Source organism: Amia ocellicauda, chromosome 4 (assembly GCF_036373705.1).
Source record: "Amia ocellicauda isolate fAmiCal2 chromosome 4, fAmiCal2.hap1, whole genome shotgun sequence".
In the NCBI taxonomy this organism is placed as follows: domain Eukaryota; kingdom Metazoa; phylum Chordata; class Actinopteri; order Amiiformes; family Amiidae; genus Amia; species Amia ocellicauda.
Window position 1 is genome coordinate 200,264 of NC_089853.1, and position 70,034 is coordinate 270,297.

Below are 70,034 nucleotides of genomic sequence, written 5' to 3' on the forward strand. Positions count from 1 at the left end.
CGTATTAACTGCAAATTACCTTCCAATGCAGCTGGCAATGTAGAGGCTAATGATTATTAATCATGAGTAATAATCATAATATTGATAAGATGGGAAGGTGTAGTTTAGAATGTCAATTAAATCACTGCTAGTTATTAGAAATGACCATTCAGACACTGTTTGTAAAATGTTAAGGCACCTTGAGGGTATGTCCCAGAGGGGGTATAAAAGCTTTGTTCTGTCTGAAAACTTTTAGGGAACAGGGTCATGCTGGCCTAAAATCCTTTGAGTTCTGTGTTGCGCTGTTCCTCCCATACTCGTAATAAATTCTGACTAGAACTCCCGACTCCAAATCTTTCTTCCACTACAATAAGTATTAGGCAACATTATTAAAGTTGTTGTTAGTAAAGCAAGAGACTGAACAATGCAGGGGAAATATCTTTATTATCATTACAGCCTCTTTAAAGAAACGTAAAGCCTCTAAAATACAGTGACATTGATATAGAGACAGAGCCGGGCCAACCGACACACAGATACCCACCCACCCGACTGACACATAGATACAGAACCACACAGCACGGCTGGCCGGCTGACTGACGGACACACACACACACACACGGTCGATTCCCGGGAGGGCCCTGCGGTGCAGGCGTGGTGGGGCACTCAGAGGGCCGTGGCACCCCCCCGGGGCGGCGAGTGCCACACAGCAGAGCTGGTGCGTTTGAAGTAGCGCGGCTTGCTCTTGTAGAAGATGTCCTCCAGCTTGGGCGGCTCGATGTCCCCGAAGTGTCCGTCCAGGTCCAGGGGGTTGAAGTACTGCTGCAGCATGGCCTGCTGGAGCTGCCGGCCTGGGGAGAGACGCGTCAGTGTGGCTGGGGCAGCGGGCTGAGAGAGACACACACACACACACGAGACAGAGGTAAAGAGAGAGACACGCAGAGGTAGAGACACAGACACACACACAGAGAGGCAGAGGTAAAGAGAGAGACACAAACACACACACACACACACACAAACAGGCAGAGATCACATAAAAATGAGCTCCTAATAAACATCTATTGGAATAGAATGAAAATCTGAGAAAAGAATCTATCCACAAATTAGAAAACAAGTACGTTAAATTTTACACATGTACATTTTGATTTTGAAAGAGCTCAAAGAAACGGCAAAAAAAAGAGGGAAAGAATACATAAAAAAAAAAGACAACAGAAGGCAGAAAGAAGGAAAGGGTAAAAAAAGAAAAGAAAAAAAAGATAGAGGTAAGCTTTTTCTTCATCGTTACCACCAAGTTATTTAATTTTTTGTTATATATATTAATATTCTCATGTACATACTTTTGGCAGTGGGGAAGTGTTTGATTTGAAAAACCTGAGAAGCAGCAACAGAGGCCCCTGCAGAAATGGATACATGTAACAATTCCAGAATGCAGGCCAGCCAGCTGCAGAGGAACAATGACCAGCTGCGCAGTGAGCTACACAGAGTGAGAGAGCAGACCCAGCACACAGCCTCACTCAGTCAGCTACAGAGCTCACACAAAGAGCTGCGCAGCCTGAGAGTGCAGCTGAGACACCAGCACACCCAGGAGCCCATTCCAGCAATAGGCAGCATAGTCCCTGATTCACCCACTCCCCTCTCTGACCCTGACTTGTCCACTGCCTTCTCTGGCCCCGATTCACAAACTGCCCCTGCCCCACCGACCACACCTCTACCCCCACACAGACCGACTGCCCTCCCCAGACAGATTGCTCCCCTCCAGCAGACTACCCCCTACCCCACATGCTAGACCGACCACCCCCAAGACAGACCATCCCCATCCCCTTGTGCAGACTGACTGTACCCCCCAGACAGAGTGCTCTTACCCCTTACCCCAAAACAGAATAATACTGCCCAGCCCAAAGACATGGCTCTCCTAATTGACTCCAACGGGAAGTATGTGGATATCAGGCGGATGTTCCCAGACAGGTGTGTGTGTAAGTGCTGGTGCCCCACGACTGAGCGCGCCATGCAACTGCTGAATGAGTCCACCCTGGGGAGCCCGAGCACCATCCTCATCCACCCCAGCACCAATGACCTGGCCTCACAGTGGCAGAGACACACACACGGGCAGAGAGACACACAGACACACACGGGCAGAGACACACACACACACACACGGGCAGAGACACACACACACACACACGGGCAGAGACACACACACACACGGGCAGAGACACACACACACACGGGCAGAGAGACACACACACACACGGGCAGAGAGACACACACACACACGGGCAGAGAGACACACACACACACGGGCAGAGAGACACACACACACACGGGCAGAGAGACACACACACACACGGGCAGAGAGACACACACACACACGGGCAGAGAGACACACACACACGGGCAGAGAGACACACACACACACACACACTGGCAGAGAGACACACACACACACACACACACGGGCAGAGACACACACACACACACACGGGCAGAGAGACACACACACACACACACACGGGCAGAGAGACACACACACACACACACACTGGCAGAGAGACACACACACACACACACACGGGCAGAGAGACACACACACACACACACACGGGCAGAGAGACACACACACACACACACACGGGCAGAGAGACACACACACACACACACGGGCAGAGACACACACACACACACACACGGGCAGAGACACACACACACGCACACGGGCAGAGACACACACACACGCACACGGGCAGAGACACACACACACGCACACGGGCAGAGACACACACAAACACACGGGCAGAGACACACACACACACACACACGGGCAGAGACACACACACACACACACACGGGCAGAGAGACACACACACACACACACACACACACACGGGCAGAGACACACACACACACACACACACACACGGGCAGAGAGACACACACACACACACACACGGGCAGAGAGACACACACACACACACACACGGGCAGAGACACACACACACACGGGCAGAGACACACACACACACGGGCAGAGACACACACACACACGGGCAGAGACACACACACACGGGCAGAGACACGGGCAGAGACACACACACACACGGGCAGAGAGACACACACACACACACGGGCAGAGAGACACACACACACACACGGGCAGAGAGACACACACACACACACGGGCAGAGAGACACACACACACACACGGGCAGAGAGACACACACACACACACACACACGGGCAGAGAGACACACACACACACACACACACGGGCAGAGAGACACACACACACACACACACACGGGCAGAGAGACACACACACACACACAGGCAGAGAGACACACACACACACACACACACACACACACAGGCAGAGAGACACACACCTTCAGCCCAGGAGGGGATGGGTTTCCGTGGCGCCCCTTCGTCATCCGTCGAGTCGTCGCTGTTCTGGTCCATCCCATAATCCTCAGGGTTGGTACTTATGTTGACCGGGCGATTCCCTCCCTTAGGGGTGATCTGGTATGACTGGGGGGAGTTCTGGAGACAGAGAGAGAGAGATAGAATAAAGCACAGAGACGCACTGGGGATGAACGTGGTGGTTTGAAAAGAACTCTGAAAAGTTGGTGCTAGTTTGCATAACGCATCGATTACATCACATTAACGACTATGGAAGCATATAGAGGAAGTAATGAAATCTATACATTGCATCTATTCATTGTCAATCATGCAATAAATCATTAAAATTGCTATTCGGTCACATTGGGCTTGGCCCCCCTTCTCTGCTCGATTGCACGACTGCCATCTGAAACGCACACTTCAGCGTTTACTCCAGTCCGCTCTGCTCCCACCAACTACTAGTGTGGATCTGAATGAAAACATGGTAAAACACTTTTTTTTTTTTTTTTTTTTTTTAAACACGGTAATCCATATAAACAAGAACTTATTTTAAACTACGAAGGGATGTTTTATCTGGAACAGAAATCATGTTTTCATTTTTACCAGCACACGTTTCATGCCAGTAAAATCAATATTAACCATGACCTTGCAGTAAAAGCACTTCCTCGCAATGCACCACGCGCAGTGACGGGGGTTACATTTATTACTAGAGAATTACTACACGAAAACCCCATGTTCACACCGAACACTGCCGGCACTGGAACTATAGAACAGCCCGTTGTGCGTGATGCGCGTCGTCTCTGGAGTGCTGTGCATTGGATCCATCGTGAAGCCTCGGGGACAGGCGAGCTCACTGCCCTTGAAACTCACGCTGGTGAAACGGTGGCTCCGGGACAGTTCACTGGAAGCTGCTCCTGAACGTTGGTAGCTTACATCGCACCCCCCAGGTCTGCTGGGCACGGAGCAGAACTTCTGCACAGTGGCCGGGGCGGTTTCACGCCGCTGCGAGGACGGTAATGCACAGGGACAGGGTGGCTGAGCTGGCGGCCGGGCAGGCTGCTCCGTCAGTGTACGCGTCAAACAGGACGTGTGATCTGGTGCGATGCTGCGGACCGCTGTGCCGCTGAGGGGCTGCTTATGACGGGTATTGAGGGCACGGGCAGAGCGCCAGTCACAGGTTTACTGTAGACCACACGGCGCCTAAAGAGTGGGATAGGACTGGAACGCTTGTATTACTAGTGACAGACACACACCTCCCCTCTCCCTGCGCTCCTGCCCCCACACCACCATCACCCCATGAACCCTTAACAGGCACGCACACAGGCAGTACCTCCACATCCACAGTCACATTGAGAGCAGCAGCAGCAGCCTTTCCTACTGGAGTCTTCAGCTGAGACGGCTGGAGAGAGAGAGAGAGAGAGAGAGAGTGTCACTACATGTAAAGAGCAGGAGTGATGGAGTGATTCTGAGCAGTGAAGGGGTGAGACGGGGGAAGGGTGTGCGTCTCCGCACCACGGGACCACCCTGCCCAGGACAGAGAGGACGTGTACAACAGCACCCAGGGTCCGAGAGACAGAGGGGACAGGAGCTCTAGCGCCACCACAGGACTGTGACCCAGGACACCACACTGCGACCCCGGACCCCTCACCCCGCTGGCCTGGGAGTCAAAGGTGATGTTGATGGCAGGGTGAGCGGGGGCCTCCGGCTGCGGGGTGCTGTCATCCTGGGCAGGGGGTTGGAGAGGACATGGTCAGAGAGGGACAGACACTGGGGACAAGACGGAGAGAGACGGGGGCTCACCTGCATGTCCACAGTGATGTTGAGGACCTTGACTGCAGTGGCCTTCTTCTGACCCTCCTCCTGTGGGCACAGGACAGCGTTACACAGCGACACACTGAGCACACTACACACTGAGCAGCAAGCGCTATGACACACTGAGCACACGAGATGCGCAGCGATGGTTCTGACCTTCTTCCTCTTCTCCTCCGCCTCTCTCTGCTGCTTCTCTCGAGCCGCCTTCTCTACCTCCCTCTGCAGCGCTTGGACGCGCTCCCTCTCCCTGAGGGCAACACACAATGTACATTAACACACACAGCCATATGAAACGCAGAACTCAGGGTGAAGAACTGATGCAGACATTACAAAGTCAGGTTAAACTAATATATACAGACGAGCGACAAATGACAGGAAAAACCTGAATAAATGAGTGGAGGAACATAATGAATGCAGATGCCTCCAAACAGGTGTACTGCATAATACAATTAACATCCTCTCATGCTCTGTACACGTATAAACATGCTGAGCAGGCCCAGCTGAACTCGATTTGGATCAAGATGGCAAGAGGAAAGGATTAAGTGACGTTGAAAGAAGGGTCATTATTGGGGCACGAAGGCAGGAGCTTCAGTCACAGACACTCAACTGACTCGTGTTCTGGACAAGTAGGCGAGTGCATGTGTGGGACACCAAGAGAACGGGACAGGCCTGACTGCTGGACCCCTACAGTGAGGGGGTCCGGAGGCTCTGTTGTGCTGTGGGGGGCATTTTCCTGGCATGGTTTGGGTCCACTTGTCCCCTTAGAGGGAAGGGTCACTGCAAATCATGACAGAGTGATTCTGAGTGATCACCTTTATCCTATGGTGACATTTCTGTCCTGATGGGAATGGTCTCTTCCAGGATGACAATGCCCCATCCACAGGGCACGAGGGTCACTCAATGGTTTGATAATTATGAAAATGATGCGACTCGTATGCTATGGCCTTCAGACACCACGGGCCGGTTGCACTGAAAAAGTCTTACTTTAAGTCTAAGCCTTAGTCTAAGTCCAAAGACCATGGCAACCAACTGGTCTTATTCTTGCGAAGATCATTTAAAAAAACTTGCGATAGATGAGCAACTAATCATAAGAAAACTGGTAATTCTAGGGGAAAAAGCAGACAAAAATAAAGCCTTAAATGAAAGAACACAAAACACAAATGCCATCAACCCCACCAAGTGCACCCCGCGCATGTCATTTTACATTTGTTTTTAAGAGTACTTAGTTTACATTCTGTACAATCAGTAATAAAGTGTATAGCACGAGTTTATAGAAACAAGCAGGGAGACCACGCCGTGCCACACCGGCGACTGTGCCAGTGCAGCCGGGTCTCTTTAAAAGCCACACTGTGCTCAATCCGACAGCAGCTGAAACTTTTATCAGACCAGGCCTCTGAGCCGCCCAGAGAGAGCTCCCTGTGACCGTCTCTCCCTCTCTCGGGTGTTGACCGAGGGTGGGGCTCCAGTGACTCGAGCCACACGCAGCATCGCACGCGCTCAGACGCAGACCCCCGCTCTTATTAAAAATAACATCACATAATATTGCTTTTCAGTGGTGTTTAATACAAATACTAATTTTAATGTAGGCCTATTTGTATAGTTACAATTAAGATATATTGCTTATTTTTACAGCCGTTTTACAGACTACATCACAGGTCAAATTTCCCCTTTTGGAGCCTGGCGCAGGATAGGCTTAACAAATGACAAATTTTGTTTTGTGCAACAGGCCTCCTTATTTTGGGATTAAATTTAAGTCCAAAACCTAAGAAATGGGTCTTAAAAGCATTGAAGACCTTTTGTGCAACCGGCCCCAGATCAACCGAATTGAACACCTATGGGAGATTATGGACCGATGCATTAGACAGCGCTCTCCCCCACAATCATCAAAACCCCAAATGAGGGAATATCTTTTGGAAGAATGGTGTTCATCCCTCCAGTAGCGTTTTTCCTTTCATTGGTCACCCGTCTGCACACACACCTCTCTGCGCTGGCCTGCTGCTCTTTGATCCTCTCCTGCTCAGCTCTCTCCCTCTCCTGCTCACGCTCCCTCTCTCTCTGCTCCTGTGCGCGCCGCGTCTCCGCCTGTCTCCGGACTCGGTCCTGCTCCTCCTCCGCACGCCGCCGGGCCAGCGCCTCCTGCTGCCGGCGCTCCTCCTCCTCCTGGGACACAGTCGGGCATCAGTGGTGACAGTGCGGTGCGTGTATGTGCCGTGTGTGTCTACAGTGGGAGTGCGTTGCGTGTATGCAGTGTGTCAGTATGGTGTATGTGCAGTGTTCTCACCGCCTGCTGGATCTTGCGGCGGCGGGCCTCCTCCTCCTGGCGCCGGCGCTGCTCCAGCTCCTCCTGGCGCCGCGATGCCACCTTGCGCTTGGCCTTCTCCTCCGCCTGGCGCTCCACCCGCAGCTGAGAGAGGGACACACAGTGAAGCAAACACGGCTTCAGCCCGTCACAGAGGACTGCGTTGGATAAGTGCGCACGCACACGCAACGCACTCTACACACCTTGTCATTCTTCTCCTCAATCTGCGCCAGCTTCTGCTCAATCTTCTTCTTCTTCTCCTCCTCCTTCTGCTCCTCTCTCTCTCGCGCCTCGACCACCTTGCGCAGCCGCTCGTCCCGCTTCCTGGACGGACAGGCAGAGGGACAATCAGGCAGAGGGACAGACATGATCGAGGGCTGGACGGACAGACAGAGACAGGCGACTGACTTTTTGAGCTCCTCCACTCTCTTCCTCTTGTCCTCCTCCATCTTCTTCTTCCTCTCCACCTCCTGCTCCTGTTTCTTCTTCAGAGCTTCCAGACGCTGGCGCTCCCTCTCCTGCCGAGAGAGACCGAGAGGACGCGTGAGGGACAGGCTTCAGTGGAGCGAAGGCTTGAACAGGCAGGTCAGGGTCAGAGTCACCCCACAGCACGGCGGTCAGAGGAGAGCCCCAAGCCTCCGTCCCCCAACACCGCAGGACAAACAGGCTCCTGCCCCTTCCGCCACAGGGCCGGCGAGTGGGTGAGTGAGTGAGACACACGACACACAGTGAGTGTTAGAGTTCGAGCACCCCCTCACACTCCCCCATCCACTTACCACCATACTGCTGCCCTGCAGGGTCAAACAAACAGGCAGTTACACACAGCCCGGGGAGTCACTGTGCCCAACTGCCCCCCGCAGCCCAATACACTACTGCCCCATGGGGCACCTGATCACGTTGCCAACATTATCTCAGCCGATGCGTTTACATCAGACACAGACCTGTGATCCAAATAGGACTGGATAAGCACAGCAGATGTCCTGCGCAGGACACTGCTTATTACCCCACCACCCCTGAGTGACTGCCCCACGGAGAGCCGGGCAGGGAGACTGTGCAACTGTGACTGACCTTGGGGTCGGTGCGCAGCGGCGTAGCGTGCTTGAGGAAGGATTTGATGACAGAAGTGCGGCCCACTGAGCCCGGGGTCATCATGAGCAGCTGGTTCCTCTGGACAGTGTGCAGGAACGACTTCATGTGCGGCTTCATCGCCTGAGAGGGACAACAGATTAATACATTAACAAAAATGTCCAATCGAGAGGAAGCCATTCGCCCCATCATGCTTGTTTGGTGTCCATTAATAACTCAGTGATCCAAGGATCCTATCCAATCTGTTTTTGAATGTTCCCAAATTGTCTCTTCAGCCACATGGCTGGGGAGTTTGTTCAGATTGTGACGCCTCTCTGTGTGAAGAAGTGATTATTATCTAAATCCCTCTGAATAGCCTGTGCTGCCGAGATTGTATCTGCTGACCCGCCTATTTTAGTATCATCTGCAAATTTGACAAGTTTGCCAACTATCCCAGAGTCCAGATCATTAATATAGATTAGAAACGGCACAGGCCCTAGTACTGATCCCTGTGGAACTCCACTAACAACCTCACTCCAGTTAGAAGCAACTCCTCTAATCGACTCCCTCTGTTTCCTATACATCAACCAGTTCATAATCCATCTACTTACATTACCCTGAATGCCTACAGCTTCCAATTTGAGGATCAGTCTTTGGTGTGGAACCTTATCAAAAGCTTTTTGGAAATCTAAGTTTATCATATCATATGCTTTCACATGATCTACAGCTGCAGTTGCATGTTCAAATTTTTTTAATAAAATTAGCAAGACATGATCTGCCTCGTCTAAACCCATGTTGACTATCTCCAAGAATATGGTTTTCATTAAGATGCTCCTCTATTTTCTGTCTAATCATTTTCTCCAACATTTTACAGGTGATGCAGGTGAGACTGATTGGTCTGTAATTTCCTGGCTCAGTTTTGTCCCCTTTCTTGTGGATTGGGATGACATTTGCCGTCTTCCAGTCAGTTGGCACATCCCCTGTTCTAAGTGTCATTTGGAATAATCGAGTTAGCGGCCTATAAATAATTTCCCTATAAATAAGTACTGTTGGAAATATCCCATCTGGCCCAGGTGATTTGTTTGTTTTTAATTCTGCTAGTCCCTTTAGTACCTCCTCCTCATTTATCCTGATCTCTCTTAGGGTTTGACTGGACTGGTTGTTAACCTGTGGCATGTCATCTGTCTTTTCTTTTGTAAAAACCTGTGAAATAGTCATTTAGAACATTTGCCACATCTTGTTCGTTTTCCAAGATACCTCCATTTTTGCCCTTTATCTGTTTCACTTCCTCCTTTATTGACCGCTTGCTGTTGTAATATTGAAAAAAGCTCTTTGCATTAGTTTTAGATCCAAGAGCTATGTTTCTTTCTATTTCCCTCTTTGCTTTCCTGATCCCTTTCTTAAGATCTCTTTGGAGCTCAACATATTCTATGCATTTTGTTTAGTCTCCATCCCTCTTGTATGCGCTATACAACATTTTCTCTTTACATCTTCTTGTATATTTCTAATAAACCATTCTGGGCAATGATGTTTTTTGGTCCTCAGTGGACTACAGCACCCAGAGACGGGTCATTTTTCCCCTGGGGGGGCAGGACACTCACACTCTGGCTCTTCTTGGGGGGGCTGATCTTCTTGCGGGGGCTAGAGAACTCATCCAGCTGGGGGTCTGCTGGACCGCGCTTTGCACCCGGGCGCTGCCTGGAGAGACATAGACAGGACAATTACCGATGCTTTGGCAATACTCTCTGGTCCTGCCAATAAAGCAAACTGAATCTAATACAGCACGAGCGTGTGAAAGAGAGTGAGCGTCTCAGTGTGTGCGAGTGAGTGAGTGAGTCTCACCGGAGGCTGGCACGGGTGACAGCTGGCTTCTTTGCACTGTCGTCTGCAGAGAGAGAGGAGAAAGTCAGAGGACAGGGGCAGGACAGCGAGGGGTGGGGCAGCGAGGGGGTGCCAATGTGTACCTGTGAGACCATCGGGGGGACTCTCTGTGGAGACGGGGGTCTGCGTCTGAGCGCGTGCGATGCTGCGTGTGGCTCGAGTCACTAGAGCCCCACCCTCGGTCGACACCTGAGAGAGGGAGAGACGGTCACAGGAAGCTCTCGCCAGGTAGCTTAGAGGCCTGGTCTGATGCTCTAGCTTCAGTAACAAGACACACAGACGCGCACCTCTGGCACTTCCTCTGCCGGTGGGGGGCTAGTGGTCTCCAGTACAGCTGGCTGCTCAGGCTGCTCTCTGAAATGGGACAGAGTAAGTAAGACACACCCCCCAGCCCAGCTGCACCCGTCACCATCAGCATTAATAATTGGTCAGCAATAGGAGTAGCCACCCCCGCCAAGACACTCACCCATCCTCCTCGTCCGTCTCGATGCACACGTCCCCTAGAGAGGACACAGAGCAGCCCGTCAACATCCCACTGTGCTCTGCCCCCCGACCCCACCCCCCTCTCACACGCAATGCCCCCCCACTCACCGCTGGCCGTGCTGGAGGAGCGCGAGTGCCGGGAGCGGCTGCGCAGGCAGGACCGGCGGGAGGCACGGCGCACCGCCTGCTGGGTGAGGCTGTGTCTCAGGCCGGCCAGCGAGCGTCGCAGGGTGAGGGAGCGGCGTGCCGAGGACACGGAGTGGCGTGGGGGAGCGCGGGGCGTGGGGGGCTCAAGGTCCGGGCCGGCGATGGCTAGTTTGGACATGGACCGCAGCCCCTCAGCTGCCTCCGGCCCCTCCTCGCCCTCACACTCCTGCCCCTCCAGCCGCAGGTGTTGTTCGGCTGACAGGCGGTCCGTGGCCGAGATCTGGATCAGCGCTAGCTTGGGGTCCTGAGGGGGGGGGGCAGGCACTGCCTGCGTGGCTGCTTGGGGCAGGGGGGGGGCATCCTTGGAGACCCCCTCCTCCCCCTCTGCTCCCTTCACCTCCTCCCCTCCCAGGTCCGGTTCTGCGGCAGCGGGGAGGGGGTTGCCGTGCTTCGGACGGGCCCCCTGCTTCTCCCACTCCTCCTCCTCCACCTCCTCCACCTCCTCCACCTCCTCCTCCTCGGCCGTTGCCGCCTGGCGTGTGCTGCGTGCGCACAGGGGGACCTCTGGCTTGGCTCTGCGCGTGCTGCGTTTGGGCCGGGCCCCCCCCTCGGCCTCGGGGATGAGCTGCAGGACCATGGACCTGCGGGCCGAGGAGCGCCGCAGGTTACTGCGCTTCCCTTTAGAGAACCTGGGGGTACAGACCAGACGCTTGTTAGTGACTGTGCATTGCCCCCCTGCCCTGTTCATGCGTACTGGACCCCCCTGGAGCCTGGCGCTAGCAGAGAGTTACATACCGGTGGCGGTTCTGGTTCTCGTCCCGGCCCACAGACACTCGCCCGCGCCGGCCCGTCCGCTTCTGAGAGGGAGTCTTGGGCATCAGCTCTGGCTCTGCGCTGAAATCACTGAGAGAGAGAGAGAGAGTCAGTGCACCACATCATAGCACAAACCCCGCCACAGAGCACTCATGTGGTCCTGTCGCCCAACACCCCCCGGCCCACCTGGAGAACATGCGGCTGGCCTCCTGCTGGATCTCCTCCAGCCACACCATGTGTGTGTCGTCGATCTCACGCACCAGTTCCTGCAGCTTCCCCTCGAACAGGTGCATCAGCGCGCCAGTGGAGCTCAGCAATGAGTTCATCGCTGCGGCTGTGTGGGGGGAACATCGGTCAGTCCAGCGCTCCTGCACCTCAGTGGCGCTTCGCACAGGGCCACCACAAACGTGTCCCAACATACACACACAACACGCCAAGGACAGTGAGAAGTGCGAGCAGATTCGAGCTGACAGAAGCACCGAGTTCGTGAACGACAGCCCGGTGGCCCCTCAGCCGACCGCAGCTTGGGGCAGACCTCCCCCCGCTGCCTCCCTACACTGAACAGGCTGGAGTAATCGCATGCCATGCTTGGATTTTTTCAGATGCATCAAAATATGGGACACTTGTTTTAGTATTTCGGTCTGTAGATTTATTCAACATCAGATCTATTGTAGACATTAACCTCACCATGTATTTTAAACCCATCAAGTACATGTATGGCTCAGACTGAAAACACATTTTAAACTCTTTGGCATTAGACCACTATGAGGGCCACATCTCCAGCAGAGTGGAGGTTTAAGAGTCTCCCGCATCGCTGGGCTGCTCTTCTCCCTGCTTTACACTTTGTCATTATTCACAGTAAGAAAAATACTTGTCAAATAATTACCACATTCTACATCATCACTATAATTAAAGAGAACAAAGTTCGTCTAACAGAATAATTAGCATCCCAGCTGATCGGACCCAGTGATGTCAGGGAGACGGTGTGTGAATGTAGGAGCATGTGAAATCAGTAAAGAGGAGTCCAGGTTACACACACACACACACACACACACACACACACACACACACACACACACACACACACACACACACACACACACACACACACACACACACACACACACACACACACACACACACACACACACACACACACACACACACAGTGAAACAGACTGAATTCATGCCATTAATATTGGTATGATCGTGGATATTGTTCAGATCTGTGTGTGAGGGGCTGCACAAACGCACAACACCATACACAGCAGGTAGGTAGGTAGGTAGGTATAGCAGGGTGGGCATTATTCATGTCTGCACAGTGTTTGTATTTAAAATGTGCTTCAGGTCTTCCATTACGTTGAGACTGCATCAGCAATTGATTGATGTGTGTGTGTAACCTGGACTCCTGTCTACCCTGGTGTGTGTGTGTGTGTGTGTGTGTGTGTATAACCTGGACTCCTGTCTACCCTGGTGTGTGTGTGTGTGTGTGTGTGTGTAACCTGGACTCCTGTCTACCCTGGTGTGTGTGTGTGTGTGTGTGTGTGTGTGTGTGTGTGTAACCTGGACTCCTGTCTACCCTGGTGTGTGTGTGTGTGCATAACCTGGACTCCTGTCTACCCTGGTGTGTGTGTGTGTGTGTGTGTAACCTGGACTCCTGTCTACCCTGGTGTGTGTGTGTGTGTGTAACCTGGACTCCTGTCTACCCTGGTGTGTGTGTGTGTGTGTGTGTGTAACCTGGACTCCTGTCTACCCTGGTGTGTGTGTGTGTGTGTGTGTGTGTGTAACCTGGACTCCTGTCTACCCTGGTGTGTGTGTGTGTGTGTGTGTGTGTGTGTGTGTAACCTGGACTCCTGTCTACCCTGGTGTGTGTGTGTGTGTGTGTGTGTAACCTGGACTCCTGTCTACCCTGGTGTGTGTGTGTGTGTGTGTGTGTGTAACCTGGACTCCTGTCTACCCTGGTGTGTGTGTGTGTGTGTGTGTGTGTAACCTGGACTCCTGTCTACCCTGGTGTGTGTGTGTGTGTGTGTGTGTGTGTGTGTGTGTGTAACCTGGACTCCTGTCTACCCTGGTGTGTGTGTGTGTGTGTGTGTGTGTGTGTAACCTGGACTCCTGTCTACCCTGGTGTGTGTGTGTGTGTGTGTGTAACCTGGACTCCTGTCTACCCTGGTGTGTGTGCGTGTGTGTGTGTAACCTGGACTCCTGTCTACCCTGGTGTGTGTGTGTGTGTGTGTGTGTGTAACCTGGACTCCTGTCTACCCTGGTGTGTGTGTGTGTGTGTGTGTGTAACCTGGACTCCTGTCTACCCTGGTGTGTGTGTGTGTGTGTGTGTGTGTAACCTGGACTCCTGTCTACCCTGGTGTGTGTGTGTGTGTGTGTGTGTAACCTGGACTCCTGTCTACCCTGGTGTGTGTGTGTAACCTGGACTCCTGTCTACCCTGGTGTGTGTGTGTGTGTGTGTGTGTGTGTGTAACCTGGACTCCTGTCTACCCTGGTGTGTGTGTGTGTGTGTGTGTGTGTAACCTGGACTCCTGTCTACCCTGGTGTGTGTGTGTGTGTGTGTAAGCTGGACTCCTGTCTACCCTGGTGTGTGTGTGTGTGTAACCTGGACTCCTGTCTACTCTGGTGTGTGTGTGTGTGTATGTGTGTGTAACCTGGACTCCTGTCTACTCTGGTGTGTGTGTGTGTGTGTGTGTGTGTAACCTGGACTCCTGTCTACCCTGGTGTGTGTGTGTGTGTGTGTGTAACCTGGACTCCTGTCTACCCTGGTGTGTGTGTGTGTGTGTGTAACCTGGACTCCTGTCTACTCTGGTGTGTGTGTGTGTGTATGTGTGTGTAACCTGGACTCCTGTCTACTCTGGTGTGTGTGTGTGTGTGTGTGTGTGTGTGTAACCTGGACTCCTGTCTACCCTGGTGTGTGTGTGTGTGTGTGTGTGTAACCTGGACTCCTGTCTACCCTGGTGTGTGTGTGTGTGTGTAACCTGGACTCCTGTCTACCCTGGTGTGTGTGTGTGTGTGTGTGTGTGTGTGTGTGTGTGTGTGTGTGTAACCTGGACTCCTGTCTACTCTGGTGTGTGTGTGTGTGTGTGTGTGTGTGTGTGTGTGTAACCTGGACTCCTGTCTACCCTGGTGTGTGTGTGTGTGTGTGTGTGTAACCTGGACTCCTGTCTACTCTGGTGTGTGTGTGTGTGTGTGTGTGTGTGTAACCTGGACTCCTGTCTACCCTGGTGTGTGTGTGTGTGTGTGTTGGGGGGTTAATCGTCCAGCTTTAATTCATCGCAGGTTCTGAACGGCACATGCGCTGTAGCTGTTACCGTTAAATGTTTATCCATCGGTGATTAAAATAATCATGATCAATAATAATAAAGCTTAAATCTCAATCTAAAAACTAGATCGACACGAGCAGCGCTGCCAAATCAAAGCGAACTCAGTACCGACCCGGGGCAGACAGCACATAAACACAGAGCGGGACAGCCGGCCGTTAAAGAGCCGCTTACCTGTTCGGATCCGCGGTCAGACGGTCAATGTTATTCCCGGTGTTTCCGGTGATCAACGCCCAACTCGGACTGTAACTGACCAGCCGGCTGTCCGTGTCGCCGGGCTGCACCGAGAGTCCCGACTGCCGCCCCGCTCAAACCGTTTAAAGAGTTTAAAAACTGCGCCGGCCAATCAGACAGCGAGGCAGCGACAGAGACTCACAGGACGGCGGGCTGCCAGTCAAACCGAGAGCCAATCGGAGATCGACGAAGGCGGGACCAAACAGACACAGAAACGCCCCACCACCGATTAAAGGCGACAGCGAACTTTTCGAAATTCAAATCTGAGCCGAGAATTAAAGGCTTAGAAGGTGACTTTAAGACGATCACATTATTATTCACCGAACAACACCTGACCACACGTCTGTAACTGGGGTCATCTCTTAATGCCTTTCACTTTCATTCAAAATCATATCGGACGATTATCTACTACATTATATATGTGATATTAAGCGAATTGTATTTTTTCTCGAGTATCTTTGAACGCTTGGAATAAAAGTATAAAAACTGCGCAGGCGTGTCGTACCAATTAATAAAGCACGCAATGGAAGAGGAGTCAGATCAACATGGCGTCCCTTCCTCCTCCCTGAACTGTCATGAATGAGTTAATGCCGTCTGACTGGCTCTGCACACAGGAAGCCACAACAAAAACAATCTCTCTCTTCCGCAAAATCCAGCCTAACCCCTGCGTCACAGATTCAAACCAGCCAATGGCAATCCGAGCTGATCTCAGAGCCCCGCCCTGTGCGCTGCGCTGTGTTTCAGTCAGGCTGTGAATCTGCAGCGGCATGATCTCTACTCACACACACAATGATGAGCTGAAAATGTAAAATACACAATAAAGAGTGTAAACACAAAATACATTTAATATCTGTATCAGTGCTAACAATTATACTTTTATTAAACCACAATTACAGTAATTAAACACAGCCCTTTGTGTCTGTACTGAGGGTTAGCCCTGTAATGTGATCCAAGAGCCCCAGAGCCCTGCTGTGTGGCCACTTCCTGGTCGTCTGCAACAAAGCTGAATGTCAGTGGAACTTTTTATTGTTTAGAATGTACAGCAAGGTTGTTCTGGAGACACCGGGTCTTCATTGCAGTCCGGTCCGGTCCGGTCCGGTCCAGCAGGGGGTGGGGGTCAACTTCGTAGCTACAGCAGCCGGCAGCCAGAGACCTGTCTCCTCAGCTCCCCTGGCCCCATAGGAACATGCACCAGCCGGCCTGCAGAGACAGCACAACAGCACAGAGCTCACACTGCAGAACAGCGCAACAGCACAGATCTCACACTGCAGCACAGCACAACAGGACAGAGCTCACACTGCAGCACAGTGCATCAGCACAGAGCTCACACTGCAGCACAGCACAACAGCACAGAGCTCACACTGCAGCACAGCACAACAGCACAGAGCTCACACTGCAGCACAGCGCAACAGCACAGATCTCACACTGCAGCACAGCACAACAGGACAGAGCTCACACTGCAGCACAGTGCATCAGCACAGAGCTCACACTGCAGCACAGCACAACAGCACAGAGCTCACACTGCAGCACAGCACAACAGCACAGAGCTCACACTGCAGCACAGCGCAACAGCACAGAGCTCACACTGCAGCACAGAGCTCACACTGCAGCACAGCACAACAGGACAGAGCTCACACTGCAGCACAGCGCAACAGCATACAGCACAGCACAGCACTACATAGAACAATAGTGTAGTGCTCAGTGTGTGTGTAGGGGCAGTCTTACCCAGTGCGAGGGGGTAGGTCTCTCCTGAGCTCACACTCAGCTGCAGGTCCCAGTGTGGCAGGTGCCCCTGCGACCCCCCCACCATCGTCACACACACGGACATGCTCCCCCCCCCGAACCGCCAGTCCAGCTTGTTTCCGAGGTAACACACCCCTCTGAGCCGCAGCTCGCTGATGTCACTCGGGAGAACGGGGTCAAAGGTCAGGCAGTCCACCTTAATACTGGAGAGAGAGAATAACAGAATTTAACACACAGTCACAATCCCCCACACACACTGACACTGACACTCTCACACACTCACCGGAAGCCTGTGTATCCATACAGCACTGCCTGCAGGAAGCCACCCATTCCAGTCAGGAAGTTTACAGCCCCACCCCCATCTGCCTGCTCACTCCACACCTGAGAGAGAGAGAGAGGGACAATTATGACTCTATTTTCCCCCTGCCATCTCTTCCTCCCCCTCCCCCTCCCCTAATCTCTGACCTGGAATGGCTCCTGTATGTTCCTGTAGCTCTTATTCAGCTGCTCCTGAGCACGAGACACTTCCCCCAGCTCCAGCCAGCCCACTGCAAACACCCCCTGAGAGGAGGGAGAGAGGGAGGAAGCAGAACTGGATGAGACAATGTGCGCTGTGTAGTGTTGTGTGTTTTGTTGTGTTATGCAGTGACAGGCAGCTGTATCTCCAGCTGGCACTCTCAGTGACACACGGATGTCAGGTGATCAACCCCGCTGTGTTGTGCAGTGTTGTATAGCGTTCTACAGTGTTGTATAGTGCTGTGCAGTGCTGTATAGCATTCTACAGTGTTGTATAGTGCTGTGCAGTGCTGTATAATGTTGTGCAGTGTTGTATAGCGCTCTACAGTGTTGTATAGTGCTGTGTAGTGTTGTATAGCACTCTGCAGTGTTGTATAGTGATGCAGTGTTGTATAACGCTCTACAGTGTTGTATAGTGTTCTATAGCACTCTACAGTGTTGTATAGTGCTGTGTAGTGTTGTATAGCGCTCTACAGTGTTGTATAGTGTGTGCAGTGTTATATAGCGCTCTACAGTGTTGTATAGCACTCTGCAGTGTTGTATAGTGATGCACAGTGTTGTATAGCGCTCTGCAGTGTTGTATAGTGTTGTGCAGTGTTGTATAGCGCTCTGCAGTGTTGTATAGTGTTGTGTAGTTTTGTATAGTGTTGTGCAGTGTTGTATAGTGCTGTGCAGTGTTGTGCAGTGTTGTATAGGACTCTACAGTGTTGTATGGCACTCTACAGTGTTGTGTAGTTGTATAGTGCTGTGCAGTGTTGTATAGTGCTGTGCAGTGTTGTATAGTGCTGTGCAGTGTTGTATAGCACCCTACAGTGTTGTATAGTGTTGTGCAGTGTTGTATAGTGATGTGCAGTGTTGTATAGCGCTCTGCAGTGTTGTATAGTGTTGTGTAGTGTTGTGCAGTGTTGTATAGGACTCTACAGTGTTGTATGGCACTCTACAGTGTTGTGTGGTTGTATAGTGCTGTGCAGTGTTGTATAGTGCTGTGCAGTGTTGTGCAGTGTTGTATAGGACTCTACAGTGTTGTATGGCACTCTACAGTGTTGTATAGTGTTGTGCAGTGTTGTATAGTGATGTGCAGTGTTGTATAGCGCTCTGCAGTGTTTATAGTGTTGTGCAGTGTTGTATAGCACTGTGTAGTGTTGTATAGTGCTCTACAGTGTTGTGTAGTGTTGCATAGTGTTGTGCAGTGTTGTATAGTGATGTGCAGTGTTGTATAGCACTCTACAGTGTTGTGCAGTGTTGTATAGCGCTCTACAGTGTTGTATAGTGCTGTGCAGTGTTGTATGGCACTCTACAGTGTTGTGCAGTGTTGTATAGTGCTCTACAGTGTTGTATAGTGCTGTGCAGTGTTGTATAGCACTCTACAGTGTTGTGCAGTGCTGTGCAGTGTTGTATAGCACTCTACAGTGTTGTATAGTGTGTGCATTGTTGTATAGCGCTCTGCAGTGTTGTATAGTGCTCTACAGTGTTGTATAGTGTTGTGCAGTGTTGTATAGCACTCTACATGTTGCAAAGTGTTGTGCAGTGTTGTATAGCGCTATACAGTGTTGTGCAGTGTTGTATAGCGCTCTACAGTGTTGTATAGTGCTGTGTAGTGTTGTATAGCACTCTACAGTGTTGTATAGTGCTGTGTAGTGTTGTATAGCACTCTACAGTGTTGTATAGTGTTGTGCAGTGTTGTATCGTGTGTGCAGTGTTGTATAGCGCTGTACAGTGTTGTATAGTGCTGTGCAGTGTTGTATAGCACTCTGCAGTGTTGTATAGTGATGCACAGTGTTGTATAGTGATGCACAGTGTTGTATAGCACTCTACAGTGTTGTGCAGTGTTGTATAGCGCTGTACAGTGTTGTATAGTGCTCTGCAGTGTTGTATAGTGTTGTGTAGTGTTGTATAGTGTTGTGCAGTGTTGTATAGCGCTCTGCAGTGTTGTATAGTGCTGTGCAGTGTTGTATAGGACTCTACAGTGTTGTATGGCACTCTACAGTGTTGTGTAGTTGTATAGTGCTGTGCAGTGTTGTATAGTGCTGTGCAGTGTTGTGCAGTGTTGTATAGGACTCTACAGTGTTGTATGGCACTCTACAGTGTTGTATAGTGTTGTGCAGTGTTGTATAGTGATGTGCAGTGTTGTATAGCGCTCTGCAGTGTTTATAGTGTTGTGCAGTGTTGTATAGCACTGTGTAGTGTTGTATAGTGCTCTACAGTGTTGTGTAGTGTTGCATAGTGTTGTGCAGTGTTGTATAGTGATGTGCAGTGTTGTATAGCACTCTACAGTGTTGTGCAGTGTTGTATAGCGCTCTACAGTGTTGTATAGTGCTGTGCAGTGTTGTATAGCGCTCTACAGTGTTGTATAGTGTTGTGCAGTGTTGTATAGTGCTCTACAGTGTTGTATAGTGTTGTGCAGTGTTGTATAGCACTCTACGGTGTTGCAAAGTGTTGTGCAGTGTTGTATAGCGCTATACAGTGTTGTGCAGTGTTGTATAGCACTCTACAGTGCTGTGCAGTGTTGTATAGCGCTCTACAGTGTTGTATAGTGCTGTGTAGTGTTGTATAGCACTCTACAGTGTTGTATAGTGCTGTGTAGTGTTGTATAGCACTCTACAGTGTTGTATAGTGTTGTGCAGTGTTGTATCGTGTGTGCAGTGTTGTATAGCGCTGTACAGTGTTGTATGGCACTCTACAGTGTTGTGTGGTTGTATAGTGCTGTGCAGTGTTGTATAGTGCTGTGCAGTGTTGTGCAGTGTTGTATAGGACTCTACAGTGTTGTATGGCACTCTACAGTGTTGTATAGTGTTGTGCAGTGTTGTATAGTGATGTGCAGTGTTGTATAGCGCTCTGCAGTGTTTATAGTGTTGTGCAGTGTTGTATAGCACTGTGTAGTGTTGTATAGTGCTCTACAGTGTTGTGTAGTGTTGCATAGTGTTGTGCAGTGTTGTATAGTGATGTGCAGTGTTGTATAGCACTCTACAGTGTTGTGCAGTGTTGTATAGCGCTCTACAGTGTTGTATAGTGCTGTGCAGTGTTGTATGGCACTCTACAGTGTTGTGCAGTGTTGTATAGTGCTCTACAGTGTTGTATAGTGCTGTGCAGTGTTGTATAGCACTCTACAGTGTTGTGCAGTGCTGTGCAGTGTTGTATAGCACTCTACAGTGTTGTATAGCACTCTACAGTGTTGTATAGTGTGTGCATTGTTGTATAGCGCTCTGCAGTGTTGTATAGTGCTCTACAGTGTTGTATAGTGTTGTGCAGTGTTGTATAGTGCTCTACAGTGTTGTATAGTGTTGTGCAGTGTTGTATAGCACTCTACATGTTGCAAAGTGTTGTGCAGTGTTGTATAGCGCTATACAGTGTTGTGCAGTGTTGTATAGCGCTCTACAGTGTTGTATAGTGCTGTGTAGTGTTGTATAGCACTCTACAGTGTTGTATAGTGCTGTGTAGTGTTGTATAGCACTCTACAGTGTTGTATAGTGTTGTGCAGTGTTGTATCGTGTGTGCAGTGTTGTATAGTGAGTGCTGTACAGTGTTGTATAGTGCTGTGCAGTGTTGTATAGCACTCTGCAGTGTTGTATAGTGATGCACAGTGTTGTATAGTGATGCACAGTGTTGTATAGCACTCTACAGTGTTGTGCAGTGTTGTATAGCGCTGTACAGTGTTGTATAGTGCTCTGCAGTGTTGTGTAGTGTTGTATAGTGTTGTGCAGTGTTGTATAGCGCTCTGCAGTGTTGTATAGTGCTGTGCAGTGTTGTATAGGACTCTACAGTGTTGTATGGCACTCTACAGTGTTGTGTAGTTGTATAGTGCTGTGCAGTGTTGTATAGTGCTGTGCAGTGTTGTGCAGTGTTGTATAGGACTCTACAGTGTTGTATGGCACTCTACAGTGTTGTATAGTGTTGTGCAGTGTTGTATAGTGATGTGCAGTGTTGTATAGCGCTCTGCAGTGTTTATAGTGTTGTGCAGTGTTGTATAGCACTGTGTAGTGTTGTATAGTGCTCTACAGTGTTGTGTAGTGTTGCATAGTGTTGTGCAGTGTTGTATAGTGATGTGCAGTGTTGTATAGCACTCTACAGTGTTGTGCAGTGTTGTATAGCGCTCTACAGTGTTGTATAGTGCTGTGCAGTGTTGTATAGCGCTCTACAGTGTTGTATAGTGTTGTGCAGTGTTGTATAGCACTCTACAGTGTTGCAAAGTGTTGTGCAGTGTTGTATAGCGCTATACAGTGTTGTGCAGTGTTGTATAGCACTCTACAGTGCTGTGCAGTGTTGTATAGCGCTCTACAGTGTTGTATAGTGCTGTGTAGTGTTGTATAGCACTCTACAGTGTTGTATAGTGCTGTGTAGTGTTGTATAGCACTCTACAGTGTTGCAAAGTGTTGTGCAGTGTTGTATAGCGCTATACAGTGTTGTGCAGTGTTGTATAGCACTCTACAGTGCTGTGCAGTGTTGTATAGCGCTCTACAGTGTTGTATAGTGCTGTGTAGTGTTGTATAGCACTCTACAGTGTTGTATAGTGCTGTGTAGTGTTGTATAGCACTCTACAGTGTTGTATAGTGTTGTGCAGTGTTGTATCGTGTGTGCAGTGTTGTATAGCGCTGTACAGTGTTGTATAGTGCTGTGCAGTGTTGTATAGCACTCTGCAGTGTTGTATAGTGATGCACAGTGTTGTATAGCACTCTACAGTGTTGTGCAGTGTTGTATAGTGCTGTGCAGTGTTGTATAGCACTCTGCAGTGTTGTATAGTGATGCACAGTGTTGTATAGCACTCTACAGTGTTGTGCAGTGTTGTATAGCACTCTGCAGTGTTGTATAGTGATGCACAGTGTTGTATAGTGCTCTACAGTGTTGTGTAGCGCTGTGCAGTCTCACCCAGGTCATAGCAGGGCCCTCGGGGTCAGTCACAGGCTCATACATTTCCAGGTCATGCCTCCTGACCTCAGGGGTCATGGGGAACTCCAGAGGGAACCCCAACATCACAGCATCGGCCTGCTTTACTGGAGAGCCTGGAGAGAGAGAGAGAGAGAGAGAGAGAGAGGGGGGGGGAGAGGGATAGAGAGAGAGAGTTGTTGTTCATTACATTAAATGGATGCAAGACAACCTGTAATTGTTGTGAGAGGGGAGTACGGACAGAAGAGGAGGCAGTGCGTGTCCTGCCTGCTGTGTAGCCGTCGAACTCAGGGTGGTATTTCACTTCCGGGTCGAAGGGGATCTTGATCTTGTCAGCGATTTCCTGCCACTGTGAGGGGTGCGGGACCTGCAGCACTGCAGCCAGGTCGACAGCAAACTGCAGACTGAGGGGCAGAGGGAGAGGGAGCTGAAGAGACACACGCACACGAATGCGTCGGTACATGCGATGTTGCTCAGTGGTGTCGCAGCTGCATGGTCATGTGACCCGGGTCACCGCTCAGCAGCACTGAGCCCACACTGCATTACACACACATCACACAAGTCCTGCAGACACAGCGCTCTACCACACCGGTCTTCACCTCTTTACGAAATATTCCACCAATTAAACTCTTGCATATTGTTTCACAACCGACGCATTAACAATAAAATACAATTATATATTTTTGCTACATTAAATAACACATTTAGTGTTAGTTTTAACACTACTGTATTTATAATACACGCCGAAGGGAAGCGTCTCTCATCTGCTCCACGGTGCATGCTGGGACTGGTACCCATGCGTCTGATCTGGGACAGAAATGGCCATGTGAACACACCTGATCTCTCTCTCTCACCTGAGCTGGGCCACAGTGTTGGTGTACACTGAGTTGTCCACATTGCGCTGGTACTCATCAGGGGGCATCACTCCTGGACAGAGCACAGGGAGATACAGCACAGTGAGGTACAGCACAGAGCACCGTGAGATACAGCACAGAGCACAGTGTACCTGTGAGGTGGTAGCTCTGCTCCTCTTGGCTCCAGGTGACTCTGGAGGCCCAGTACTCAGCCACGCCCCTCACCACCTCCCAGCCCCCCCCCTCTGTGAACAGGGACAGATCCTACAGCACAGATAGGGAGCGAGGGAGAGATCGGCATGTTGTTCTCAGGACAGGATGGAGAGGGAGAAAGGAAAAGAGAGAGAGAGAGAGAGCTGGAAAGACAAAGAGGGAGAAAGGAAAAAAAGAGAGAGAGCGAGACAGAGAGAGAGCTGGGAAGACAAAGAGAGGGAGAAAGGAAAAGAGAGAGAGATCAGCAGGAGAGAGCAGCGCATAGCCGTGAGATACAGGTGCACAGGTACGTATATATCCAGGTGTGTTTACCTGAGTGAGTGAAGACAGGGTGACAGACAGTGTACAGATACAGGTGTGTGTGTCGAGGACAGTGTGTACCTGCATGAGGTGCAGGTGTGTGTCGAGGACAGTGTGTACCTGTGTGAGGTGCAGGTGTGTGTCGAGGACAGTGTGTACCTGTGTGAGGTGCAGGTGTGTGTGTGTGTCGAGGACAGACACACACTGCTCTCTCACTCTTACACACTCACTCACACACACTGCTCTCTCACTCTTACACACTCACTCACACACACACACACACACACACACACTGCTCTCTCACTCTTACACACTCACTCACACACACACACTGCTCTCTCACTCTTACACACTCACACACACGCACACTCACTCACACTGCTCTCTCACTCTTACACACTCACGCACACTCACTCACACTGCTCTCTCACTCTTACACACTCACACTGCTCTCACTCTGTCACCCATCTCTATGGCCAGGCTGTGGTCACTGAGCCTGTACCTGAGTGAGTGAAGACAGGGAGACAGACAGTGTACAGAGATAGGTGTGTGTGTCGAGGACAGTGTGTACCTGCATAAGGTGCAGGTGTGTGTCGAGGACAGTGTGTACCTGTGTGAGGTGCAGGTGTGTGTGTGTGTCGAGGACAGTGTGTACCTGTGTGAGGTGCAGGTGTGTGTGTGTCGAGGACAGTGTGTACCTGTGTGAGGTGCAGGTGTGTGTCGAGGACAGTGTGTACCTGTGTGAGGTGCAGGTGTGTGTGTGTGTCGAGGACAGTGTGTACCTGTGTGAGGTGCAGGTGTGTGTGTGTGTGTGTGTGTGTGTGTGTCGAGGACAGTGTGTACCTGTGTGAGGTGCAGGTGTGTGTGTCGAGGGCAGTGTGTACCTGTGTGAGTGCAGGTGTGTGTCGAGGACAGTGTGTACCTGTGTGAGGTGCAGGTGTGTGTGTGTGTCGAGGACAGTGTGTACCTGTGTGAGGTGCAGGTGTGTGTGTGTGTCGAGGACAGTGTGTACCTGTGTGAGGTGCAGGTGTGTGTGTCGAGGGCAGTGTGTACCTGTGTGAGTGCAGGTGTGTGTTGAGGACAGTGTGTACCTGTGTGAGGTGCAGGTGTGTGTGTGTGTCGAGGACAGTGTGTACCTGTGTGAGGTGCAGGTGTGTGTGTGTCGAGGACAGTGTGTACCTGTGTGAGGTGCAGGTGTGTGTGTGTGTCGAGGACAGTGTGTACCTGTGTGAGGTGCAGGTGTGTGTGTCGAGGGCAGTGTGTACCTGTGTGAGGTGCAGGTGTGTGTGTGTGTGTGTGTGTGTGTGTGTCGAGGACAGTGTGTACCTGTGTGAGGTGCAGGTGTGTGTGTCGAGGGCAGTGTGTACCTGTGTGAGGTGCAGGTGTGTGTCGAGGACAGTGTGTACCTGTGTGAGGTGCAGGTAAGTGTTTCGAGGGCAGTGTGTACCTGTGTGAGGTGCAGGTACTGTCTGAAGGCCAGGCTGACGTCTCCATTGATGTGGATCTCCTGCAGGCCGTACACCGGCTCTGTACACACCTCCCTCCCTGACACGGCGCTCTCCCATGGGAACTTCACACCCTGACACACAACACATCACATCACATCACATCACATCACATCACATCACATCACACCACACCTCCCTCCTTGGACACCGTGACCTCTGACCCCTGACCTCATAGCCCTGCTCCTGAGCGTTGTGCTTGGCCCCCCTCAGGGTTCTGATCCGGTATTGCAGCACCTGCCGGCCCAGCTCAGGGTAGAACAGACACACGGCGGGGTACACCCACGAGTCCTGAGAGAGAGAGAGACACACAGCTCAGCTGGATTATCGACCCAATTAACTACTTTAATGAAGCTTCCGTTTCAGTTAAAGAGCGACTCGGATGCTCACACAGCCAATCAGCTCACCTGGTCCCAGAACACATGACCCCAGTAGTCCTGCCCTCTCCTCCCATTGGACAGCCCCCCAGGGCTCACCCCTCCGAACTGGAAGTGCGTATCATGAAGGGGCAGGAAGGCACTGAGCAGGTAGTACAGGCAGCCAATCACAGCTCTCCTCAGGGGGGCGGGGCCTGACAACTCCACTGCACTTCCTGCCCAGAGCTCCGCCCACACCCTGTGGTGGGAGGGGCCCAGGTCCCCTGAGTCAATCAAGTCCAGACCGAGGGAGTAGGTGTTCTGAGCATGCTCAGCACTGTCCGCCACAGCCACCAGGAACACCCAGCATGCCTTGCTCTGGCCAGCCTGCAGCATAAGGCTGGGGGGCACGGGGGTCCACAGCAGGTGTATGCTGGGACGGGGGTCTCCACACAGCTCTGGGGTTATAGTCTGTCCGAAGATATGCCTGACAAAGACACACAGTGTCAGAGAGAGAGTGTGTGTGTGAGTTTGTGTGTGAGTGGATCAGTCATTGTGTCAGTCGGTCTCTCACCGCCCCCCCCTGTAATCAGGCGCTGGCTGGAAGATGATATCATCGCTTTGAGGCTTGAAAGAGCTGAGGAGCTGCACTGTGATTGGTTCTCCGGAGGTCAGCTGACGCTCCATGCATATCTCCATGGCAAGCAGGTGAGGGAGTGCCCGGTGCGCGAAGATAGACTGAGACACACTGACAGTGTCACTGAGCACACTGGCACTGAACACACCTGCACAGAGACACAGTGACACTGAACACACTGGCACTGAACACACCTGCACAGAGACACAGTGACACTGAACACAAGGGCACCAAACACACCTGCACAGAGACATAGTGACACTGAACACACCTGCCCAGAGACACAGTGACACTGAACACACTGGCACTGAACACACCTCAGAGACACAAATGGATAGACAGGAGAGGGAGGAGGGGTGAAGGAGAGGTGGAGAGAGACTGAAAGGGGAGGGAGCGACTGTGTTCGGTGATGGGGTACCTCTGCGGGTGTCCAGGGTGTAGCAGTGTTTAAGCTCCTGCCTCTCTGCCCCTCCCAGCTGTAGCTGCACCCCCAGCGGACAGGGCACGTCAGCACGGTGACAGTGCCCCCCCGTCCCACTGTAAACTCCACCCACATGCATGATGTCACTGAACACCGCCGTGCCCACGTAGCCATTGGCGACTGTGGCCAGGAAGCGGGGGTCAGAGGGCAGCACGGGGGAGGAGAACAGGTAGGGGTCGTCGTCGTCGGGGTCAGAGGTCATGGCGCGGGTCTGGTCACTCATCGTCTGCAGAAACACTGACGAGAGAAAAAGATGAGAAGGAGGAAGCACCAAACCATACTTCTTAACCCCTGTCCATTACTACAGAGAAACCCAGCTCCACATCCACAGTGCGCACACTGCTCTCTCACTCTTACACACTCACACACTGCTCTCTCACTCTTACACACACACACTGCTCTCTCACTCTTACACACTCACACACACTGCTCTCTCTTACAGACTCACACACACACACTGCTCTCTCACTTACACACTCACACACGCACACTCACTCACGCTGCTCTCTCACACACACTGCTCTCACTCTTACACACTCACTCACACACACTGCTCTCTCACTCTTACACACTCACACTTCTCTCTCACTCTTACACACTCACTCACACACACTGCTCTCTCACTCTTACACACACTGCTCTCTCACTCTTACACACTCACACTGCTCGCACTCTGTCACCCATCTCTATGGCCAGGCTGTGGTCACTGAGCCTGTACTTGGTCAGGATCTGTCTCTGCTTCGTATCTCTGACAGTGAAGAGATACTCTGCCAGGGTGTATTCTCTGTTTAGGGCCTGACAGCAATCTAGTTTACTTTGGGATTTAGTTTCTGTGTCCCAATGTTCCAGAGAGGAGGTTTTAGTTTGTTCAGTAAGTTGTTAGTGGGGTTAGGGGCAGTGAGCCTCAGGGCCAGCTGACTGAGAGGGCTCTTTCTTGTGCTCAGCTCTTGGGCTCTCAGGGCCTTGTGTTGCAGTGACTCTGGGGGACTGGTCTGGAGATGCATCCAGAATTTCAGTGCTCTCTTCTGGATGGGGATGAGCAGTGGGTAGTTCGGCCCTGCAAGCAAGATTGGGGGTGTTTCTCTGCACCTGTAGGATGTTTTTGCAGAACTCTGCATGCAGGGTCTCTGTTGGGTGTTTGTCCCATTTAGTGTAGTCCTGCTCACTGAGTGGAGCCCATATCTCACTGTCGTACAGCACAATGGGCTGAATGACACTGTCGAAGATCTTGGTCCAGATTCTAATGGGGATGTTTATTATATATAATTTACTTTTGATGGCATAGAAAGCTCTTCGTGCTTTCTCTTTTAGTGCTGCCAGGACAAAGCTCCCTGACGCACTGATCTTCAGTCCGAGGTAGTCATAGCTCAGGGTGTGTTCTAGGGCGGTGTTGTCTAGAGTGAAGCCGTATCTGCTCTCCTGACATCTGGGCTTTTTTTGGAAGATCATTATTTTGGTCTTTTTCATGTTTCCTGCCAGGGCCCAGGTCTGGCAGTACTGCTCTAGCAGTGCCAGCTGCTGCTGAAGCCCCTGCTCTGTGGGCGACAGAAGCACCAGGTCATCTGCGTAGAGCAGGAATTTGATCTCCTCATCGTATAGGGTGAGGCCAGGGGCTGCAGACTGCTCCAACACCGTGGCCAACTCATCGATATAGATGTTGAACAGTGTTGGACTCAGACTGCAGCCCTGTCTCACCCCGCGCCCCTGAGTGAAGAATTCTGTCCTTTTGTAGCCAATCCTTATTCCGCACTTGTTTTCTGTGTACATTGATTTTATTACATCATAAACTTTACCCCCTACACCACTTTGAAGTAATCTATAATATAGTCCTTCATGCCAAATGGAATCAAAAGCTTTTTTGAAGTCAATGAAACAGGGAAATATTTTTCCATTGCTTTTTTGTTTTACATGTGTGTCTATGAGGGTGTGTAAGGTGTAAATATGATCGGTTGTGCGGTGTTTTGGTAGGAAGCCAATCTGACTCTTACTCAGGACACTGTGCTCGGTAAGGAAGGCCAGTATCCGGGCGTTAATGATACTACAGAACACCTTCCCCAGGTTACTGCTCACACAGATGCCCCGGTAGTTGTTGGGGTCAAATTTGTCTCCACTCTTGTATATTGGGTGATCAGCCCCTGGCTCCAGATGTCAGGGAAGCAGCCTGAATGCAGAACTAGGCTGAATAATTTAAGCACAGCTTCCTGCAGCTCTGGGCTGCTGTGTTTGAGCATCTCAGGGCTGATGCTGTCCGGTCCACTAGCCTTCTAGGGTTTGAGTGTCTGGAGTTTGCCAATTAGCTCTTGCAGGGAAATTGGAAAGTCAATTGTGTTTTGGTTGTCTTTAATTGATTGTTCTAAGAGTTTAAGTTTTCTATTAATTTGGTTTTGATCTTGAGTTAGATCTTGTTCTTGGATTTCTGTATAGAGATCTGCAAAATATTTTTTTCATATTTTCATATTTATTTTTTCCATATTGTTCCGTTTTGAAGTGGTGGCTCTTGTTTTTCTGCTGTGCTTAGATTATTCCACATTTCCCAGAACTGGTTCTGATTGATAGAGTTTTCTATGTCTAAAAGGGTTCTGTTGGTGTGTTGTAGTTTTTTCTGTCTGATAGTGTGTTTGTAGTGCTTTAGTGTCTCGCAGTACCTTAAGCGTAAATCTCAGCAATACGTGAACCTCCCTAAAGAGTCCCATCTGATCCTGCCATTAAGGATGTACAGGCCCAAGGCTTGGTAGAGATGCACTAACTCTTGGCTGTTCTTCTTGACAGCACAGTTGGGGTTGTTCCTCTGCAGTGTGGTGGGGTTGAGGTACAGAGGGGCCTGGCCGAACACATGGCTGTTTCCCTGTGTGCTGATGCAGTCGGGCTTGGTGCCTGTCTGAGCATTGAAATCCCCACAGAGCAGCACGTTCCCCTGGGCCTGGAAATGGCCGATCTCTCTGTGGAGGGTGTTGTAGAAATCCTCATTATAATATGGGGATTCTAAGGGAGGGGTGTACACTGCACACAGGTATAGATCACTGTCGCTCAGGCCTGATGTGACTGCCGAGGGCCCCCCTGTACCACACTATGATCCCCCGGAGTCCCTGCCGCGCCGCGTGGAGCTGCGCTTCAGGGAAGGCACTATGAGCTCCCTGTAGCCTGAGGGGCAGTGGGTGGGCACGTCCCCCTGACACCACGTCTCCAGCAGAATCATAATGTCACAGCGTTCAATGTTCTTGATGAAATCTGGGGCTGTGCTCTTGGGCCCGAAGGTCGAGGAGCACAGGCCCTGTATATTCCAGCAGCTGATAGTAAACGAAGCCATTTTCAAAACATATCACATGTGCGTCATTCTTGGTGAAATTACAAAAAATATGAAAAAATTAAAATAAACTAGCATTTTTAACAACTTTATAGCAATTATTAAATGATTACAAACAGAATTATACAGTTCAATAGTAGATTTGTTATCATCTCTCATTGTCTAATTATCTAATATTACCTCCTGTCCCAGGTGTTCCCTCTCCAGCGGCGCTCAGCCCTGGTGCTGTGGCTCAGTGCAGCAGCCTGGAGCAGAGGAGGCCGAGCAGCTGCTTGATCTCGCCCAGCTCGCTTGGGGGGGGCGGTTGGGCCAGGGCTGCAGCGTAGCTGAGCTGCTGCTGTGGGGCGCTGAGCCTGGTGGGAGGGTGCCTGGCGGTGGGCGACCTGTTGGCGGGGGTGTGGGTAACAGGAGCCCAGGCGGTGCCTCTTGGATGGGGCCAGTTGGGTGTTGCATGTTGCATGTTGCATGGAGCGGGGAGGCCTCATGTTGCGGTGTGCTGTGCCAGCGGTGTGGCGGGGGGGGGCTGGTCGGCCCACGGCCCAGGGCAGCATCTTTTAGGGTCTTTGCAAAGATCCTGACGCCCTCCTGGTTGAGGTGCACCCTGTCATGCAGGTGCCAGGGGCCCAGGGCGGGATGGTGAGCCAGGAGCACGTTGGGCAGAGCGGCGCAGTCCCTGGCGATCTCCGCGTTGATGCTACTGATGATATGTGGGGGGGTATCGGCCCGGGGCAGCAGTGTGGAGACAATCACCCTGGCGTTAGGGAACTCCTGTGTGGCCCTCTTTGCCACTGTTCTCACGGCTCTGGCAGTATGCTGGTGCAGGGAGCCCAAGTCGTTGGTGCCAGTGTGCACCACGATGCAGCGTGGGGTGCCCAGCGTGTCTCTGCGCAGCAGCTGCAGGGAGCGCTGTGTGGTGGTGCAGCGGACACTGGTCACTAGACGGCCCGGGAACAGCCTGCGTGTGTCCAGGTGCTTCCCGTTGGGAGGGGGCTGTGTGTCGCCGACTGTGGGGGGAGCAGTGGGGGTGTCAGTGTGTGCGAGTGTGTGGGGGGGAGTTTCTGTCTGTGTGGGGGGGTTGTCAGTGTGTGTGTGGGGGGTTGCGCCTGTGTGGTGGGGGTGGTGGGAGAGTCAGTGTGTGTGTTAGAGGTGGTGTGAGTGTCAGTGTGTGTCTGGGTGGTGGCTGCGCTGTGTCTTCGGAGCTGCTCCCTCAGGCCTTGCAGTTCCCTTGTGAGGCTCTTCTCCCTGCGCTGGGCCTCCTCCTTCAGTCCGGCCAGCTGTGTCCTCAGGGCCTGGTGGTTGTCCTGCTGCAGCTCTCTGACCTCGGACAGCAGCTCGTTGATGGTCACCCGGCTCTCCTTCTTCAGCTGGCTCACCTCGTCTCGCAGCTGCTGGGCAAGGCCAGCCTCGGGGAGGCGGGTCAGCACGAGCTCCCGGAACTAGTTAAATTCCAGCTCCAGCAGGGCCTGGCTCTCCCGAATGGGCTGGATATAGCTGGGGGATGAGAGGTCGGCAGGGGGGTCCTGTTCTCTGGTGCGGGGACATCGTTTTCGTCTGGGGTGGTGTGTTCGGGGTCCGAGTCCTCAGCGTTGGTGTCAGCCTGGTGTGCTCTTTGTTTCTCCGCCTCATCCTTCAGCTGGGGGAACGCTGCTTCGAAGACGTCCAGGCCGGCCTCGCTCCCCTGGACTAGCACAGTCCCGGTGCAGTCCAGTCCGCGCCCTCCAGCACGTTGATCTGCCTGCCTCCGCCGATGCCTCTCTTGCGGTACCTCTTGCAGAGAGCCATGTGCCAGGCGTGCCTGTGTGGCGTGTGGAAGATCAGGTTCCTCCGGACCCTCTTGTCCTCTATGAGGCTGCTGTCGCAGTACAGGCTGTCAGGGTTTGTCTCCAGCACGCTGACCTTGTGCTGCTTCCTGGCCTTTGCACTGCCGCACTCGGCAGGGTACTCGATCTCCATGGCAACCACACTCTTCTGAGACATTGTTTCACTTTTGAAACTCGGATTCCAACTGTCACTGGAGTTTTAAAAGTCAACTGCCACTTCCCTTTCAGATTGAATTTATGTTTCTTATTATTTACTTGATTTATATATGGTTTTCAATATCATTCCATATATTGATCTCTGGTTTTGCTTATTTCTAAATAAAAAAACAATTTCACCAAGAAATAACACACATATAACTATATTTTTCAGCAGCTCATCTTGCTAGTGACTGCTCTCTCTCTCACACACACTGCTCTCCCTCTCCCTCTCTCTCTCTCTCACTCTCACACACACACACACACACACACATAGTTGATAGTTTGATACACTCTGAACCCTAAACCCCTTAAACCCTGAAATGAGCCCACCGGTCAGAACTGAAACAGAGAAGTAAAGCGGCACGACACACCCACACGGAGAGAGAGACTCTCTGGGAAAGTTAACTACCATCGCGTAGGAAACGAAAAAGTTGTCGAAGTGCGCTCGCTCCCTCTTCTCAGGAAAACGGTGCAGAAGAGACAGAAAGTGAAAGAAAAAGAGAGAGAGAGGCGACAACCCGCCCCTACCGACAGTTACCGTCCGCCGCGGTGCGTCTGTCTGTCTGTCTGTCTGTCCGGCCCGCCCCCGACACGCGTCCTTCACGCAGCGCCTCTGCGGACGCGGGGCGGAGCGTCTCCACTGCGCAGCTGAGAGCGCCCTGGACAAGCAATACAGCCGAGCATGAACTGCACACTACTGTTGTGTGTTGTTCAATATGAATTGTGGTGAGTATTGTACAGTATTCATAAGAACATAAGAAAGTGTCCAATCGACAGGAGGCCATTCGCCCCATCGTGCTCGTTTGGTGTCCATTAATAACTAAGTGATCAAGGATCCTATCCAGTCTGTTTTTGAATGTTCCCAAATTGTCTCTTCAGCCACATCGCTGGGGAGTTTGTTCAGATTGTGACACCTCTCTGTGTGAAGAAGTGTCTCCTGTTTTCTGTCTTGAATGCCTTGAAGCCCAATTTCCATTTGTGTCCCCGGGTGCGTGTGTCCCTGCTGATCTGGAAAAGCTCCTCTGGTTTGATGTGGTCGATGCCTTTCATGATTTTGAAGACTTGGATCAAGTCCCCACGTAGTCTCCTCTGTTCCAGGGTGAAAAGGTTCAGTTCCTCAGTCTCTCAGTAGGACTTTCCCTTCAGACCTGGAATAAGTCTGGTTGCTCTCCTCTGAACTGCCTCTAGAGCAGCGATATCTTTCTTGAAGTGTGGAGTCCAGAACTGTCCACAGTATCCAGATGAGCTCTAACTAGTGCATTGTACAGTCTGAACATCACTGCCCTTGTTCTCAATTCTACACTTTTGGATTGAAGATCATTGTTTTATAATTGTGATTGTGAGTTGCTGAATGTCTCCCTTCACAACCGTCATGGCTGGTTGAGAAAATAGATAATGAGCTTGCATTCCTCCCTTTTTTTTTTAACTTAGTTTGACATGTTGTAAGTGATCATACATAACAGGGTCATAGTGCGATATTAAGCTGCACAGCCAAGTGGACATCATTATTGTGGAAGTGCTCGTTATCGGCATGACACGGTTCTAGATTATAGAATAATCTGGTGGAAAAATATCACATGGATAATGTTTTCACTTTCAACCACAATGCGGTTGTTCCTACCACTGAGTACAACGAGATTGAATACATACATAAATACATAAATATGCGCTAACATTAGGCTACATACCTACCTAACTTCGGCATCATCATCATCATCATAGTTCTGGCTTAATTCATAGTTTTGACAAAGGAAAAGGTAGAACAGAGTTTCTGCAAGACAAATTTAAAGAGTTAGGAACAAAACTAAAGAGCAGAACCTCCATGGTAGTTTTCTCTGAAATACTTCCGGTACCACGTGCCAGGCCAGGGAGACAGACAGAGATTAGAAAGTTTAACACATGGTTGAAAGCTTGGTGTAGGGAAGAGGGTTTTAGGTTTATGGAGCATTGGTCTTTCTTCTGGGATAGATGGGACCTGTACAAACCGGACGGTCTACATCTAAACAGAAGGGGGACTAATGCATTGGGAGAGCGTATGTGCAGTGAAATTGAGAATCATTTAAACTAGGAACCAGGGGGGCAGGGAGCTCTGACAATGGGAGATGTTCCTCTAAGGAAAGAAAACCAAGGGAAACTGCTAGTAGGAAAGTCCTGAAATGTTTGTACCTCAATGCCAGGAGTATAAGGAACAAGATGTTAGACTTGGAAGCCACAGTGCTGGCGTGTGACTATGATGTTGTAGGAGTGACAGAAACATGGCTTAAGGAAAATGATGGGGATGAATACAAGTTGGAAGGATACACGCAGTTTAGGAGACACAGGCAAAATCGAAGAGGGGGTGGGGTAGCATTATATGTGAAAAATGACATTGAGGCAGAAGAACTCGTATTAGATCCCAGTAACGGAACAGAATCTTTGTGGGTGAAACTTTTGAACAAGAGATCTGGAGGATTAGCGGTAGGAGTGTGTTACAGGCCACCCAACTCAGATATTCAGAAAGATGCTGCATTGTACAGTGTAATCAGGACTGCATGTAGCAAGGATGTGGCTGTTATAATGGGGGATTTAAATTCCCCAAACGTAGACTGGGAAAGCCCAGTGGGGACTACAGAAACAGAAATAGAAATGGTTGAGATGGTAAATGACTGCTTTCTAACTCAATTTGTCAGGGAACCAACCAGAGAGAGCGCATTTATTGACTTGATCTTTTCAAATGACCAAGATAGAGTCAGGGGGACACTAGTTAGAGAACCAATGGCAAATTGTGATCACAATATGGTTAGCTTTGAGGCATTCTTTCAAAAAACAAGGTCCAAGTCTAAAACAATGGTCTACAATTTTAGAAAAGCAAACCTTAAGGTATGAGGTGGCACTTAGAAGAGGTAGACTGGAGCACACTAGATACAGAGTCAGTTGAAAATGGATGGGTATATTTTAAGAATATACTACTTGAGGCTCAGGAGAAATTTGTACCAAAACGTAGCAAACCGAGGACCAAAAAACACTGGCCAAAATGGTTTAATAGAGGTATGCAAAAAAATATAAAGAGAAAGAAAATGTTGTATAGCGCATACAAAAGGGACGGAGACGAGACAAAATACATAGAATATGTTGAGCTGCAAAGAGATCTTAAGAAAGGGATCAGGAAAGCAAAGAGGGAAATAGAAAGAAACATAGCTCTTGGAGCTAAAACCAATGCAAAGAGCTTTTTTCAACACTACAGCAAGCGGTCAATAAAGGAGGAAGTGAAACAGATAAAGGGCAACAATTGAGGTATCTTGGAAAACGAACAATCAATCAATCAATCAATTTTTATTTGTATAGCGCCCTTTGCAGGGTAGCCAGAGAGCGCTTTACAGACTGGTAAACATACAACAAATGTATAGCAAAATAAAAAACATAAATACAATAAAATCAAATATAGACCTGTAAACATTTTACATGATCTAGAATAAAGTGAGTGAACATTTAAGTAAATAAACCATTTAGGCACAGAGGAGAGAAAAATATAAAACTCCTATGGATGGCATGTAGGAGAAAATGAATCTCTGGCGGTCCACGGCTTAAGGCCGAGGCCTAATGGCTGCCTCCCCTCCAGGCAGTATAGTTATTACAGCAGCAAGGAGATCAGGAAGTTCTTTATCGGTGCTGCTGGCTGTGCTCTTCCCTCTGGAGGAGGCCTCTCGCTGGCCATCGGGGGTGGAGGGTTTGGATCATCAACAGGCTTTGGGTTGCGATGGCTCGTCAGACCTTGGGTCTGGATGCCCCGTTGACCCTTCGTGGTTGGGTTCCTCTGGGATGGATTGTGCCTCCGCAGACTTCCATGGTGGGGGACGAGGTGCCTTGTTGGACCCTCAGAGGAGGGCAGTCGTGCTCAGATACTGGTCAGGACAGTATGCAGGACATTTCCAAAGACAGTTGTGCATCGCATGTCCATGGCACACCGGCGGCACTATGGGCTAGAAAAACAGACTAAACAGATGAGTCTTCAGCCGTGATTTAAAGGCTAAGACAGAGGGGGCATCTCTTACATTGGCTGGAAGATCGTTCCACAGCTTCGGGGCCCTATAACTGAATGCTTGACCACCTGTGGTTTTCTTGTGTATTATAGGGAGCACTAAGTAACCGGCTTCCTGTGATCTCAATGGCCGACCTGGAGTGTATTCGATAAGGAGATCTTTTAGGTAGGGAGGTGCCAGTCCCTTTAATGTTAATAAGAGCACTTTAAAGTCTATCCTGTAGTGCACTGGCAGCCAGTGAAGAGAAGCCAATACTGGAGTGATGTGTTCATGTTTTTTTGTTTTTGTTAGGATTCCTGCAGCAGCATTTTGGACTGAAGTGCAGAAATAGCTCTGTTTGTGCTGCCTGACAGAATGGCATTAATGTAATCCAATCTAGATGTCACAAATGTGTGTATCAGTTTCTCAGTGTCCTGTAATGAGAGGAATTGTCTCAGTCTAGCAATGTTTCTAAGCTGTAGGAATGAAGATCTCGACACATTCTGAATGTGTGATTCAAATGATAGATCATGATCACAGATGACACCCAGGTTTTGTGCCATCTCCTTAGGGGAGAAATTAAAGTTACCATTACTCAGTTCTGTTAGTGCATGATGAACAGTTCGATTTTTGTCTCCTAAAATTAGGACTTCTGTTTTGTCAGAATTAAGCATAAGAATTTTTTTTGTCATCCATGTTTTAATCTCAGACAGACAGCAAATTCGTTTTTTTAGGTCTATGTATTTGTTTGGATTTACTGACAGATATAATTGTGTGTCATCTGCGTAACTGTGAAAGTTAATATTATGTCGTCGAATGATATCACCTAAAGGGAGCATGTATAATGAAAAGAGTATAGGTCCGAGGACTGAGCCCTGTGGGACTCCGTACTTAACCTCAGTTAAATTTGAGTGGTTCTCGTTAATCTGTACATATTGGAGTCTGTTTGACAGATATGATTTAAACGATGACAGCATGAGAGACGGTTTACTAAGCGGTGTAACAAGATTTTGTGGTCGATTGTGTCAAAAGCCGCACTTAAGTCTAATAAAATAATAACACTGGCGTGCCCTACGTCGGAGGACTGAAACACGTCATTCAATACTTTTAACAGGGCCGTTTCTGTACTAAGGCCGGAACGGAAGCCTGATTGAAATTCTTCATAAAGATGATTATCGGTTAAAAAAGCTTGCAGTTGGTTTGCAACTACTTTCTCTAGAACCTTAGAAAGGAAGGGAAGGTTTGAAAGGTCGATAGTGTTTAAGTTGGTTAGGGTCGGCACTGGGTTTCTTAGGAAGTGGTTTAATTACAGCTATTTTAAACGATTCAGGAACAGATCCTGATGATAAAGAGACATTAATAATATTGTGTATTCTGTGAATAATTAATTGCAGAGATTGCTTTAGCAGTTTAGTGGGTATAGGGTCTAATGCGCAGGTTGTTGTTTTCATTTTAGTAATTAAGGAGACCAATTCCTGGTGATTTACGTTAAACGAGTCCAAGGTAGGCAGGGGCTGTGAAGGACTGCATGTGTCGGCTATAGTATCTGTGTATGTTTCCTGTTCTATCTGTTTTCTACTGCTGTTAACTTTGCTATTGAAATGATCAATGAAGTCACTACAGGTGAAATTGGGGGGATGACCTCTGAAGGCTTTACCTGCTGGTTAGTAAGTGTCGCTATTGTATTAAAAAGAAAACGCGGGTTATTCTTATGCGGCTCTATTAAATTGGAGTAGTAGGCAGACCTAGCAGAGGACAGGGCTGCTTGTATCTTATTATACTGTCATTCCATGCCATGTGAAGACCTCTAGTTTTGTTTCTCTCCATTTACGCTCACATCTACAGCATTCTGTTTTAAGTGAGCGAGTGTGTTCGTCAAACCATGGTGAGTGTTTTGTTGGTTTAATTTGTCGAGTCCTTAATGGGGCTACTGTATCTAAAGCAGTGCTTAGTGTATTGTTGAAATTATTTAATAATTCATCTGCAGATCCTGTTTTGATAAAGCTAGCATTTGGCAACAGGGTAGTGAATTTATGAATAGCAGTGGGATTTAGGCAGCGAGTTTCTATATTCCTCTCCTGTGTGTCTGATTGTACTCTAGGCAGCTCAAATTTAATAAGGCAGTGGTTGGAAATCGTCTGGTTTTGGGGTGATATTATTAGGTTGTGAATCTCTACCCCACGGGTAATAACTAGATCTAGTGTGTGATTGTGACGATGTGTGGGTCCTGACACATGCTGAGTGAAGCCTACAGACTCCAATAGGGACAAGAAACTAACAGTGAGGGGGTCGTCTTTAATGTCAATATGTATGTTAAAGTCCCCCAAAATAATGAGTTTATCATAATGTATGGCTAAGTCAGATAAGAGATTGCTAAATTCGGTCATAAAAAAGGAATAGGGGCCTGGTGGCCTATAAATAGCTATAAGCTGAAGAGGTGGATTAAGCCTAAATTCTACCTGGTGAATTTCAAAAGATGCGAAGCTGTCTAATGGCTTAGTAGAGGCGCAGGTCTGTGCGGTAGATGGTGGCCAGCCCCCCCGCGGCCTGTTGCACGGGCCTTCTGGCAGTAAGAGTAGTCATCAGGGGAGGCTTCTACTAATGCAATAGTGTCGTCTGGTCTTAACCAGGTCTCAGTCAAGATGAGAACATCTATGTGTGTGTCAGTTATGGTGTCATTTATTAAGGCTGCTTTGCTAGGTAGTGAGCGGTTGTTTAATACAGCAAGCTTATACATGGGAGAAGTAATGTGAGCAGGTAATTTCTGTCTTGTAGTTTTAACTTTTATTAGATTGTTGAAACGAGGGCCCCGAGAGGAAGGAATACATCCAAGCCTATGACAAATTACTGTTTTAATAGGATAACTATTGATTTTGTTTGTATAAGATTTAATCTCAGAACTATGTACTTTATTGGATGCCCCCAGGCAGGGATCTAGGATCGGGGTCAGGCTATGCTGGGAGTTACAGGCAGACTGCAGTGTAGGACTGCGAGCCTGCAGCCCGACCGGTGCTCTGAGGAGTCACGTTTTGGCAAGATGTGGCAAATGTTCTAATTGACTATTTCACAGAGGTTTTTACAAAAGAAAAAACTGATGACATGCCACAGGTTAACAACCAGTCCAGTCAAATCCTAAGAGAGATCAGGATAAATGAGGAGGAGGTACTAAAGGGACTAGCAGAATTAAAAACAAACAAATCACCTGGGCCAGATGGGATATTTCCAACAGTACTTAAAGAAATGAGGGAAATTATTTATAGGCCGCTAACTCAATTATTCCAAATGACACTTAGAACAGGGGATGTGCCCACTGACTGGAAGACAGCAAATGTCATCCCAATCCACAAGAAAGGGGACAAAACTGAGCCAGGAAATTACAGACCAATCAGTCTCACCTGCATCACCTGTAAAATGTTGGAGAAAATGATTAGACAGAAATTAGAGGAGCATCTTAATGAAAACCATATTCTTGGAGATAGTCAACATGGGTTTAGACGAGGCAGATCATGTCTTACTAATCTATTAGAGTTTTTTGAACATGCAACTGCAGCTGTAGATCAGGTGAAAGCATATGATATGATATACTTAGATTTCCAAAAAGCTTTTGATAAGGTTCCACACCAAAGACTGATCCTCAAATTGGAAGCTGTAGGCATTCAGGGTAATGTAAGTAGATGGATTATGAACTGGTTGATGTATAGGAAACAGAGGGTGTCGATTAGAGGAGTTGCTTCTCACTGGAGTGAGGTTATTAGTGGAGTTCCACAGGGATCAGTACTAGGGCCTTTGCTGTTTCTAATCTATATTAATGATCTGGTATCTGGGATAGTTAGCAAACTTGTCAAATTTGCAGATGATACTAAAATAGGTGGCTCAGCAGATACAATCTCAGCAGCACAGGCTATTCAGAGGGACTTAGATAATATTCACCTGTGGGCCGACACCTGGCGGATGAAATTCAATGTGGACAAGTACAAGGTATTACATGCAGGTAACAAAAATGTCCACTATAATTACTCTATAGGAGGTACAGATCTAGATGAAGTAACGCATGAGAAAGACCTAGGAGTCTATGTGGACTCCTCACTTTCTCCATCCAAGCAGTTTGGGGAAGCAATAAAAAAGGCAAACACAATGCAAGGGTATATTGTCAACAGTGTAGAATTGAGAACAAGGGCAGTGATGTTCAGACTGTACAATGCACTAGTTAGAGCTCATCTGGATACTGTGGACAGTTCTGGGCTCCACACTTCAAGAAAGATATCGCTGCTCTAGAGGCAGTTCAGAGGAGAGCAACCAGACTTATTCCAGGTCTGAAGGGAATGTCCTACTGAGAGACTGAGGAACTGAACCTTTTCACCCTGGAACAGAGGAGACTATGTGGGGACTTGATCCAAGTCTTCAAAATCATGAAAGGCATCGACCACATCAAACCAGAGGAGCTTTTCCAGATCAGCAGGGACACTCGCATCCGGGGACACAAATGGAAATTGGGCTTCAAGGCATTCAAGACAGAAAACAGGAGACACTTCTTCACACAGAGAGCCGTCACAATCTGAACAAACTCCCCAGCGATGTGGCTGAAGAGACAATTTGGGAACATTCAAAAACAGACTGGATAGGATCCTTGGATCACTTAGTTATTAATGGACACCAAACGAGCATGATGGGGCGAATGGCCTCCTCTCGATTGTAAACTTTCTTATGTTCTTATGTTCTTAATCTAGCATCTAGCATATTTCCTTAAGTAATTTTAATAATGACATTCAAATGCAAGATTATGCCATGCAGTCCGATCTGAAAATATGCTAGATATACACTCACCTAAAGGATTATTAGGAACACCTGTTCAATTTCTCATTTATGCAATTATCTAACCAACCAATCACATGGCAGTTGCTTCAATGCATTTAGGGGTGTGGTCCTGGTCAAGACAATCTCCTGAACTCCAAACTGAATGTCTGAATGGGAAAGAAAGGTGATTTAAGCAATTTTGAGCGTGGCATGGTTGTTGGTGCCAGACGGGCCGGTCTGAGTATTTCACAATCTGCTCAGTTACTGGGATTTTCACGCACAACCATTTCTAGGGTTTCCAAAGAATGGTGTGAAAAGGGAAAAACATCCAGTATGCGGCAGTCCTGTGGGCAAAAATGCCTTGTTGATGCTAGAGGTCAGAGGAGAATGGGCCGACTGATTCAAGCTGATAGAAGAGCAACTTTGACTGAAATAAGCACTCGTTACAACCGAGGTATGCAGCAAAGCATTTGTGAAGCCACAACACGTACAACCTTGAGGTGGATGGGCTACAACAGCAGAAGACCCCACCGGGTACCACTCATCTCCACTACAAATAGGAAAAAGAGGCTACAATTTGCACAAGCTCACCAAAATTGGACAGTTGAAGACTGGAAAAATGTTGCCTGGTCTGATGAGTCTCGATTTCTGTGGAGACATTCAGATGGTAGAGTCAGAATTTGGCGTAAACAGAATGAGAACATGGATCCATCATGCCTTGTTACCACTGTGCAGGCTGGTGGTGGTGGTGTAATGGTGTGGGGGATGTTTTCTTGGCACACTTTAGGCCCCTTAGTGCCAATTGGGCATCGTTTAAATGCCACGGCCTACCTGAGCATTGTTTCTGACCATGTCCATCCCTTTATGACCACCATATACCCATCCTCTGATGGCTACTTCCAGCAGGATAATGCACCATGTCACAAAGGTCACATCATTTCAAATTGGTTTCTTGAACATGACAATGAGTTCACTGTACTAAACTGGCCCCCACAGTCACCAGATCTCAACCCAATAGAGCATCTTTGGGATGTGGTGGAACGGGAGCTTCGTGCCCTGGATGTGCATCCCACAAATCTCCATCAACTGCAAGATGCTATCCTATCAATATGGGCCAACATTTCTAAAGAATGCTTTCAGCACCTTGTTGAATCAATGCCACGTAGAATTAAGGCAGTTCTGAAGGTGAAAGGGGGTCAAACACAGTATTAGTATGGTGTTCCTAATAATCCTTTAGGTGAGTGTACAGTGGGGGAATAAAGTATTTGATCCCCTGTTTGACGGTGGGGATGGTGTTCTTGGGGTTATTCCTCCTCCTCCAAACACGGTGAGTTGTGTTGATGCCAAAGAGCTTGATTTTGGTCTCCTCTGACCACAACACTTTCACCCAGTTCTCCTCTGAATCATTCAGATGTTGGAAAACTTCAGACGGGCCTGTACGTGTGCTTTCTTGAGCAGGGGGCCTTGCGGGCGCTGCAGGATTTCAGTCCTTCACGGCGTAGTGTGTTACCAATTGTTTTCTTGGTGACTATGGTCCCAGCTGCCTTGAGATCATTAACAAGATCCTCCCGTGTAGTTCTGGGCTGATTCCTCACCATTCTCATGATCATTGAAACTCCACGAGGTGAGATCTTGCATGGAGCCCCAGAGCGAGGGAGACTGACGGTTATTTTGTGTTTCTTCCATTTGCGAATAATTGCACCAACTGTTGTCACCTTCTCACCAAGCTGCTTGCCGATGGTCTTGTAGCCCATTCCAGCCTTGTGTAGGTCTACAATCTTGTCCCTGACATCCTTGGACAGCTCTTTGGTTTTGGCCACGGTGGAGAGTTTGGAATCTGATTGATTGATTGCTTCTGTGGACAGGTGTCTTTTATACAGGTAACGAGCTGAGATTAGGAGCACTCCCTTTAAGAGAGTGCTCCTAATCTCAGCTCGTTACCTGTATAAAAGACACCTGGGAGCCAGAAATCTTGCTGATTGATAGGGGATCAAATACTTATTTCCCTCATTAACATGGAAATCAATTTATAACTTTTTTGAAATGCGTTTTTCTGGATTTTTATTGTTGTTATTCTGTCTCTCACTGTTAAAATACACCTACCATTAAAATTATAGACTGATCATTTCTTTGTCAGTGGGCAAATGTATAAAATCAGCAGGGGATCAAATACTTTTTTCCCTCACTGTATAGACAGGTAAGCAGCCTAATATTAGTGCATATATAATTAATATTATCATGATTTATTTTTGTTTTCCATCTATCTGAGTTGTTAGTTAAGCCTTAACTGCATGTTCACCGGATTGGATAAACGATAGACTTTTGTGTGTGAGCCCAACACAGACACCTGATTGTGCTTTATGTAATACATGTGATTCTATACTGTATGTGTTAAAGATCACATTTAAAGTTGAAAAACAACGAGACACAATGGAAATGCAATACAGAGGGTTGTTAAAGCCAGTATTTATTCACTGCAAAATGTAAGTATATAAAATGGTATTACTCATATTTCATGGTTTCATGATGAAGGTCTTACAGCGATGGCTGCTTGCACAATGTTTCCAAACTCCAGGATTATTTATTTCCCTGTCAAAAGCTCTCTGACTTGTCACTGTGCTTAGTCCCGCCTTCCACAATGATCCAGTCAATAGCATCATATTTGTCCTGCCTCTTTAAGGCAAGTAACCAATCAGATGTAATAGAGCTTGTGACATATTAGAAGATTTTTAATATATATATTTTATCTGGCCCATCCCCCTCCAGGCCCAGGACAAAGTGACCCAGTTGTCCCCCCTTATTGGTGGCTCTTTGTACAGTATTAATTGTTGTGTATTATTTAGTATTTATTGTGTATTGTACAGTATTATGACTCCTGAAAACCTCGCCCTCAATGAATGAGTGAGTGGATTAAATCCCCTCTTCTCCCATCCCGCCTCAATCACCTACTGATCTTCCATTTCCTCTCCCTCTCCTCCTCGGTCACAGACCCACGATGTGTGCCCTGGACCCTCTCCCCACTTCCTCCAAGCGACTGCTCCTGATCTCCTCCCCTTCATCTCCTCCCTCCTCAACTCCTCTCTCCTGTCTCCCCTCTGCTTTTAAATAAGCTGCTGTCATCCAACTCCTCAAGAAACCAACCCTTGACCCCACCTCTCCTCAGAACTACCGCCCTGTCTCCCTACTCCCCTTCTTCTCAAAGACCTTCGAGCGGGCGGTCCACCGTCAGCTCTCTGCATTTCTCCTCCTACCTCAACAACTGGACCTACCAAGTGACATGGCGAGGATCCTCATCCACCCCCCAACCTCTCCTCACAGGCATACCCCAAGGCTCTGTCCTGGGCCCACTCCTGTTTGCTCTCTACACTTGCTCCATGGGTCCCCTCATCGCATCCCATGGTTTCTCCTACCACTTCTATGCTGATGATGCCCAGATCTTCCTGTCTTTTCCTTCTTCTGACCCTCTCATACCCACCTCAAGCTCTCCAAATCGGATCTCGTTTTCCCCCCACTCTTCCTCACCTTCTGCTGATCTCTCCATCTCAATCCTGCTTCTTCTGCTAAAAATCTAGGAGTCACCCTTGATCCTGTGATCTCCTACACGCAGCTAATCACTACGCTGACACACACCTGCAGATTCTTCCCGAGCAACATACGCCAGATCCGCCCCTTCCTCACCGACTACTTGACTCTGGTCCTCTCCCGCCTGGACTACTGCAACTCCCTCCTGGCTGGCCTGCCTGCAACTACTACCCACCGCTCCAGATCATCCAGAACTCTGCGGCTCGTCTGGTATTCTCTCTGCCACGATTCGCACACGCTACTCCACTGCTCCGCTCCCTCCACTGGTTCCCGATACCGGCATGCATTCAGTTCAAGACTTTGACCCTCACCTACCACTGTCTTGACCACACTGTACCAAGCTACCTTCAGTCACTGTCAGGACAGCAGAGTCCCTGACCCCGTCCAGCGATGACTCAACACACATCTGTCCAGACGACTCGTATTTTATATTAACTGTAATGTTGCTCTAGTATCCTGTGAGTCGCCCTGGATAAGAGTGTCTGCCAAGAAATCATGTTCAAATAACATCAGAGAACAGTAAGAGTGCAGTGACCCTCAGTCACCAGTAGATGGCAGGCCAGTGCTGCGCTGGTGCGTCTGGCCGGCCTCCCGGGAGCAGCCGAGCTCCAGGGGAACAGTGGCGGCTGTGCCCTTATAAGGCAGTGATCGGCCAATCCTCTCTCCCTCTCTCGGTTTCTTTCATTCTCCCCCTCTTTCTCTCTCTCGCTTGCTCTCTGGGATATTTACAGAAGATTCGTGTGGTCGAAGACTCTCCCTTATTAGGAGCGGGGGAGAGAAACAGGAGAGTTACACAGTCCAGAGCTGAGAGAGGGGCATCAAAACAGACAGAGAGAGAGAGACAGAGGGAGAGGCAGAACGAGGGGGGAGAAGAAGAGACGGATAGCGACGTGTACAGACACGAAGCCAGTGAGACAAGAGGGGGACAGAGGAGACAGGGATGGAGGGAGAGAGCACACCAATGAGGGGCGACAGGTGACCAGGCTTCATTCAGAAGTGCTGCTGCAGTTTAATATATTAGAAAATGTGAAAAATATTAATATGGAAAAACAGCGAAAAACCAAAGGATTATTTCATCAGCCACACTGTCTTAAACAGGAGTGTTGTACACAAATATATCGGTACTCCATTCCCTCAGAGCTGTGGACATAACGACAACAACAACAACAACAAAAATAATAATAATGAAGGATTTGCATATTAGTGTTTTTAAAAAATAACGTCAATCATTAACATAATGTGCAATGACCTTTTGACCTTTACACTGAGGTACAAACAGGAGAGCTGATTGGTCGGCTGAATTGCATTAAGGAGACGGAAATGAGCCACAAAAACCACAAATAAACACAAACGAATAAGGGGTCCTTGTGTTGTAATTGTCGCTCATTGTTCTTGGTGTTCTGTGCGTCCTTCATGTTACTGACAGTCCAGAGTGTGCACAAACACACACACAGACACGCACAGGCACAGACACGCACATACACACAGCATGCAAGAGTGTGCATGTGTTTGTGTGTGTGTGTGAGCGACACAGGGACACAGGGAACCAGCTGGAATGTGAAGTGAAAGCCTGGGGACTGGAGAGCACTGGAGTGGAGTGGACTGGAATGTACTGGAGTGGAATGTGCTGTTGGACTGTATTGTACCTACACTGGTCTATACCGCACTGTGTGTGGGGGTGTCGGTGTGTCAGTGTCAGTGTCAGTGTGGGAGTGTGGCAGTGTTGGAGTTTGTCTGTGGGAGTTTGGGAGTGTGTCAGTGTGGGAGTGCGTCAGTGCGTCAGTGTACTGGGCACGGTCGGCGTGGTGTCCGAGTGTCCAGGAGGGAGATGCACAGCTAACTGTAGTTCCCGCTTCCAGGGCCTGTTAGCTATTAAGGTCAAAGGTCAAGTTAAAGGTTGTGTCAAAGGTCAGCTGAGGGTGCTCTGTGTGACTCTCTTCTCTTCTCCTTCATTTCTCTTGTTCTTTGGCACTGTGAGGCATTTGTACTGAGAGACTCCTCTTCCTCTTCTTCTTCCTCCTCCTCTCTCTCTCTCTCTCTTCTCCTCCTCCTCTCTCCCTCTATTTGGACAGTTTGCTGATGACTCTGATCAGAGCTGCGTTCTCATCCTTGAGTCGCTGGTTATCAGCTTTCAGATCCCCCAGCACCTGAGAGAGGGAGGGAGAGAGGGATAGAGAAAGATAGAGAGAGGTAGGGAGAGAGAGAGGGAATGTTGACTGAGCTATCAGTGACCAATCAGCTGTATGGACAGGGTCGGGTTTAATGATCGGGTGTATTGAACAGGTGACCTCTGACCTTTAGCTCCTCCTCCAGCTCGGACACGCGGTGCTCCAGTATCCGACGCTCCTGCTGAGAGAGGAGGGGTCAGAGCACCACAGCCAATCACAGCACAGAGAAACACCAAGGGGAGGGGTCAGAGCGCCCCAGCCAATCACAGCACAGGGACATACTGAGGGGCGGGGGTAAAGTAACCTTAAGGAATCAGCACAAACATCTCTCACAGAAATCTAGGACAGGACGCCCCTCCCCCCCTCTCTCACCTTCTTCTCCAGCTCCAGCATGGCGGAACAGTCGGCGAGGCGCTCTTGTCTCTGTGGGGAAGCATTTCAGTGTTACACAGGAGGAGCAGCCCTGCTGACACACACACCTGCAGGGAATGACTCGTATTACAGTGTCAGTGTGGAGAAAGGGGTCAGTGAGACAGCGTGTCAGGGCGGTTCTGGTTCTGACCTGTGTGGCAGAGTCCAGGTCCAGCCGGGTCTGGGAGACGAGGCGGTGGGTGTCCTGCAGCTGACTCTGCAGCTGGCTGTTCTCCCGGGACAGCTGCTCAAACAGCTGCGCAGACAGAGAGAGAGAGAGAGCGAGAGACAGTCACATAGGGACAGCTGCTCAGACAGAGAAAGACAGTCACACAGTGACAGCTGCGCAGACAGAGAGAGACACCCATAACAACACAAGAAGTTTGCAATCGAGAGGAGCCCATTCGCGCCATCGTGCTCGTTTGGTGTCCATTAATAACTAAGTGATCCAAGGATCCTATCCAGTCTGTTTTTGAATGTTCCCAAATTGTCTCTTCAGCCACATCGCTGGGGAGTTTGTTCAGATTGTGATGCCTCTCTGTGTGAAGAAGTGTCTCCTGTTTTCTGTCTTGAATGCCTTGAAGCCCAATTTCCATTTGTGTCCCCAGGTGCGTGTGTCCCTGCTGATCTGGAAAAGCTACTCTGGTTTGATGTGGTCGATGCCCTTCATGATTTTGAAGACTTGGATCAAGTCCCCACGTAGTCTCCTCTGTTCCAGGGTGAAAAGGTTCAGTTCCTCAGTCTCTCAGTAGGATGCTCCTCTATTTTCTGTCTAATCATTTTTTCCAACATTTACAGGTGATGCAGGTGAGACTGATTGGTCTGTAATTTCCTGGCTCAGTTTTGTCCCCTTTCTTGTGGATTGGTATGACATTTGCTGTCTTCCAGTCAGTTGGCACATCCCCTGTTCTAAGTGTCATTTGGAATAATCGAGTTAGCGGCCTATAAATAATTTCCCTATAAATAAGTACTGTTGGAAATATCCCATCTGGCCCAGGTGATTTGTTTGTTTTTAATTCTGCTAGTCCCTTTAGTACCTCCTCCTAATTTATCCTGATCTCTCTTAGGGTTTGACTGGACTGGTTGTTAACCTGTGGCATGTCATCTGTTTTTTCTTTTGTAAAAACCTGTGAAATACTCATTTAGAACATTTGCCACATCTTGTTCGTTTTCCAAGATACCTCAATTTTTGCCCTTTTTCTGTTTCACTTCCTCCTTTATTGAGCTCTTGCTGTTGTAGTGCATTAGTTTTAGCCCTACGTTCACACTGCCCGCTCGCTCAACTCGCAAATTGCTTAGTCGGCGGCGCGCTGTTGCTGAGAACTGCACTGTGTCACACTGCCTGCTCGCAGGGGGCGGGTCTTATTTTTAAACTAGCCAGTATAAAAGAGAAGGCATTTCAATATGCAGAGCACATCTGCCTCCAATTGGTTGTCGCCGAACTCCGTCACTGCGCGCTCGCTGCTAATTTACATAAAGTTGGTCATTGCTCAACTCTCAACTGTCGCTGCCGCCGGGAAATTTTGTCTCCGAGTGGATCTGCTCTGTCGCCGGGATGCGGTTCTCATTGGAAATGAATGGCAGCGAGTCGCTGTGTCGCGCTAGCGAGCGGGCAGTGTGAACGCACCTTAAGAGCTATGTTTCTTTCTATTTACCTCTTTGCTTTCCTGATCCCTTTCTTAAGATCTCTTTGCAGCTCAGCTTGTAAGCGCTATACAACATTTTCTTTCTCTTGATATTTTTTTGCATACCTCTATTAAACCATTTTGGCCAGTGTTTTTTGGTCCTCAGTTTGCTACGTTTTGGTACAAATTGCTCCTGAGCCTCAAGTAGTATATTCTTAAAATATACCCATCCATTTTCAACTGAATCTGTATCCAATGTGCTCCAGTCTACCTCTTCTAAGTGCCGCCTCATACCTTCAAGGTTTGCTTTTCTAAAATTGTAGACCATTGTTTTAGACTTGGACCTTGTTTTTTTGAAATAATGGCTCAAAGCTAACCATATTGTGATCACAAGTTGCCATTGGTTCTCTAACTAGTGTCCCTCTGACTCTATCTTGGTCAGTTGAAAAGATCTAGTCAATACATGCGCTCTCTCTGGTTGGTTCCCTGACAAATTGAGTTAGAAAGCAGTCATTTACCATCTCAACCATTTCTATTTCTGTTTCTGTAGACCCCACTGGGCTTTCCCAGTCTAAGTTTGGGGAATTTAAATCCCCCATTATAACAGCCACATCCTTGCTACATGCAGTCCTGATTACACTGTACAGTGCAATATCTTGCTGAATATCTGAGTTTGGTGGTCTGTAACACACTCCTACCACTAATCCGCCGGATCTTTTATTCAAAAGTTTCACCCACAATGATACTGTTCTGTTCCTGGGATCTATTTTGAGTTCTTCTGCCTCAATGTCATTTTTCACATATAATGCTACCCCACCCCCTCTTCGATTTTGCCTGTCTCTCCTAAACTGTGTGTATCCTTCTAACTTGTTTTCATCCCCATCATTTTCTGTAAGCCATGTTTCTGTCACTCCTATAACATCACAGTCACACGCCAGCACTGTGGCTTCCAAGTCTAACATCTTGTTCCTGATACTCCTGGCATTGAGGTACAAACATTTCAGGACTTTCCTACTGGCAGTTTCCCTTGGTTTTCTTTCCTTAGAGGAACATCTCCCATTGTCAGAGCTCCCTGCCCCCCTGGTTTCTAGTTTAAATGATTCTCAATTTCACTGCACATATGCTCTCCCAATGCATTAGCCCCCCTTCTGTTTAGATGTAGACCGTCCGGTTTGTACAGGTCCCATCCCATCTCTCTCATGGGCTGACTGACCAATTCTTCTATATCCCTAATACAGCGCAGATCAACAAGCTGAGCCTCAAGATCATGAACCTTGATCTCAGGATTTCAACCTGTCGACAACGTTCACAAATGGAATCTTCTTGGATGAGTTCATCCAGGAAGACAATCATTCGGCAAACCTGACACTGTAGTGGCCACATGCTTCTAAATGTTAGTTTTAAGTCTCTTAGTTTCAGATCCATAGTAAACTGCTTAACTTTTTGTGACTGAGAAACAGTGCAGCTCTCTCAACAGCTGCTTTAAGTAGCTTTTGTCTACCTGCCCCCAATTCACACCTAACTGGCCACACCTGGCTCCTCCTGCAACAGAATTCCTGCTAGTCCTTGACAAAATCTCCCTTCTCCAACCCGTTCACTTTCACCAACTCAGCAGCTGAACTGAATTGACTTCAATTTAGGCAAACTACAGACAATGCTAATGTCAATTAAGGCAAACTTAAAACAAAATGAGCAATGCCAAGACTGGTCTGAAACAACAAGTCAAACAACAAGATGGCTGCCTCTCACCTGTACTCTCCTGTCTCTCTCTGTGGCAACTTGTAAACTGTCACACAGGGACAGCTGCACAGACCGAGAGACACACAGTCACACAGTCACAGCTGCGCAGACCGAGAGACACACAGTCACACAGGGACAGCTGCACAGACAGAGACACACAGTCACAGCTGCGCAGACCGAGAGACACACAGTCACAGCTGCGCAGACTGAGAGACACACAGTCACACAGGGACAGCTGCGCAGACAGAGACACACAGTCACAGCTGCGCAGACTGAGAGACACACAGTCACACAGGGACAGCTGCGCAGACTGAGAGACACACAGTCACACAGGGACAGCTGCGCAGACTGAGAGACACACAGTCACACAGGGACAGCTGCGTAGACTGAGAGACACACAGTCACACAGGGACAGCTGCGCAGACAGAGACACACAGTCACACAGTCACAGCTGCGCAGACCGAGAGACACACAGTCACACAGGGACAGCTGCGCAGACAGAGACACACAGTCACACAGGGACAGCTGCGCAGACTGAGAGACACACAGTCACACAGGGACAGCTGCGCAGACTGAGAGACAGAGAGAGAAACACCCCCCAGCCCTGCCCAGCAGCCCACTGTGCTCTGACCTTCCTGTAGTCCTTGGTCTCGGGGGCAGAGCCGGAGCGGAGGGAGGAGCCATGGCTTAGCAGGCGGTCATTGGTGGAGGAGGAGTGACCCCTGAGAGCGAGAGAGAGGTTAGTCTTGAGTGTTTACTGACTGACTGTGTCGCTCCCTGTCGCCCTGTCCCTGAGCACTGCACTTGTCTGCCTGCTTGCCTGCCTGCCTGTCTGCCTGTCTTCCTGTCTGCTCTGGCCAGGCTGATGTCACTCCATCACGCAAGTAAAGCTGTTTTGAATTGAATTGAGTGGGAGGAGACGGTGGGTGAGCGAGAGGACTGTATATTTAGCCATGGAGAACAATATGTAAAAACAAACTTGAATAAAAAATGTATTTGATAAAAACGTACCTGCTGTTATACCTGTCAACCTGCAGAGAAAAAGACAGAGAGAGAGAGAGAGAGAGAGAGAGAGAGAGTGTGAGTATGATAGAGTGGGGAGAGAGGGGAAGAGGAGAGGAAGAAACACACACAGACAGGAAGTGAGACAGACGGACAGACACAGACAGAGAGACGGACAGAGAGATAGAGAGACAGAGACGGACTGACCTGTGCGCGGGGGTCCTGCACACTACCCCCCCCTTCTTCCTCTCCGCTCAGCTCATTGTCGTCGCTCTGTAGAACACAAGAGGTTGCCACTGTCACACACACTGACACACTGAGTGACACTCTGCCTGCCTGACAGACGCACTGAAGAACGGACACAGACACACTGTAAACACTATAATACACTCTGTTAGACTAACACACAGTAACAATATTAATACAGACGGCACACTGTCTTTCCTCCCTCTCTCCCTCACCTCTCCAGTGCCGAGCCCCGCCCTCCTCCTCCGCGCCCGGCGTCGCTCTCGGATTCCCAGCTGCCCCTCACTCTCCACCGCGCCACCCTGCGGCCCATCTGAGGAACGACACCAAACACACATCACACATTCACACACACAGGGAGAGGGGAGAGAGTGAGCGAGCGAGAGAGGGAGAGCGACGGCACAGTACAAAGAGACAGAGGGAATAGACAGTAGAGACAATACCAAGAGAGGGAGAGAGAGAGAGAGAGAGAGAGAGAGAGAGAGGGAGGGAGATTGAGAGAGAGGGAGGGAGGGAGAGGGTGCTACCTTTGACCTCAGTGCCAAGGGTGTCAGAGGTGCGGCTGGATCGAGTTGCTCCCGTAGGATTCGTCAGACCCAGCAGGTCTGACTTCTGCAGATTAGCGATCCGTGACCTCCAGCTGACTTCCTGTGCAGTGACATCACTCATTACATCATCACTGCTCTTACTAATTGCATCATCATACTAGACACTCATTACATTACCAATGTGTTGTCATTAAATCACCAGTCAGACGCACTGCTACACAACAGCTTCAGGAGTGCCTCTCCCTCTCTCCATCCCTCTCTCCTCCACACTCACCCCCTCCTCTCCTCTCCTGTGTTTGCTGTCTCTCTCTCTCTCCTCCTCTTCCTTCTTCTTCTCACGTTCCTTCTGCTCCGTCTTTATGGTCTTCTCTGCCTCCTGCAGGTCTGTCAGTGTCACGCCCTGTATCATCACACACAATCACACACACACACAGATAGTGTGGGTCAGTGATCTTTATGATCAATGTGGTCAATGTGGTCAGTGTCAGTCAGTGTTCAGTACCTGTGTGGACCGGCGGGACTGGCGGGCATGTCTGGACCGCGCTCTCCTCTGGGCCTCAGCCTCCTCGTCCCGCACTGGGGTCAGATAGGACCTGCGCACATACAGGGGTCAGAAGAGCTAATTCATAACACTCCCCCCCAGTGCGTGTCCCCGGGGGGCCCGGCGTCTCACCTGCGCCTCTCCTTCGCCTCCCCCTGGCCGGCTGTCGCGGTGACAGGTGCTGTTGTGGCGGGTGTCGTCGTGGGAACAGGATCCTTCCTGTCCGCCAAGTCCTGCGCCAGTCTGGGGGGGACACCGCAATACAGCGTGAAGGAGAGTGCGGAGACTGAGAGACACTGAGACACACAGACACACAGAGAGAGACACTCTGAGGCGTGGGCGTGTGTGTGTGGGCGTGTGTGTGTGTGGTGGTACCTCTGCGCTGTGAGGCTGTTGAGGCGGCTCAGAGTAGAGGAGGCAGTTGCCGTGGTTACAGAGGTTGCCGTGGTGTCGTCAGGTCTGCGTCCAAACGAGGAGCTGAATCAACAGCAACAACAACACTACACAACACACTACACAACAGCACAACACAACAACACTACACAATAACAGCACAACAACACTACACAACAGCACAACAACAACACTACACAACACAACAACACACACTACACACACAACCACACTAACCTGCGTGGGACACTGGGGGCGGGGTCAGTCCCTGATTGGCTGTTGAGGCGTCGAGTGTAGGAGGAGCTACGTGCGAGTGAGCCACTGAGAGAAAGAGAGAGAGTAATGAAATTCACAGTCGAGCGCTGAAAATAAAGCGATGACAGGAGCCTCCTCCTCCTGCGTCTCGCACCTGAGGCCGGGCTCCAGGCTGCTGTCGGGGATGCTGAAGAGGCGGCGGGTCGGGGTGGGGGGGACACGGGCCGTACGGGGCTCCTGGGGAGGAGAGAGAGAGAGTAAGTAAAGCTAGGCTCACACTACACGACTTCTACAATCCAGCCCGGTTTTGAGAGCAGTGGCAGCTCACACAGTTCATAGAACGTGTCTTTTGCGCTGTGAAGGAGTCGCACGACAGATCGCTTCAGTACAGGGTCACGCGCTTCTCGACTGCTCTGAAATCCTCTGCCACGACACAGCCTTGAAACTCCCGTCTCACAGAAACACGTGATCCATCCAGAGAAAAAGTAAACGAACATGTACCTGGACATTTACAGATGACATTCATGTAGCACAGATGTCCGCAGTTCTGTGCACATCTGCGTTGCTCCACCAATAGGATCGGTGGATTTCTGTGCAGAACTGCAGAAATCTGCGCAACAAGAACACAACCACAAGCCGCTGTTGCTGTTGGCGTGTCTGTGCGGACAAACACTGAAAGCAGAGAGAAAAGACGATGGGTGTGAAGACATGGCTGGCAGGCGAGGGCAATAGCCTGTCACTCTGTGAGAGCTATAGCTGAGCGACACATGGGTGACATCCATCCCATAGTCTGAGCAGCACAGAGTAACCAAGTCACTAAAACTGGGACTCAAGTCGAGTCTTCTAGGAGTAAAGACTCGAGTCAAGTCACCTATCTGGCATGAGTCACTGAATTATTAGTTCCAACTGGTCAAGACATCTTGATTTAATCTGATTATTTTATTACAGAAAATCAGCAATATATATACCGTAAAACTTCAATTAAATGCCCCCCGGCATTAATTCCAAATAACTGCAAGAAGCCCTGGCGATTGTAGGAGACCGGCATTGTATTAAACATTCATAAAAAAAGACATTGTGGACTCATGCAAGTAAGAAGAGCCTGAAACATTGCATCATTGTAGAAGTAGGGTAATAGGCCAAGCTTTTATTTAATTATTTTGTAAAAAAAAAATATATATATATATATATATATATATATATATATATACACTCACCTAAAGGATTATTAGGAACACCATACTAATACTGTGTTTGACCCCCTTTCGCCTTCAGAACTGCCTTAATTCTACATGGCATTGATTCAACAAGGTGCTGAAAGCATTCTTTAGAAATGTTGGCCCATATTGATAGGATAGCATCTTGCAGTTGATGGAGATTTGTGGGATGCACATCCAGGGCACGAAGCTCCCGTTCCACCACATCCCAAAGATGCTCTATTGGGTTGAGATCTGGTGACTGTGGGGGCCAGTTTAGTACAGTGAACTCATTGTCATGTTCAAGAAACCAATTTGAAATGATTCGACCTTTGTGACATGGTGCATTATCCTGCTGGAAGTAGCCATCAGAGGATGGGTACATGGTGGTCATAAAGGGATGGACATGGTCAGAAACAATGCTCAGGTAGGCCGTGGCATTTAAACGATGCCCAATTGGCACTAAGGGGCCTAAAGTGTGCCAAGAAAACATCCCCCACACCATTACACCACCACCACCAGCCTGCACAGTGGTAACAAGGCATGATGGATCCATGCTCTCATTCTGTTTACGCCAAATTCTGACTCTACCATCTGAATGTCTCAACAGAAATCGAGACTCATCAGACCAGGCAACATTTTTCCAGTCTTCAACTGTCCAATTTTGGTGAGCTTGTGCAAATTGTAGCCTCTTTTTCCTATTTGTAGTGGAGATGAGTGGTACCCGGTGGGGTCTTCTGCTGTTGTAGCCCATCCGCCTCAAGGTTGTACGTGTTGTGGCTTCACAAATGCTTTGCTGCATACCTCGGTTGTAACGAGTGGTTATTTCAGTCAAAGTTGCTCTTCTATCAGCTTGAATCAGTCGGCCCATTCTCCTCTGACCTCTAGCATCAACAAGGCATTTTCACCCACAGGACTGCCGCATACTGGATGTTTTTCCCTTTTCACACCCTTTGTAAACCCTAGAAATGGTTGTGCGTGAAAATCCCAGTAACTGAGCAGATTGTGAAATACTCAGACCGGCCCGTCTGGCACCAACAACCATGCCACGCTCAAAATTGCTTAAATCACCTTTCTTTCCCATTCAGACATTCAGTTTGGAGTTCAGGAGATTGTCATGACCAGGACCACACCCCTAAATGCATTGAAGCAACTGCCATGTGATTGGTTGGTTAGATAATTGCATTAATGAGAAATTGAACAGGTATTCCTAATAATCCTTTAGGTGAGTGTATATATATATATATATATATATATATATATAATTTGCTTTCCAAAGATACAAACATTCAATGTATGCTGAACTACACACTGGATTGGTACTGACCACTGCAGACCGGGAACACCCCACAAGAGCTGCAGTTTTGGAGATGCTCTGACCCAGTCGTCTAGCCATCACAATTTGGCCCGTGTCAAAGACACTCAGATCCTTACGCTGCCCATTTTTCCTGCTTGTAACACATCAACTTTGAGGACAAAATGCTCACTTGATGCCTAATATATCCCACCCACTGACAGGTGCCATGATAACGAGATTATCAGTGTTATTCACTTCACCTGTCAGTGGTCAAATGGTATGGCTGATCGGTGTATATTTACTGAAAACAAGACAGATGCGTAACCCGGCATTTATTAGAGAACGGCTTTCGTTTACATGATTATGCAAATCAACCCGGCGACTATTGGAGACCGGCTGCTATTTGAGACCTGGCGAGTATTGGAAGTTTTACGGTATATATATATACACGTGCTGAATTGGGTTGGATGTACAGTTGTGAATAATACCAAAATTAAACAAATATTTGCCCTGCCCTGTAACTGTTTCAGACACCGCATGAATGGACATTTGATGGGATTTAATTTCATATGGAGACAATAAAAACTGTCAATATGTGTGTGTATCAGAATGTGTGTCTCAGTGTGTGTGTCTGCTAGTGTGTGTGTCAGAATGCACGGGCATAGGTTTGGTTTCAGAATTACAGGGGCATGCATTTCGTGTTGGTGGGGTGCAGCTGAAAGCTCGTCGGCATTCATATCGAGGAGTGGGGGCAATTTAATGTTCTCTCAACATTACATAAAATATGTTTGTGTGTTACTACACGTGTAAAAAAACACACAACAAACAGAAATAATGAAAACAATCTAAAATCAACAGTAATTTTGTGATATTTCAGGTTCAGCTCCAATATGATTTACTGTGAGATACGGGATTAACCCTCACAGTTTTGCACTGACCTCTGAATGAATATTACAAAGAAAACAAACAAAAACAAAAACGGGAGACTAGGCAGATATGCACAGAATCTTATAAGTTATCCAATGAATTCACAGTACCTGTGCAGATTGTGCAAAATGCACCACCATGGCTTGATTCCTGCTTGACATTTGTGCTGTAGTCGAGTCTTTTAATATCAATGACTCATCAAAAAATGCGACTCGAGTCATTACAACTCTGATCATCGCATTGTAAGTACCGTCTCGCACCCCGACCAGCTGCTTGTCATCACGATCAGTGCATATTTGTCAGGAGGGCCAAATCTGGCTAAAATTGTGTTGCATGACCTTAGCTTGAGAGAGAGAGAGAGAGAGAGCGTGTTCACACCCTGCATCCAGACCATCAAACTGACACAGGGACACACAGGGCTCAGACTAGACAATGGTTTGACCGTGAGATTCACACATGCAGCTGTGTGCAAAGTACACCCCCGCCCCCCAACGCCCAAATGGCACATTCCAACTGGATAAACTCTAGGCAGCAGCCTCATGTCTGGCCAGAGACCCCTATGCCAGAGAAACAACGGCCCCCGTGCTGAGAGTCAGTGCATCTCTGGCCAGCCTGGCTCTGAGAATCGTAGAGACCGGAGGGACTCTTCAGGGAGGTTCAGTGGCTGTGTTGTAGACTGCACCTCACTGATTGTCTTATTCATGCATTCACTGTCCGGCCACAACCCCCCTGTTGGACCACAGTCAGATCACTGCGTTTCTGAAGGGAGACAGCAGCTCAAACTCACAGCGCCCGGCCCCACAGCTACACGGCCTCAGACACACACACAGACGGGCCTCCAAACAGTGAAGCAACCAGGGTCAACACTACTGAGTGACTCCATTAACACCTTCCTCAACACACAGGAGCAGCCCCCTGCACCGGGGCTGCGTCTGTCAGCCGCATGCATCGCTGAGACACTGGAAACAGCAGCTGCCACGACACGGAGAAGAAGAGACACAGAGGCAATGCAAAGGCTGTGATGAGGAATGGCAAACAATACAGGGAAATCGAAGACCATTATCTAATGAGAAACATCACCCACCACAACACCCAGACTACAAACACAACACCAGAACAACAACACACACCCGCAGACCCCCAGCCAACAACAGAAACACACACCCGCTGAAATCTGCATCGACCTGAACCAGCTCTGGGAAATGTGGAATAACCTGGACTTGGCTGAAGACTACAGAGCCGGCGTTATGAGACAGAAAGACTTGAAAAAACATTTAGAAAGCCTGTGCACCGACGTCCAGCAGAAGCATCTGACCACAGAGCAAAAACAAACGACTAGAACAATCGGTTGAAGAAAACCAAAATCCCACAGGCTTTCCCTTCACCCCACAGGAGCTCCAGGCATTCAAACCCAATGGCATCAGCCCTGAGCTGCTCAAACACAGCGCCCCCGAGGAGGAGGCTGGTCTCAATCTGGTCAGCCTAGTGCTGTGTTCAGGCTGCTGTCCTGACATCTGGACCCAGGGCCTGAGCCCAAAACCCGGGGCGTCTGTGTGAGCAGCAGCCTGGGGAAGGTGTTCTGCAGCATCATCAACGCCCGGATACTGGCCTTCCTCACCACACAGTGTCAGAGTCATTCTACCAAAACACTGCACACCCGGCCATATTTACACCCTACACATCCTCACACACAAACACGTCCAGCAGGAAAACAAGGGAACGTGTTTTGCTGGTTTTATTGACTTTAAGAAGCCATTTGACTCTATCTGGCATAAAGGACTCCAGTATAGAAGGTCGTGGGAAAGTTTAAGACATGACTAAGATCTAGACATTCAGAAATATTGGTGACAGAGGGACAGAGTTTGTCTCTCGGGGCTGTGGGGCGAGACAGGGCTGCAGTCTGAGCCCAACACTGTTCAACATCTACATCAGTGAGCGGCCACAGTGTCGAGCGGTCTGACGGCCCTGGCCTCGCTCTCCTCGACACAGAGATGCAGCTCCTGCTCTACAGAGGACCTGGTGCTGCTGTCGCTCACAGAGCAGGGGCTACGTCCTAGGGGGCTGTGTGTGGGGACACCAGCCTGGGGGACTCCACTAGACAGGTGCTGGTGATTTGGGGAGGGAGAAAGAGTGAAGAAGAGGGGTGTGCTGGTATATATCCCGCTCGTGTGTTGCTGGTGTAGTGAGTGTGAGGCGCAGGGCTGCTGCATTGTGTCAGATAGTGTTGGGTGGCATGTCCGGCATGCGTTGGTGCTGCGTTGGCTGACCTTGTTGTCCGATTCGGTGCTGCTGAGCCGGGGGCTGGAGGCGGAACGAGTCACACCAGAAGTGGAGTCTGGGCCACGGCCAGGTTCCTGATTGGCCCCTGCCAGCGAGACCCCGCCCAGCGTCCCCGAGCTGCCGGTCTTCCGCAGGGAGGTCCTCCAGGAGCCTGGCGGCGCCTCTCTCTCCTTCTCACACTCCTTCTCCCTTGCTTCTCTCTCCTTCTCTCGCTCCTTCTCCCTCTCCCTGCGCTCCTCCTCAGCCACGCGAGCTCCGAGGGGGGGGCAGCCAGGGGGCTCAGCCACCTGGTGGGAGGAAGGATTGACTCATTAGTTAATTAGTAAATTGGTCAACTGAAATTCCACAGGCAGAGACAAATAAGAGGCAGAGAAAGAGGAGATGTCACATGGACAGATAAGAGCAACAGACAGACAGACCAACATACGACAGATGCACAGACAGACACACTATTAGACAAACCAAGCAGAGAAAGAGGAGATGTCACATAGACAGATATGCTGACAGGCAGACCAACAGACAGAGACAAACAATGGAAGATTCAGGACAGACAGAGAGACAGTGAGAGAAATATTAACAGAAGACAACTAAACAATTGTAATGTAGTAATTAGTTAATTAAGCAGGGCCACGCCCACCTTGCTCTCCTTGGCACCAGCTGCTATGGGAGCAGTGGGGGGGGCAGGGCTGCGGAGCTTGTTGTTCAAGTTGTTGATGATCTCACGAGTCTTCACCTTCTCTGGAATGACAACAACACAATATTAGCACAACACATCCACAACATCAACATCCACAACACATCCACACTTACAGCAGTGTGCTGTGTGACTGACAGACTCCCTCACCTGACTCGGCGTCGCTCTCTGATTCGCTGTCGTCCTCGGAGCTGGAGCTGCTGGAGCCTCCCACCTGGGCGGGGCCGGGGGCCTCGTCCTCCTCGTCCTCGGGGGGTGGTGAGGGCAGCGCTGGGGGGCCGTGCTTCTCGCGGTCGTGCAGGGAGAACTTCTCCTTGCTGCTCATGCGAGAGATAGAGCTCCTGGGGGGAGGCCGACCGGGGAGGGGGAGGAGGTGGGCAGCGTGCAGTGACCAATCAGTGAGGGAGACACACACAAGGCATGGCCAATCAGTGAGCGCGGAATGGGATGTTTCCCGGGCAATGTCAGTCAGACACACAGAGACACACTGTAGACACACACACGCAACACACATACACTGTGTCTGTTTGTGTGTGTGTGTGTCAGTATGAGTGAGTGTGTGTATGCGTGTGTGAGTGTGTGTCTGATCGCTCGGGAACATGGGGTTGAGTGCGGGGTAACCCAGTGACATCACCGCACAGCACACCACTCCGTGACGCGGTGAGAGATGACATCATCGCCGCCGTGACAGAACACAAAACTGGCGACGCTGTCACTCTGACACACACACACACACACAAAAACAACCAACTAAAAAACAACACACAGAAAATACACAATCAGAGCCTCCAACTGCCCCCCCTCCTGCCCCTGCCTCCCTCTGGAGACAGTGTATATATTGACTGGAGACACAGACTGAGACACAGAGACAGATGGACTGAGAGGCAGACCGAGACAAATGAAAAGACAGAGATACAGACAGAGATGGAGAAACACGCAGGGGGACAGGAGAGATGGACACAGAGACTCCGGATCTGACCTGCGGGCGCGGGGGGGGGCAGGCTGGAGGGGGGGGCTGGTCTCAATCAGGGGGGGCTGAGAGAGCTTCTGCTTCTCTGACTGCAACTGAGAGAGAGAGAGAGAGATTCATACAGACAGACAGTCAGACAGACACAGAGACCCGGACGGACGGACACTCACAGCCTTCTGTGTCTTGCGCAGTTCCTCCAGCAGCTCCACCACCTCCTCGTCGGCCACATCGAAGGGCGTCTGTCCCTGAGAGACACGGACGGACAGACAGACAGCGCTGAGTGTCACTGCAGTGCAGAACAGAACACACCTGAACTGCCTCCCTTCCCTTCCTTCCTTCCCTCCCTCCCTCTCACCACGTTGTTCTGCGCCTCCATGTCACACAGACTCTCTCCCAGCAGCCTGCAGGCCTCGCTCTGGCCCCAGTGGGCAGCAGCATGGAGTGGTGTCCAGCCATCGTTGTCCCTGCTGTCCACCTCCACTCCGCACTGCAGCAGCACCCTGAGAGAGAGCGAGGGAGCAGAGAGAGGAGAGGAAGCACACACTATTAGTAACATTGCTCCCCTCCCCCTGCCTGCCCTCTCTCTCTCTCGTGTTCACTCACTTCATGGCCTCTATGTATCCCTTGGCTGCGGCGACATGCAGGGCGGTGGCTCTGGTCTTGGGGTGGGGGGTCAGGACATTGACCCCCGGGGCCCCTGTGACCCCTGAGCGCCCCAGCAAGGCCAGAGCGTCCTGCAGCAACAGCCTCTCCTCCTGCCGGCGTGCCGCCTCCACGTCCACACCTGAGGGGGAGAGGGGGAGAGGGGGAGAGGGGGAGGCAGAGAACCAGGAGGGGGATGCAGAGGGGAAACAAGTTTTAGTAAAATACACAATAGTGCAATAAAAAAGTGCTGTTTTAAAGGGGCGGGAACGTTGTTAAATGGGCGGAGTGCTGTTTTAAAGGTGCGGGTGCATTGTTAAAGGGGCGGGCAGACTCACCCTGTCTGTTGATCTCCTCCCGCAGCAGTCTCTCCATGGCCGAGTCCTGCGCCACGTCCAGGGGCAGCTCCCCCTCGCTGTTCACCACGCCCACCTGCGCACCCTGCGCTATCAGGTACCTGCAACACACACACAGGGCTGCTGCTGGACTCACACTGTCACACACACACACACACTGCCACTGTCACACACACACACACACTGCCACTGCCACTGCCACTGTCACACACACACACACAGTCACACAGTGCTACTGCTGCTGGACTCACACTGCCACTGTCACACACACTGCCACTGTCACACACACTGCCACTGTCACACACACACTGCCACTCTCACACGCTGTCACTCACTCACCTGGCGATCTCGACGAAGCCGCAGGAGGCAGCGGCATGGAGGGGCGTCCAGCCCTCATTGTCACACTGATTGACATCACAGCCATTCTCCACCAGGTACCTCACCATGTCCACACTGTCATCTATACACGCCTGAGGGGTCATACAGCACATGAACACGACTGTGATACCAGTCTGCCACTCCGTCAGTCAGTCAGTTATAATGTAATAAACAGAATTCTTCCGTTTTTCCTATAATTCACCAGGAAGCCCATGGGAATAAAACAGCAGCTGTCTGAGGGGGAAACAGCACAGACGTGTACAGACATTCATAGAGCGGAGAGCAGAATGTGAGGAGGACAGAGAGAGAGAGAGAGAAACAGCAGGAGAGGGAGGGAGGGAGGCAGAGGGTGTGAGAAAGTCAAGATCAGAGAGAGAGGGAGGGAGGGAGGAAGTGATGGAGATGGAGAGCGAGCGGATTCTTCCTTCTCTCGGAGTTCTGGAATGGAAAGTTCACAGCCGTGTATATTTAATTTGGGTTGCCAGGCAACCAGCCCACAACATTATATAGCAGGGAGAGGGGGAGGCGAGGAAGAGAGGGAGGGAGGGAGGAAGAGAGGGAGGGAGGGGGGGAGGGAGGGAGGGAGAAAGGAGAGAAGTAATGGGTAGTGCCCCTCTCGCTTGCGCTCTCTTCCTCTCACTCGGTCACCCTCCCTTTTGTAGGTCAGTGTCAAAGCGTCCGGCGAGAGAGAAAGAGAGAGACAGAGGTTCTCTCTCTCTCTCTGTTAGGGACTCTTCCCAGAGAGGCTGTTGGGGTCAGAGGTCACTGTTTACTGTGGTTATTTTGGGCAGAGCAGTCCTGGGAGAGAGGGGGGGGTGTGTGTGTGGGAGAGAGAGAGAGAGAGAGGGAGAAAGCGAGGGAGGGAGGGATTGTGGGAGAGAGGGAGAGAAGTATCCACACACACACACAAACTCCCTCACACACAGACAAGCACCACACATGCACTGTAGACTCACACCATGACACACACTCTCTCTCTCACACACACACAATACTACAGTGCACAGATACACATGCTACACTCACACATGGCAGAACAATCACTAATACGGAAGGAATGGAGGGAGGGAGAGAGAGAGAGAGACACACAGACATGCAGCACTGTGGCTCTGGCCTTGTTTGTTACATTAGTCTCCAACTCTGTGACACTGGCCCGGCGCTACACTATGACTATCTATCTATCTATCCCTCCCTCTCTCTCTCTCTCTCTCTCTCTCTCTCTCTCTCTCACACACACACACTGTTTTTTCCTTCTTTCTTTCTTTCTCCACAACAATGTCGCTCTCTGACCAACACACTTCCTGCCCCCCCGACCAAAGCCCTTTCATTCCCCGATACTCGACACACTTGAGCCGGGCTCAGAGAGCAACTCCACCCGCGGTGCTGTCCCAGTCTCCGGAGAGGGACAACTACATCTTCTTCTCATTATTCATCAACAACACTAATAATACCAGTAACACTCTTATTAATAACTGTAACTGTGTGAGACTGAAACTTCAGGTTTGACAGCGAACTGCCTGAACAACACAAATTCCACCACAACCACAGCACAGCACAGCACAGCACAGCACAGCACACAAACCACAGCACAGTACAGTACAGTACAACACAGCACAGCACAGCACAGCACAGTACACAAACCACAGCACAGTACAACACAGCACACACAACCACAGCACAGCACAGTACAGTACAACACAACACAGCACAGCACAGTACACAAACCACAGCACAGTACAGTACAGTACAACACAGCACAGCACAGCACAGCACAGTACACAAACCACAGCACAGTACAGTACAGTACAACACAGCACAGCACAGCACAGTACACAAACCACAGCACAGTACAACACAGCACACACAACCACAGCACAGCACAGTACAGTACAACACAACACAGCACAGCACAGTACACAAACCACAGCACAGTACAGTACAGTACAGTACAACACAGCACAGCACAGCACAGCACAGTACACAAACCACAGCACAGTACAACACAGCACACACAACCACAGCACAGCACAGTACAGTACAACACAACACAGCACAGCACAGTACACAAACCACAGTACAACACAGCACAGTACACAAACCACAGCACAGTACAGTACAGTACACAAACCACAGCACAGCACAGCACAGTACAACACAGCACACACAACCACAGCACAGCACAGCACAGTACAACACACAAACCACAGTACAGCACAGTACAGTACACAAACCACAGTACACAAACCACAGTACAACACAACCACAGCACAGCAAGCGCACTCTGCTGCCGTGCACAGCGCCAGGTCTGGGGAGAGGCAGCCCAAGAACCCAGCTCTACTCGGCTCGGCCCGGCCCGGTTCGGTTCGGTTCGGTTCCCTTCTGCTCGGGTGACGTGTCGCTGTGTGTGTGTATGTGTGTATTTGTGTACCTGGTGCAGCGCCGTCAGCCCGTCAACGTTGGCGTGATTGATATCGGCTCCCTGTCTCAACAACTCCGCCACCTCCTCCCGATCCCCAGCCGAGCAACTAGCCATGAACACGGCTCCCTGGGCGAACCGGACCCGGGACCTCCTGCCCCCCGGGCCGCAGCCGCCACGGGCCCGTAGCTCCAGACCGGTCGTGTCTGTGTCGGAGCCCCGCCAGCGTCGCAGCTGCTCCTGTCGCTTCTGTCGAGCCGCTTCCGACCGGGAGCGATCGTCCGCCATCTTCGTCCGCCTCTCCCGGGCTGACAGGGGCTCCGTTTCGGGAGAGAGAGAGAGGCGAGCCGGGGCTCAGCGCCGCGCTGCGCCGCCTGGTGGCAAACATCCGACACTGACGCAGCCTCTCTCTCGCACACATTACACACTCCAGTACAGCATATGGTGCATACTCTCACACACACACTGTAATACAAAATATCTACACTATACTGTACTGTATATAGACACCTGGAGCACACACACTGACTGTACTGTGCTGTATATAGACACCTGGAGCACACACACTGACTGTACTGTATATAGACACCTGGAGTACACACACTGACTGTACTGTATATAGACACCTGGAGTACACACACTGACTGTACTGTACTATATATAGACACCTGGAGTACACACACTGACTACTGTGCTGTATATAGACACCTGAAGTACACACAGTGACTGTACTGTACTGCACTGTATATAGACACCTGGAGTACACACACTGACTGTACTGTACTGTATATAGACACCTGGAGCACACACACTGACTGTACTGTATATAGACACCTGGAGTACAAACACTGACTGTACTGTACTGTATATAGACACCTGGAGTACAAACACTGACTGTACTGTATATAGACACCTGGAGCACACACACTGACTGTACTGTACTATATATAGACACCTGGAGCACACACACTGACTGTACTGTATTGTATATAGACAACTTGTATACACATACTGACTGTACTGTACTGTATATACACCTGGAGTACACACACTGACTGTACTGTTTATACACACCTGGAACACACACACTGACTGTACTGTATTGTATATAGACAACTGGAGTACACACACTCACTGTACTGTATATATACAACTGTAGCACACACACTGACTGTACTGTATATAGACACCTGGAGTACACACACTGACTATACTGTGCTGTATATAGACACCTGGAGTACACTGACTGTACTATATATAGACACCTGAAGTACACTGACTGTACTGTATTGTATATAGACAACTGGAGTACACACACTCACTGTACTGTTATATATAAAGCTGGAGCACACACACTGTACTGGTTATATAATATATTATATTATATATATATATATATATATATATATATATATACACATACATACATACATACATACATACACACACACACACATACATACATACATATACATACACACAGACACACAGTATGTATACAGACACACAGACTGGAGTCACTACACTGTTTCATACAAATGCACATTTACACACAAATAAAAAAAAAGCCAGACAACAGACTGATTGGAAGAGATATAATATAATACAGTGTAATGTGGTACAATGCGCTATACACAGGGTGTGTTGTATGTACAGTGATATGGCGACTGGCCTGTTTGACACTGGGCTGTATGACCCAGTACAGACACAGACCTGCATGCAGCAGCAGAGAGACGGGAACAGTGTTCCCAAGCTGTGCACTGTAAAACACCATGATAATAAAAACAAAAATAATACGCAGCATAAAAATAATAACAGCGCTTCGGAGTACTCAACCAAAATAATGCACATAAACGGTTCTGCATTAACTTGCACTGAAATATTTTAATTTTGTCGCTGTCCTCTGCTGATGCACTGTGGGTTTACAGGGCTGCCCGTGAAACTGCCTGTTTGCAAACAGCGTGTCCGGACGCGTTTCCTTGCTGTCTGTGGAAGTGCCAGTCCAGAGAGGGTTATGGACCCAGACAGGGCAGCTGCTGTCCAGAGGCACCAACTGACGGGCAGCTGCAGGGGCCTCTAGTGCAAGAGAAGGCTGTCATAAGCCCTCAGGGTCCTCTGTGTGACAGCCGTCCACTGCGGTGCCCGATTCCCGAGAGTTCAATCTGGGATCCTGGGCAGCAGGGAAGCTGTCTGAGCCGTACCTGATGCAGTAGGGGTCCAGCTGCTGTATAAATGGGCATCCTCAGCATCATCCGACTCCCACATCACCTACACACCTCTCCATTTCTTTCACTACATTTCTCTCTGTCTCTCAGCTTCTCTCACTTTCTTTCTCTGTCATGATCTTCCTTTTCTCTTGTATTCTCATTCTCTCTCTCTCACACTGTGTCTCTCTCTCTCTACCTTTCCATAAACTGCTCCCTCTCACACTTATATAAATATATTTATAAAATAAAAAATACATTTTCTCTTAAAAGTCCCTCACAGTGTCTATCAGAGTCCACCATCGCCTGCGAGAGGAACCAACGGCACTGGGGCCCTGCACTGTAGCACCGTGGGGGGGGGGTGTCAGGTTAGATTGAGGGAGGAAGTATGAGAGAGGGAGAGGGAGAAGGAGAGGGACGGATGAAGGGATGGAAGGAGGGGAAGTACAGTCATCTAGGGGAGCACAGGGGGTGCAGAGGGGGGAGGCAGGGGCCTCATCTCCAGGCCCCCCAGCTCCTCCGGCTCCTCTGGCTGCTCCGGGGTCAAGGGCTGGGTGTACAGTGACGCCTGCAGGTCAAGGTTGATGCAGAGCACTCCCGGGAGCAGCTGGCGCTGGTACTGGTCCAGCTTCATCATCAGGTCCAGAACCGATCCGCTGCCTCCCACCCAGCCGGGCAGCAGGCTGGACCCGGTTGGAGCCGACCGTGTGCGACGCAGCTCCCACTGATAGGACAGCCTGAGGGAGGGAGGGACAAGAGAGCGAAATGGTGAGACGGTGAGAGGGAGAGCGAAATAGTGAGAGCCAGAGTAGGACGGTGATAGCCAGACAGTGAGAGGGAGAGTGAGACGGTGAGACACACACTGACACTCGCACACTAGCACACACACACACAAGCACACACACATAGACTGACACACGCACACACTGACACACTAGCACACGCACACACTGACACACACAGCATGTCTCTTGCCTGGCGCTGACGCTGTGGCTCAGGCTTCGTCCCGCCTGCCTCAGCAGACACTGCAGCACCTTCACGCTCTGCTGCCCCATCCAGCTCACGTCCTCACGCACGTCCGGTAGCCACTCCAGCAACCTGGGAGCAGGGAGACGTCACCGACTGGACAGCTGGTCACACACCGAGAAATGAGCGAGACAGACGGAGAGATGGGGAGACACAGCGAGAGAGACAGAGAGACACAGAGAGACTAAGAGAGAGACAGAAAGACAGAGAGACTTGAGAGGGATTTGAGAGACAGCGAATCACAGAGAGAGAGACAGGGAGACACAGTGAAACGGACAGCGAGACACAGACAGACAGAGACAGACAGAGACAGAGGCAGTCGCTGACCTGACAGTGAGGGACACGGCCGACTCCAGAGGCAGGGTGTAGGGCAGCATCATGGCCGAGGCCAGTCTGACCGGCAGCAGGTTACTGAGGGACTGGAACACACTGCGCCGCTCCGCACACGCCTCCACTAGGGCTACACGACATGACACAACACTGTAACACTGCGCCGCTCCGCACACACCTCCACCAGGGCTACACGACATAACAATGGAACACACTCTCACTCTCTCCCTCTCCCTCTCCCTCTCTCTCTCCATACCTCTGTGTAGTCGGGGGGGCAGGTGCTCAAAGATGTGCTGCTCTCCTCCGGCTGCTCCCTCGCTCTCCTTCGCCCTCCTCTCCTCTGGCTTCATCCCTCCATCTTTCTCCATCTGCCCTTCTTCCCCTTCCTCCTCCTCTTCCTCCTTTTCCTTCTCTTCCTCCTGCTTCTCCTCCCCCTCTCCCCGGGGGATCAGGCTGTGCTGGGGTCCCCGAAACTGCAGCAGCCCTGAACCCCAAAAACAAAAACACCCAGGGGTCAAAGGTCAGGGGACACTGACAGTCAGGGCAGACACTCTCTCACCAGCACCTGTTCACTGGGCTGATCAAACACTGCATTATATTGTTCACACTGGATACTGGACACCCTGCACTATACTGTGGTATACTGTACTGGACACTACACTGCACAACTGGGAGCTGAACTGAACTGCATGCAACATCACAGGTGGCCACTGGGTGGCAGCAGAGCACTGCACAGAGATTCTCTATGTTTCTGTTCCCCCCCCCCCCCCCTCTCTCTCTCTCTCTCTCACTCTCTCTCCCTTCCTCACCATTCTTCGTGATGAAGTGCAGGGCATCTTTGTATCCCTGCTTACACATCGCTTTCATCACCTGCCAGAGAGAGAGAGAGAAAGAGGAGGAGACTCAAAACGATACGCACAACACAGTGTGTACCTGTGTGTGTTTGTGTGTGTACAGTGTGTGTAGTGAGTGTGTACCTGTGTGTGTGTGTGTGTGTGTGTAGTGACTGTATACCTGTGTGTGTGTACAGTGTGTGTAGTGAGTGTGTACCTGTGTGTACAGTGTGTAGTGAGTGTGTACCTATGTATGTGTACCTGTGTGTACAGTGTGTCTACAGTGTGTGTAGTGAGTGTGTACATGTGTGTGTACAGTGTGTAGTGAGTGTGTACCTGTGTGTGTACAGTGAGTGTGTACCTGTGTGTGTACAGTGTGTGTAGTGAGTGTGTACCTGTGTGTGTACAGTGTGTGTAGTGAGTGTACCTGTGTGTGTACAGTGTGTGTAGTGAGTGTGTACCTGTGTGTGTACAGTGTGTAGTGAGTGTGTACCTGTGTGTGTAGTGAGTGTGTAAAGTGTGTGTAATGAGTGTGTACCTGTGTGTGTACAGTGTGTGTAATGAGTGTGTACCTGTGTGTGTGTGTGTGTGTGTGTGTGTGTGTGTGTGTGTGTGTGTGTGTAGTGAGCGTGTACCGGTGTGTGTAATGATTGTGTACCTGTGTGTGTAAAGTGTGTGTAGTGAGTGTGTACCAGTTTGTGTGTACAGTGTGTGTAGTGAGTGTGTACCTGTGTGTGTACAGTGTGTGTGTACAGTGTGTGTGTGTACAGTGTGTGTAGTGAGTGTGTACCTGTGTGTGTGTGTGTGTGTGTGTGTGTATAGTGTGTGTAGTGAGTGTGTACAGTGTGTGTAGTGAGTGTGTACCTGTGTGTGTAGTGTGTACCTGTGTGTCGTACCTGTGTGTATAGTGTGTGTCTACAGTGTATGTAGTGAGTGTGTACCTGTGTG

General features: G+C 49.7%; 4 protein-coding genes across 17 annotated transcripts in view; all 4 read right to left on the bottom strand.

The window, feature by feature from the left end:
• Nucleotides 1–340: 340 nt before the first annotated feature.
• Nucleotides 341–16,033, bottom strand: incenp (inner centromere protein). 8 transcript variants are annotated; one of them, XM_066700333.1, is made up of 21 exons: nt 15,367–16,033; nt 12,056–12,203; nt 11,852–11,959; nt 11,018–11,745; nt 10,893–10,926; nt 10,714–10,780; nt 10,510–10,615; nt 10,388–10,430; nt 10,147–10,243; nt 8,549–8,689; nt 8,257–8,271; nt 7,889–7,998; nt 7,684–7,804; nt 7,463–7,585; nt 7,160–7,341; nt 5,338–5,428; nt 5,170–5,229; nt 5,018–5,092; nt 4,700–4,768; nt 3,357–3,510; nt 341–864 (listed from the first exon to the last, which is right to left on the bottom strand). In XM_066700333.1, the coding sequence occupies exons 2-21, from the start codon at nt 12,193–12,195 to the stop codon at nt 356–358; spliced, it is 2,973 nt and encodes a 990-aa protein (XP_066556430.1). In that variant the 5' UTR covers nt 12,196–12,203; nt 15,367–16,033; the 3' UTR covers nt 341–355. The 8 variants fall into 8 exon arrangements, with proteins under 8 accessions (XP_066556430.1, XP_066556431.1, XP_066556432.1 ...); XM_066700336.1 differs by having other exon boundaries at nt 547–827; nt 15,367–16,025; XM_066700338.1 differs by lacking the exon at nt 341–864 and adding an exon at nt 871–1,370.
• A 213-nt stretch (nt 16,034–16,246) lies between these two features.
• Nucleotides 16,247–32,859, bottom strand: pgghg (protein-glucosylgalactosylhydroxylysine glucosidase). Of its 4 annotated transcripts, none has more exons than XM_066700346.1 (14): nt 32,773–32,859; nt 26,850–27,149; nt 26,369–26,579; nt 25,846–26,281; nt 25,610–25,729; nt 25,381–25,512; nt 23,573–23,684; nt 23,421–23,493; nt 22,834–22,970; nt 22,549–22,682; nt 17,635–17,730; nt 17,453–17,550; nt 17,152–17,372; nt 16,247–16,626 (listed from the first exon to the last, which is right to left on the bottom strand). In XM_066700346.1, the coding sequence occupies exons 2-14, from the start codon at nt 27,133–27,135 to the stop codon at nt 16,556–16,558; spliced, it is 2,127 nt and encodes a 708-aa protein (XP_066556443.1). In that variant the 5' UTR covers nt 27,136–27,149; nt 32,773–32,859; the 3' UTR covers nt 16,247–16,555. The 4 variants fall into 4 exon arrangements, with proteins under 4 accessions (XP_066556443.1, XP_066556442.1, XP_066556438.1 ...); XM_066700345.1 differs by having other exon boundaries at nt 32,763–32,840; XM_066700341.1 differs by lacking the exon at nt 32,773–32,859 and adding an exon at nt 32,644–32,756.
• A 12,734-nt stretch (nt 32,860–45,593) lies between these two features.
• Nucleotides 45,594–65,029, bottom strand: LOC136747497 (protein phosphatase 1 regulatory subunit 12A). 4 transcript variants are annotated; one of them, XM_066700350.1, is made up of 25 exons: nt 64,706–65,029; nt 62,239–62,369; nt 61,882–62,000; nt 61,505–61,685; nt 61,257–61,401; nt 61,072–61,146; nt 60,911–60,996; nt 60,082–60,248; nt 59,875–59,975; nt 59,225–59,524; nt 53,692–53,774; nt 53,520–53,603; nt 53,265–53,366; nt 53,022–53,132; nt 52,851–52,941; nt 52,623–52,748; nt 52,328–52,448; nt 52,016–52,113; nt 51,762–51,827; nt 51,564–51,583; nt 51,184–51,274; nt 47,339–47,443; nt 47,149–47,199; nt 46,904–46,957; nt 45,594–46,755 (listed from the first exon to the last, which is right to left on the bottom strand). In XM_066700350.1, exons 1-25 carry the CDS (start codon nt 64,979–64,981, stop codon nt 46,669–46,671), a joined length of 2,871 nt encoding a protein of 956 aa, XP_066556447.1. In that variant the 5' UTR covers nt 64,982–65,029; the 3' UTR covers nt 45,594–46,668. The 4 variants fall into 4 exon arrangements, with proteins under 4 accessions (XP_066556447.1, XP_066556446.1, XP_066556445.1 ...); XM_066700349.1 differs by having other exon boundaries at nt 53,265–53,348; nt 60,082–60,272; XM_066700348.1 differs by having other exon boundaries at nt 46,904–46,954; nt 60,082–60,272.
• A 1,245-nt stretch (nt 65,030–66,274) lies between these two features.
• Nucleotides 66,275–70,034, bottom strand: part of pnpla2 (patatin-like phospholipase domain containing 2) — a 12,053-nt gene continuing 8,293 nt past the window's right edge. Inside the window, exons 5-9 of the mRNA XM_066700354.1 lie at nt 69,063–69,123; nt 68,510–68,737; nt 68,251–68,383; nt 67,873–67,995; nt 66,275–67,634 (exon numbers count right to left, since the gene is read on the bottom strand). Of these exons, the coding sequence (XP_066556451.1) occupies nt 67,352–67,634; nt 67,873–67,995; nt 68,251–68,383; nt 68,510–68,737; nt 69,063–69,123 (828 nt within the window). The 3' untranslated portion in view covers nt 66,275–67,351. The remainder of the gene's footprint in view (nt 67,635–67,872; nt 67,996–68,250; nt 68,384–68,509; nt 68,738–69,062; nt 69,124–70,034) is intronic.

Coding starts and splice junctions, on each gene's coding strand:
- LOC136747497 (XM_066700347.1), bottom strand. CDS start 64,981: ATGGCGGACGATCGCTCCCGGTCGGAAGCGGCTCGACAGAAGCGACAG. Junction 62,370..64,705: donor GGCTGACGGCGCTGCACCAG/GTACACAAATAC, acceptor ATGACCCCTCAG/GCGTGTATAGATGACAGTGT. Junction 52,114..52,327: donor CCTTGGCACTGAGGTCAAAG/GTAGCACCCTCT, acceptor GTCGTTCCTCAG/ATGGGCCGCAGGGTGGCGCG.
- pgghg (XM_066700346.1), bottom strand. CDS start 27,135: ATGAGTGACCAGACCCGCGCCATGACCTCTGACCCCGACGACGACGAC. Junction 23,685..25,380: donor AGTACCTGCACCTCACACAG/GTACACACTGCC, acceptor TCTGTGCTGTAG/GATCTGTCCCTGTTCACAGA. Junction 17,731..22,548: donor AGGGCCCTGCTATGACCTGG/GTGAGACTGCAC, acceptor CCCTCCTCTCAG/GGGGTGTTTGCAGTGGGCTG.
- incenp (XM_066700333.1), bottom strand. CDS start 12,195: ATGAACTCATTGCTGAGCTCCACTGGCGCGCTGATGCACCTGTTCGAG. Junction 5,429..7,159: donor CAGCAGGCCAGCGCAGAGAG/GTGTGTGTGCAG, acceptor TGTTGCCCTCAG/GGAGAGGGAGCGCGTCCAAG. Junction 5,230..5,337: donor CGGAGGAGAAGAGGAAGAAG/GTCAGAACCATC, acceptor CTGTGCCCACAG/GAGGAGGGTCAGAAGAAGGC.